We start from the raw sequence: 72,089 nt of genomic DNA on the forward strand, positions 1-72,089 counted from the left end.
TGGAGAGAGGTGGATTGAAAAGCCCATGAATTTAATGTTAAGAGTAATGAACTAGGTGATCCTTAAGGTTTTTTCCAATGGTAGCAATGTTAATTATTCTCCAATATTATTAAAAAAATAATAAAATGACTATTTTTTAAAGTGTATACTATACGCATATATCTGGTATAATAAATTATTTCACAGGAAAATTTTAACTGAGGGTGTAAGCAGAGATGATACCAAAAATTATTCATCATTCTAAAAATAATTTTGAATCATATTCAATAAACATAAGGTAACCACAAAAAATAAATCTGGAAACATATACAAATATAATATTATACTATTGCTATTGAATACTACATTCTGCTATCATTCCAACAAAATTATAGTAGTATGAAAATAGACTTTCAAAAAATTATCTCATAGTTTTCATTTTAAATGAACAATAGATATAATTTTGAATCAAGGAGAATTTAATAATTTTTAAATAAATGAAAAACTAGACCCAGAGTGACCCTATATGAAGGCTAGAACTGTCACCGCAGGGTTCCTGAGGCTGTAAATCTTTATAGAAGCAGACTGCTATGGCTGGCTGGCTTTCTCCCACATAGCAGCTGGCGGTTTTGAACCACTGACCTTTGGATTAGTAGTCTGATGTGTAACCCACTGTGCCACCAAGAATGCAATTGACTGGTTATGTCTTTGGAAGTTCCTCATGAAATATTTAGATAGGAATGTTTCAGATACTAATATTATCTCCTATGAATTATAAAATTTAATATGAAAATATTTTCTTTATGCTATCACTTTTTAAAGTATCTGCTGGCTGAGAGCTCTTATAGCGCTGTTGGGTACGCTGTTGAATAGCTTAAACAAGGAGTGAGGCTCAAACTCACCCATGACTTTGTACGAAAAAGATGAGGCTAATTGCTCTCATCAGTTTTAAAATCTTGAACACCTCACGGGCAGTTCAACATGGTCCTCTAGTGCCACTTGGAGTTGGGATTGACTCCACGGAAATGGGTAGGATCACATTTAAGATTTTCTACTTAAGTGGGGATGATTTTAAAAGCACTAAGAGGTTGGTTGCATCACCCATAATTTTACCCTACATGAGTACCCTTCATTAGCACACATTGTTTTAAAACAGATGTAATCTTTCCAGTTGGAAAAGCTGTGGCAGTCTGCTTCCATAAAAGATTTGCAGCCTAGGATACCCTATGGAGCAGCTCTATCCTGCCCTAAGGGTTTTTTTCTAAAAGTCGGCATAGACTCTAAGGCAGTAGGTTTGGGTTTTCCTCTTTACGTCTTTGTGTTGAGTCACTTTGTAGGTGGCAGCTCAGTGCTTAGCTATTGAGCCACCAAGGCCTCTTCCACACTAGTCAGTCTAGGAATTTCATTGAGACATTAACTGGAAGATGGGGGGAAAAGTTAGCTGTTAGCTAGTCATCACTTGAGCCAGGATTCTTTGCTGGCTCATCTCTTTACTTTTAAAGAATGGGATGCCAAATGAAAAAAATACTAAAGAGCGAAGAAGAGTTTGAGAGTATAAAGCTGGGGAAGTCACTATTGGACTAGGTTATGGTTACCCATAACAGCAAGTGGAATATAGCATAGGGATATTGTGAAAGGAGATGTGATTATAAAACTTCGGGGTAGAATAAAGCTCATTGACATATATATATATGAAACACTTTATCTAGAAAGGGAAACATATCGTATTTTCCCAGGAATAACCAACATAATTGAATGCATTCTTCCTAGAATTCAAAACTTGAAAAATAATCCCCTTGCCTTGTGGGGTTTAACAACAGAACAAACAGATCATTTTAATTTGGTGTGTCTTGCCTGGGAGAGTAGGCAGCTGAATTGTTTGAACATACCAAGTAACTCGTATCATTCTTGAGTCTAGTCTGCTTCTAGGACAAAGAACAAACATAATACATCTAGAAATTTCAGCATAAAATAACCTCACTATTTTCTACATTATGTTAGCGAAGGACCAAACCAGACTCACTGCTATGGAGTCAATATTGACTCATAGCAATCCTACAAGACAGGGGAGAAGTGCCTTTGTGAGCTCCTGAGACTGTAAATTCTTACGGAGGTAGAAAGCCCAGTTTTTCTCCCTTGGAGCTACTGGTGATTTTGAAATGCTGACCTTGTGGGCCGCAGCCCAAAGCATAACTGCTCTTGGCATCAGGGCTCAAATGAAATCGCTAAGACTGCCGATGTCCACTTTCAAAAGAGACAGTTCTAAAGAAGGAGCACTCAGACTCCTCCAAATAGTTAACTCTAAAAACCAATAAGAAGTGGATCATCACAGAGGGGTCCTAGGAAACTCAAAGTCAATTTCCAATCAGGTGAACTTATGAAGCATTAAGACATCATGTTTCTCTCTTATTTTGAAGCAGTTTTATTGAGATTTGAGTGAATATTTACAGAGAAATTTTTTTTTCACTCAACACTTCATCCATATTTTGTTTTGTGACACTGACTCCCTTCCATGCAATGTAAGAAAACTCTTCCAACTTCATCCCTGCATTTACCATTTTGATTTGTCCTTCTTTCTCACCCGTCTCGGCCAGCTGAGTTTTACCAGTGGACAAATAATGTCTTCTGATTACATACAGTTGGTTGGTCTAGAGGATGCATATCTGTCTGGTGTTAGTGTGCACCTTATAGGGATATCTATTATCTAGCTTAAAGTGGTGCATGGATGCAGCTTAAATGGTTGAAAGGTTTGGAAAGGGGGTTCATTCTTGGAAGTTTCTCCAGTCTCTATCAGACTAGTAAGACTGATTTTTAAAAAGAATTTGCGTGTCCCACATTTTTATCCCACTATATCCAGGACCTTATTTGTTATCCTTTGCAGAGCAATTAGTAGTTTTAGCTGGACACAAATTAGTTCTTCCTTTCTTAGGGTAGTGGTGGTTAAGGTTCACATGATCCGTTAGTTCTTTCGAATAGTTTCTATGTGTTTTCCTTTTTTCCCCCTACTCTTCTTTGATTCACAGAGGGAGACATAAAGAGTTAGACAATAGATGGCAGCTCACAAGTTTTTAAGGTCCCAGTTTCTACTCACCAACCAATAATGTGAGAAGCTGGACTATATGAAGAATAATGTGACATCAGCATTGACAGGAGGCTATTAAGAAGAGGGAGGGTGAGTCAAAATGGGGAACCCGATTACAAGGATCTACATGTGACCTCCTCCCTGGGGGATAGACAACAGAAAAGTGAGTGGAGGGAGACATTGGACAGGGCAGGATATGACAAAATAATTATGTATAAATTATCAAGGGTTCATGAGGGAGTGGGAAGCGGGGAGGGAGGGAGAAAATGAGGAGCTGATGCCAGGGGCTTAAGTGGAGAGAAAATGTTTTGAGAATGATGAGGGCAATGGATGTACATATGTGCTTTACAGAATTGATGTATGTATGGATTGTGATAAGAGTTGTATGAGCCCCTAAAAAAGATTTAAAAAAAAGAACCTGAAATCTGCAGATGACACAACCTTGCTTACTGATTGCCTGGAGGAGTTGAGGCATTTACTGATGATGACACAAAACTATAGCCTTCAGTGGGGATTACACCTCCATATAAAGATAACAAAAATATATATCACATTTGGATCAATATGTAATCTCATGATAAATGGAGAAAACATTGACACTTTCAAGATATCATTTTACTTGGCTTCATAATCAACGTTCAAGGAAGCAGTAGCCCAGGAATAAAATGATGTCTTGCATTGGACATACATGCTACAATAGAGCACTCTAAAGATGGTACTGGGAAGAATAAGGTGCACTAGATCCAAGCCAATGTAGTTTCAATTGCCTCATATACAAGTGAAAACTGGGAAATGAATAAGGAAAACCACAGAAGAATTGGTGCATTTTAATTACAGCATCAGCAAGTAATATTGAAGTTAACACGCACTGCCCAAAGAACAAACAAATCTATCTTAGTTAGGAAGTGCAGCCAGAATGGTCCTTAGATGGTGAATATGTGTTCTAAACATGTTATCAGGAGAGACAAGTCCCTTTAAAAAGACACCATGATCCACAAAAAAAAGATAGATATCATGACTGCAACAATTGGCTTAAATATAAAAACACTTGCGAGAATGGCACTGGGCTGGGTGTTATTTTGTTCTGTTGTACATGCGGTTGCTATAAGTCAGAATGGACTTAATAACAACAACTAAAACACTCACCAAACATCGATGTAGATCCTTGACTTTCTGGATTATGCTATGCGAATTGACCTTGATGCCCCCAGAGACTATGGGTCTGAGCCTGCAGACCAGCAGCTCATTCCCCCAACGGGTTTGGAAATGGCTATGTAGTTTTTATAATTTTTCCACTGTTTTATCTAATATATATATGGGTATATTTGTTGTTGTTAATTGCCATCTAGTTGGCTCCAATGCACAGCGACCCTATGGACAACAGAATGAAACACTGCATGGTCTTGAGCCACCTTTACAAGTGTTCCTCTGCATGAGACTATCACAGCCACTATGACATTAGAATTGGAATCCTTGAGGACCATCCTCTTTTTCGTCACTCCTCCACTTTATCAAAAATGTTGTACTTTTCCAGGGACTGGTCTCTCCTGACAATATGGACAACATGTCCAAAGTATGTGAGACAAAGTTTTGCCATCCTTGCCTCTAAGGAACACTCTAGCCATACTTCTCCCAAAACAGATCAGGTTGTCCTTTTAGCAGATCATGGTACTTTCAATATTCTTCTCCAGCACCACAATTCAAATGTATTAATTCTTCTCTGATTTCCTTATTCAATGTTCAACTTTCACATGCATATGATGCAGCGGAGAATACCATGACTTGGGTCAGGTGCACCATAGTCCTCAAATGACATCATTGCTCTTCAGTACTCTAAAGAGGTCTTGTGCAGCAGATTCACCTAATGCAGTATGTCTTCTGATCTCTTGACTGCTGCTTCCATGAGCATTGATTGTGGATCCAAGCAAGACAAAATCTTTGACAACTTCAACTTTTTCTCCATTTGTCATGATGTTACTTATTGGTCCAGCTGTGAGGATTTTGGTCTTCCTTACACTGAATTGTAATCTACACAGAAGGCTACAGTCCTTGATTTTCACTAACAAGCGCTTTGATTCCTCCTCACTTTCAGCAATTGAATTTATGTTATCTGCATATCAAAGGTTGTTAGTAAGCCTTCGTCCAATCCTGATGTCCCTTTCTTCTTCATATTATCCAACTTCTCTGATGATTTACTCAGCATATAGATTTAACATGTATGGTGAGAGTATAAAACCCTGATGCACACATGTTGTGATTTTAAACCATGCAGTATTCTCTTGTTCTGTTTACACAACTACTTCTTGATCCATGAATGACCACAATGAAGTGTTCTGGATTTCCTATTCTTCTCAAGATTAAAAAAAATTACTTACATATGATATCAATGACATTGTTCTGTAGTATAAACATTTTGTTGGGTCACCTATCTTTGGAATGGGTATGTGGTATTCCCCTAATCTGGTGTCAATTTAAGGATTGCGTGCAGGGGTGGAGTCTAGGCTGTCTATTTTGAGATAGCCAATGAGATTTCTGTGTGGGCATGGCCATCTCTTGAGAATTCTGGGAAATTTGGTACTTCCTCCTTGGAGTCAGAAGACATCTCTCTTTCTGCTACTCCCTGGGAGACATTGCAGAAGACAAATCACATGGATGCAACCAGACCGCTGAAGCCAGAGTAGCCACGGAGAAACCCCTGCCTGCACTGAGATGCTTAGAACGCCACTGGATCCAGAGACTTTCTTCCCACTGGCTTGTGATCGTACTTCATTTGGCTTCACTGCATGTATTTCGTGAGTCTGAAGAGGACTTTATTGATTGGTATTGGACATATGGGCTAATATCAGACTTATGGTATTGGACTACACTGGGTTGGGATGTTGTCATCACAATGTTCAATTCCTCTTGCGTATAAACCTCTCCCATATATACATATGTGTGTCCATGGATTTGTTTTTCTCGTCTACGCAGACTAACACAGGGTACGAATATGGATCTCTTCCAGTCAGTTGGTCAAGTAAATGTCTTGCAAATTCTTGGTCTAGATGAGTGAATGCTCCCAGTACTTCATCAGATTGTTGAAACATTTCAATTGGTATCCATTAATTCCTGAAGCCTTGTTTTTGGCTAATGCATTCAGTGAGGCTTGAGCTTTTCCCTTCAGCATCATTGGTCCTTGCTCACATGCTACCTCCTGAAATGGTAGACTATTGACTAGTTATATTTGGTACATGATATATTGTAGTGCATCGAAATATAAATGTTGAAGTAGCCTCTGCCAAACATATGTTTATGAGGTAGTTTCAAAATATTATGGGAAAAATATGTTCTTTTCTCTTGGCATATACTTTACATATAATTCTATTTCATCATTCAATCATATTAAGATGATTTGTGCAATCATTACCACAATCAGTTTCAAAACATTTTTTTCCATACCCATTGTTAGCTCTCCAATTTCCCCCAACCTTGCCTACCATGCCCTTACCAGTTACTTCCTATTAGTATTCCATATACAGAATATTATATAAAACACCAACAAGAAGCAAGAAAACAAAATCAACCCAACACCAATGACTAGACAGAACATACAAAAACCTCAATTAAAGGTAAAGCAGAAAATATTTTTAAGATGAAATAACTAAAAATGGGTCAAATGTATGCACAAATGATGATTTTATATTTTAGCTTAACTACATCTGCTATAATTATATGCCACAACTGTACAATAGTTGATAGCAAGGCTATTCACCTCCCTTGATTATGGTCACAGGGGATTCACTTAAGACTTAATCCACCTAGGGACTCTGCAAAGGGATTTTGGGCTTCCACTGCCATCCATAGTCTTCTTTAAAAGAGGGGTTCACAGTTTAAGCTCTCATACCATTAACTCTTTTGGATTAGGGTTTTATTATTTACAATCCTTGGATCACACAGTCTTGTGGGCTGCTTCCATGTGTATTTAATTGATGCCTCCATTAGATGGCTATTTGTTTGAAGACAAGCCTTTAGACACCCAACACAATTTTTTCTTAGGAAAGTATGATTTTTAATGAATTGATGTATTTTAATGCTGTAACATGTTAGCCCTATGCTATATCAAGCTATCAATATGAAGATTCCTGGTATTTTTATATAAACACTATGAATGACAGCATTCTTGCATTCAATGTCAAAAGAAATTATCTTCAGCTTTAAGAAGATTATTTAATAGTTTTTAAAACCTTTTGAACAGTGAAGATGTACATGTATTGAAAGATAATGAAGTCTAATAATTCAGCTGCACTCTGAAACTATATTGAAGAGAAGGACACACAATGGCAGTATAGTTGTCTTGCTGAGTATACTAAGTGTCTTAAACATGAGTTAAAGAAAATTTGACATATCTATATATATATATATATAGATATAGATATATATATATATTATAGCATATTTTACAGAAAAGGAACCACAGAAGCTACACAAATTAGAATCCTGAAGCTGCAAATGGGTTTCTACCCATTTTGTGGTGGAAGATACCATGGATTTAGAGTCCTGTAGTTAGTTGTCTGTAGTGTTCAATGTCCTCATACACTGATGTAGTAATGAACTAAAAGCAGAACTCCCTACTTGGTACAAATGCTGGTGAAGGGTAACTTGCACTATTGCTATGAGTCAGGCATTGAGTGGAGGATATGTACGACAGTACCAACGCCTTTGACAATCCCTCAAGCCACACCCTTTCCAAAATTGATGCTACCAGTTTAGGGTTTACAACAACAACAGAAAAGAAAACAAGGGCATTAGAAACAAATGAGAAACTGGCAGCTTCTGTCTAACCATCATGAGAAATGTTGCCTTTATTACAACTACAAAAAGGACCTCTGACTCCATCACACCACAGTCATTCTGATGACTGAGCTTTTGAGAAAGAATTTTTCTTAGCAGAGATTTGGTTGAAAATATGATTCTTCCAAAAATAAAGAAAAGCTGAATAAATGCTGGTTAATTAAATCCATTCTTGATTTTGAACTATAGAAGAGGACATGATGCTATTCTTTTTGATAGCCGGGCATCATCTGGTTTCTTCACCATACTTTGTTATAGCACCCATATCTTTAATTATCTCTTCATGCAACTATGTATCGAGTAAGGTCATATCATAAGAACCAATTGTTGTTAGATTGGGGTTAGAATTAAGTGTAAGCCCCAAGTCCATTTATATATCTGTTGCTCATATATGTGTCTGGTTCACTTTAGAGAAATCACTATCATTTTATTTGTGATAGAGAACATTGTCAATCATCCGCTAGGGCACAAGGTATTCTTTTTATAGTGTCATTAATTTATAAGCCAATGGTATAGACTTTAAAACAATGTTGGGAAAAGGAAATTATACAAGTATAGGCTGGTATCAAGCTGCAATACTTGAGTTGTTGACTGGTACAAATTAAACTCTTAAGTAATTGGACACCATTTGCATGCATAATGGGGTTGGTGATAGGGCAAAACTTTCAATAACACTTATTTATAAAGGCAGAACCATGACTATGAGAGTAATATGTCATAAGAAAGCAAGTAGGGCCTTAAAAGAGGATGTATATGGTAGTCTGCAACCCCCATTCACTGGATATTCCCAGAGCAAGAGATCTGAACCAAAGGTCACCGACTGCCAGTTCCATAAACCTGGGATAGCAGTCACCTGCTTCTGCTCACACTAGGGTGTGTCAGCCTTAAGTTGATTATTTTAGTATGCTACAGGCGAGTCTCAGATAAAGCCCAGTGTGCTTAGTGGGGTTTGCACATCTAATCTTCTGGTGTGGCCTATGCAGTATGTTGTATGCCTCAAAAGTGTAGCTTCTAAAATCCTAGGAGTCTAAAATGCATGGCCTGTGCCACCAAAGGCCGGGTAGAAACTAGATCAAAAGTGTCCAATTAGGAACACAGTACCAGGAATATTCTCCCCTTGGGTTCTATAAGCATCGTTAAGTGTTTTTCCCCAATGGGAGCTTGCTCCTCCCTGTTTTTCTAACAATAGACACGTATTCAGCTTCTTCAAGACATACATGACCCCCTGTCCCCATCTTTACTTGAAATTCCAGTAAGATTTCCTTATCAGTCTTGTAGGAGTGTCTGTTGATTGGGGGTGACCTTAGCACACCTGAATGGTCTTTTCCCTTGGCAATAACTGAATAGTCTTCCCTCTCTCCCCTACATTTTGAAATCTGACCTCAGCTGAGAAGAGCTCTCCTCTGTCTATGTGGTTTTTCCAGATGTATGTATAAAGGGGTGTGGTAGTTACATAATCTGGTGTCAATTTGTGAAGGAGTGGAGTCTAGCCAGTCCATCAGGTGGCAGCTTGATGACCTCATCTGGAGGTGCCATGGAGATAAATAGCTCATTGGAAGCCAGATATACTCACTCTTTCCGAGATATTACTGACAAGGAGCCTGATGCTGATGCAGCCAGAGCCCTGGAGCTGGAGGAGCCACATGGAGAGTCCTGCCAGCTAAAGACCCTGCTGAGATGCTTTTACTGCCACTGGATCCACAAGACTTCCTATCCACTGGTCTGTGATTTCCTGCATGCGGCATCATTTCATGTGTTTCATGAGTCTGAAGAGGAATTTAGAGATTGATATCAAACTTATGAACTTGATCTGGAGTGGGCTGGGGATTTTTTCTTAATGCACAGTTCCTCTTTCATACAAAGTTCTCTCTTACACATGTATGATTGTCTCTGGATTTGTTTCTCTAGTCTGCCTGGACTAACACGGGTGATATACAATTCATGGGTACTAGGCAGGCTGTCGACACTGTCACTTGGGAGACTGGATTAGAAGATTAAATAGCCTGAGAAAAGACTGCCTTTGACTTGATATTTTTCCTTGTAGTAGTGGAATCACACAAATTTGTCCTTTTGTGTTCAAAGAACTTCACAAGTATTCCCTTGTGCATTTCTTTATCCATTCTTCTACTGATGGGCATTTGGGGGGTTTCCAGCTTCTTGCTATCGTGCACTGGGCTGCACAATGGAGGCTGACGTGCATATTTCTGCTAACATTCTCTTACTGCTTTGAGATGTATACCCAATCAAATCATGGCTGTGTGGTATTGTATTTCTATTCCCAGTTGCTTTAGTTAGCTCCATGTTGCTTTCCAAAATGGTTGGACATATTTACAAACCCACTAGCACTGTATAAGAGTGAAAATCTTTCCACACCCTTTCCAGTATTTGTTTTTCTGTACTTTTTTGAATTGGGCATTGTTGTTGTTAATGTCTACTTAGTCATGTTGTATTTTATATGTTATTTTTTATTTGAGGAGAATAAAATATGTTTTAGTGTAGGTAGGACTTTGTAAGACCTTTCACACATGTGGTATAGACAACTGACAATATATAATGTTAATGAAAACATGATGGAATACATTTTATTTTGTTACCAGATAGGACAAGAAGCTAGATTCATATTAAGGCTGCTCTTTTGAAACTTACAATGAAACTATGTGTTTCTTCAATTAGATTAATGCTGAAAGATTGATATATAAGCATGATTAATACATCATAGTCCAGAGAAAGAACAAACATTAAAAGGTGATAGGAAAAAGAATTATAGATTTAAAAAATATTTTTAATAAAATATACCTTCAGTTTCACATTTATTTGTGGGGATTATGTCTCTTAACTTGTAATGTTCAGAAAAGTCAAGGGCACTTAACTTTAACTGGTATTCAGTTCAGAGTTCTCTTGTGAATACTGACAATAAAAGGTTCATAAATAAACATCAAATATTAACTTTAAGAAAAACCTCAAATTTCGGTCCAAAATAGTTCTTACTTCTGCCCGGAAAAGAAGTTCCTCGTGGTGCTTTTGTACATTTTCAGCCAACATGTAGGAAAAAGCACAAACAATGTAACAGGAACTGGTAATTCATCAAGAATATAGAAGACTCTCTTTGATTATCATTCTACACCTCCGCCCCTTTCTCTTTCCGCCCTCATTACCCATAAAACCAATTTCCGTTTGGTCAATTTTGTCTTAAAATTATCTCATGTTTATGAGAGTAGAATTGTGTTCCAAAGGTTTTCAATGACTGATTCTTTGGAAGTAGATAGACAGGTTGTTCTTTTGATATGTCTTTCGGTGAACTCACACCTCTGATTGTTTAGTTAGCAACTGAGCATGGTAAGCATTTGCCCCTTATAGTGATGTACTATTAGTTCTTACTCGATAGCCACTTTCCTCATCTTGCATGCTAACAGAACTCCAACTGTATTCACCTGTTAATATTTGCTGAGTTCAAGTGGATTAATGAAGTCACATATGTCAGATGCTTGCAAACTTTTATGCAAAAGGCCAGCGAATAAATATCTTAGGCTTTGTGACTCATAATAGTTTCTGTTACAAATTATGCAAGTCACAGTTGGTATATAAAAAAGCCTACAGGGAATATGTACATGATTGACGGTAGCTATGTTCTACATAGGGATGTAAGTCACTGAATACACTGTCAAAAGGGCTAACACCATGACAGAAATAAAATGCTGAGGTATTTTGAAGTAAGGGATGCGTTTTAGACTATAAGTATCACCAAAGTGACATTAGGACAATATCTTGGCCATTAGGTATGCACTGTTAAGCAAAAAAAAATCTATAAAGTAAATATAAAGTATATAAATATAAAATAATTATGAATCATTTTCTGATAGGGTGACTTAATACACAAAATACAAAATAATGCAACAGTATGGGCCATTAGAGTAGTAACTGGTTTGCAATCCATATTCATCTGGTTTAGCATTTGCTCTCAAATTGAAAGGGCTAGCAAGAGACAGACATAAACTACTTTGAAAGTGTGTAGTTTATTTAATGGTACAATATTGGTTTTCCCTAATTCATTCAATTAAAAATATTCTTTTTGGCAGGATGAATCAATTAGATGTAGGAAAGAAATTTGTCCACCCACCTGAATTGAAACAACTTCAGTGAAAGTTATCAAACATTGTCCTATCCCATACTGAGAAAGTGATTTTTAAAATTCAGAACCAAAGATTTTATCTACTTTAGATTGGAGAAAAGTGACAGAATAAAACAGATCTTTTGTAAACTTCATTAAAAAATCATTTTATTGGGGGCTTGTACAATTCTTATCACAATCTACACGTACATCAATTGTGTCAAGCACATTTGTACATTTGTTTCCCTCATCATTCTCAGAACTTTTGCTTTCTGTTTGAGCACTTGGTATCAGCTCCTCATTTTCCCCTTCCTCCCTGCTCTGCCTCATGAACCCTTGATAACTTATAAATTATTATTATTTTGTCATATCTCATACTGTCCAATGTTTCCCTTCACCCGCTGTTTTTGTTGTCTGCTCCCCAGGGAGTAGGTTATATGTAAATCCTTGTAATCAGTTCCCCTTTTCTCCTCCACCTTCCCTCTTCCATCCCAGTATCACTACTCTCATCACTGGTCCTGACAGGATCATCTGTCCTGGATTCCCTGTGTTTCCAGTTCCTATCTGTACCAGTGTACATCCTCTGATCTACCCAGATTTGTATGACAAAATTGGGATCATGATAGTGGTGGGGGGCATTTAAGAACTCAAGGAAAGTTGCATGTTTCATCATTGCTACACTGTACCCTGACTGACTCATCTCCTCCATGTAACCCTTCTGTAAGGGGATGTCCAGTTGTCTTCAGATGGGCTTTGGGTCCCAAATCGGCACTCCCCCTCATTCAAAATGATAGGATGTTTTGTTCTCTGATTCCTGATACCTGATCCTATCAACACCTCATGATCACAGAGGCTGGGATGCTTCTTCCATGTGGGCTTTGTTGCTCCTTAGCTAGATGGCTGCTTGTTTATCTTCAAGCCTTTAAGACCTCAGACCATATATCATTTGATAGTCAGGCACCATCAGCTTTCTTCACCACATTTGCTTATGCACCCGCTTTGTCTTCAGTGATCGTGTCCGGAAGGCGAGCATCTCAGAGTGCCGGATTATTAGAACAAAGTGTTCTTGTGTTGAGGGAGTACTTGAGTTGGGTCCCAATGTCTATCTGCTTCCTTAATATTAAATCTATAAATATATGTACATAGATCTATTTCTCCACCATCATATATAAATATATTTACATATGTATATGCCTATATTTAGATCTCTATACATGCCCTTTGTCTCCTAGTTCTTTCATCTATTTCTTTTCACTTTCCTCTTGTCCCGCTGTCATGTTCAGCCTTCATTTGGGTTTCATAAATTCCTCTCGGTTACATTGTCCTTGATCTTGCCCTACCAGACCTCCTACACCCTCCTTGCCATTGATTTTTCAGTCATTTGTTGATCCCTTGTCCCTGGGTTTGTTAATGCCCTCTTCTTTTTCCCTCCCTCCCCCTCTCCCATGTCCCCCTGGAAGTATTGTTCAGTTCTCTCTTCCGGCTTATTTATCCCACCTATCCCATCCAGATAGACACACAGCGACAACAACAAGACAAGGCACAATGAAGCAACAATAGAAAATAAAACAATAGCTTCAAAAACAACAACAATAAAAGTCTATAAATAGTTCAAGGTCCATTTGTTGTCCTTCACAAGTGTTTTCCAGTGGAGTCTGATGGGACGCCATACCTTTGACCTGCAATCTATTTTTGATATTCCCTGGATACTTCACTTCTCTGATCCCCATGCTGCTCTGTTGCATGCCCCCAGTCTCTCATTTCAGCATGGTGAGCTCAGGGTGGGCACAATTCCTGCCATGTGTTTCCAGTGTTGTCCTCCATGGAGCTATGGGTCAGTGAGGAACGTTGTGTCTCTTGGTGGGGCTGGCCCTATGGTCCTCTCTGCATTGTCTGATCTGAGCAGAAATATTGTCCTCATGGCTTGGTAGGCCAGGATGGGCTGCACTCTTTTTGCCTCCCCCCTCATTGGCTGCTGTGTGCTCTGGTCAGACAAATCCTTCTCGTTGAGCTGTAGCTTCAGTGCTGTCCTCTTAAATGAAACCTTCAGGTGTGGGGGCGGGGAAGCTGTCCACTTAGTTGGTAATGGGGCCGGCCCCTCAGGCCTCTCTACTTGTTCCCTGCTTCTTGTCAGTGTGTTCCATTCTTGTCTTGGAGCACAGCATTGAAATCTGGTCCCTCTTTCCCTGTGGAGATAAAAACAACACCAGCCCCTTGGGTGGGTTAGTGCCCTGTTCAACATGGTACCCATATCTTTACCCCCCTCCCCCCCCCCCACCACCACTCTTTGTTATTTGGCTACCATATGTATCCTTGAATTTAGACTGGCCCATGCCATATTACCTGGACCTCATCCCAGGGATGTATGTACACAGTAGCTTCTTCCCTATGCCCCTTTTGGATTTTTTGAGCTTACCTCAGCGGACTCATGTTGTACTTGTCCTTTTGTACTTGGATTACTTCACTTAGCATAATTTCCTCCAGTTCTTCCCATGTGGTGATGTGCTTCATGAATTCATCACTGCTTTTTAGGGATATGTAGTACTCCATTGTCTGTATGTACCACAGTTTTTTAATCCATTTGTCTGTTGATGGAGATTTGGGTCATTTACAACTCCTTCTGATTGTGAACTGCACCACAATGAACATTGGAGTACAGATGTCTGCCATGGTTTGTTTCTTGTCTCTTCTGGGTATATGCCCAGTAGGGGGATTGCTGGATCACATGGTAGCTAAACTTCCATCTGTTTTAGATATCGCCAAATCAATTTCCATAATGGCTGTACACACCTACAGGTCCCTTAGCAGTGGATGAGAGTGCCTATCTCTGCACAGCCCCTCCAACACTTGTTACTTTCTGATTTTTGAACTGGACTATCTTTGAGGGTGTTAAGTGGTATCACATAGTGGTTTTAACTTGCATTTCTCTAATGGCTAGAGATCTAGAACATTTTCTCATATATATATTGGCCATTTGGATTTCTACCCTTGAGAAACTTCTATTCAGATCTTTTGCCCACCTCCTGAGTGGAAAATTGGTTTTTCTCTTTTTGTAAGTTAGCAGAGTATTGTAAATATTAGTAATAAGGCCTTTGTCTGATGTGTCATTGTTAAAGATGTTTTCCCATTATGTGGTCTCTCACTACTCTTGGCGAATTCTTTCAATGTACACAAGTGTTTTATCTTTAGTATATCCTACTTGCCACTTTGTGCTTCCTCTTTATTTGTGTCCTTCCCTATTTCTGATAGACTATGTATTCCCTGAGTCAAAGTTCTCAGATTTGTTCCAATTCCTTCATTGATAGTCCTAATAATTTGGGATTTTACCTCTAGGTCTGTAATCAACCTTGCGTTCATTCTTGTGCATGGAGAGAGGTAAGGTCTTGCTTCATTTTTCTGCAGATATGTTTCCATTTTTTCCAGCACCACATATTGAATAGGGTATCTGCTTCCCATTTGATATTTTTGGGCCCTTATTGAAGATCAGTTGTCTTTGTGCTGATGATTTTATTTCTGGATCTTCAATACTTTTCCAAGTGTCTGAATGTCTATCATTATACCAATACCACACTGTTTGACCACTGTGCCTGTATAGTAAGTGTTATAGTCGGGTAAAGCAAGTCCTCCAACTTTGTCCTTCTTCTTGATGAGTTCTTTGATAATTCTCAGTTTCTTCCCTCTCCATATGAAGTTGGTAATCTGTTTTTCCAGTTCTTTGAAGAAAGACGCCCGGACTTGGATCGGGATAGCATTGAACTTACATAGTGCCTTGGGTAGAATTGACATCTTTACTATATATCCATAAGCATGGGATATCCTTCCATTTGTTGAGGTCGCCCTTGGTTTCTTTTAATAGTGTTTTGTAGTTTCCTCATACAAAATTTTTTGTTTTTTTTCATCAGGCATATCCCTAGATATTTCAATTTGTGGGTTTGTCTGATGTGTATAGTAGTCCGATATACTTCTGTTTGTTGATCTTGTAACTTGCCACTCTGCCATGTTCCTCTATTTTTTCCAGTACTCCTCTTGTGGAACTTTTGGAAGTTTCCATATATAAAATCATATCATCTGCGAATAACGATAGTTTTACTTCTTCCTTCCCCAGGTAAATACCTTTGATGTCCTTTCTTTGCCTTATATTGTTAGCTAGGGTCTCCAGTATGATGTTAAATAGGAGTTTGAACAAGATGCATCCTTGTCTAATCCCCTTTTCCAGAAGAATTGATCTAATCTTTTCTCCATTGACTACCAAATTGGATGCTGGTTTTTCATATATAGCTTGTATTATATTGAGAAGTTTTTCTTCCATTCCTATCTTCTTGAGTGTCTTAAACAGGAATTGGTGTTGTAGGTTTTCGAATGCTTTTTCCACATCTATCGATATTATCATGTGGCTGTTATAATTTTTAATTTCAATATGGAGAATGATATTAATGGTCTTTCCTATGTTGAACCATCCCTGCATCCTAGCTATGAATCCCACCTGGTCAAGAAGAATTATTTGATTTATATACTTTTCTATTCTGTTGACTAGTATTTTGTTAAGGATTTTTGCATTGATGCTCATAAGGCAATTGGTCTGTAGTTCTCCATTCTCATGGGATCCTTGCCCAGTTTAGGAATTTGCCATCTTTTTCTACATTCTGGAAGAGTTTGTGCAGGATTCGTGTCAGTTCTTCCCTAAATGCTTGGCAGAATTTCTCCTGTGAAGCCATCTGGCTCAGTGGATTTTTTGTTAGTAATCCCGTGATAACCTTATCTATTTCTTCTATTGTCATGGGTTTATTGATGTTCTTGATGTCCATCTGGGATAGTCTAGGGAGGGGCTGTTTTTCCAAGTATTTGTCCATGTTTCCAAGTTTTTGAAATCTTTGGACTACAGTCCTTCATAGTACTGTATAATTATCCTTTTGATTTCACTAGTGTCGGTTGTAATGTACCCTCTTTCATCCCTCATCCTTGCTATTGAAATGTGTTCCTTCATTTTATTGAGTAAATTTTTGAGACGTCTGTTGATCCTATTTATCCTTTCAAAGAACCAATTTTTAGCAGCATTAATTTTTTCCCATAGTTTTCTTATTTTCCCTCTCCTAAATCTCAGTCCTAATTTTTATTATTTCTTTTCTTTTGCTATTGGTTAGATTGTCTTGTTGACTCTGCTCTAATTGCTGTAAATTTTGTGACAGCATATCAATCATATGTCTCTATTTTCTATGTGTGCATGTATTGCTATAAAACTTCATCTGATGACTGTCTTTGCTGTGTCGCCTAAGTTTTCATACGTAATATTCTCATTCTCGTTGGTTTCTAGAAATTTCCTAATTTCATCTCTGATCTCGGCCAGTACACACTCCTTTTGCAATAGCGAGTTATTCATCCTCCAATTGTTTGCCCTTGATTTCTTCATCTTCCTATTGTTGGTTTCCAGCCTTATGGCACAGTGGTCAGAGAGAGAAGTCTCTAACATATCAATATGCTTTAATTTATACAGATTTATGCCTTAGCATATGGTCTATCTTTGAATATGTGCCATGTGGGCTTAAAAAGATTGTGAATTTATTTTTTATTTGGGTGGAGAGCTTTGTAGATATCAATCAGGTCAAATCATCTAATTGTAGTTCTTAAATCTTTAGCCTCACTGTTGTGTTTCTTTCCCAGTGATCTGTCTTTCTCAGAGAGTGGCGTATTGAAGTCACCTACTATAATTGTTGAGGCTGTGATTTCTTTTTTCATCTTTTGGACTGTTTGGTTGACATATTCAGCGGGCCTCTCATTTGGAGAATATATGTTTACAATGTTTAGTGGTTCTTTGTCTACCGTTCACTTGGACATTATATAGTGTCCCTCCTTTTCTCTTTTTATGGTTTGCACTTTGAGATCAATTTTGTCTGAGACTAGGATTACAACTCCTGCTTTTTTTGAATTGCTATTTGCTTGGTATGTTTTTCTCCAGTCTTTGATTTTTAGCCTATTTTTGTATGTAATCTTGAGATGTGTTACCAGTAGGCATCAGATCAAAAGGTTTTATTTTCTAAGCCAGTCTGTTAGTCTCTGTCTCTTAAGGCATGAGATCATTCCATTGATATTCAGGGTTATTACATCTATCTGTTGACTCTTTGACGTCATTTTATCCCTCTTGTGTTGGGTGCTTTCTTACCTCCATTTCTTTTACATGGGTTGTACCTAAGTGTGTCTGTGGTTCATTCTTGTCTTCTTTCCATCGTTGAGCCAGTGTTATCTTGGGAGCTGTTTTCCTTTGACGATCTCTGGGTGGGATGGTTCTGTGTGGTGGTCTCTTGTATGTGCTTAGTGAGTGTTGTTCTTCTGCGCATACTAGGTTGGCAAGAATCTTTTGTAGTGCTTGGTTCCTTTTAGCATATTTTTGAGATTTTCCTTGTCTGGGAAGACTCTCCATTCACCATCAACTTTTATAGATAATTTGGCTAGAGAGAATATTCTTGGGTTTGCATTATTTTCCTGCAATTTTCGCAAAATGCTGCTCCTCTCTCTCCTCTTCTTCACAGTGTCTGCTAATAGGTCTGAGCATATTCTTATCTGCTTGCCTTTATATGTGATTGCCTGTATTTTGCAAGCTTCTCTCATAATTTTCTCCTTTTCTTCATAGTTGGATAGTTTCACAACTATATGGCTTGGTGACTTCTTGGAATTTAGTCTAGCTGGTGTTCTTTCGGCCTCCTGGATGGTTGCCTGGTTTTCATTCAGTTATTCCATCACTATTCTGGATGTTGATTTCCTTATTGTGCATTCCTCCAGCAGGCTGATAATTCTGATATTATTCCTTCTCATAGTCAGACATAGCTCTGAGGTTTTCTTCAGCTTTTCTGGTGGACTTGTCAGACTTTTTCTCACATTTATTAATTTCTGCTTGCAAGTCCTCTAGGTCACTGTTGTGGCTCTCTGCCTCCTCCATTCTCTAGGAAAAGTCCGTGAGTTTGCTACTATTTTTTGTTAACTTGCCCCTAAGCTCGTGTATTTCCCTTTGGTGCATGACCTTTATGCATCTATCATTTCATCCTTTTCCTTTAATGCTTCCCTCATATCCTGTATAAGCAGCATTCTGAAGATTTCTTTCTGTGGAAGGTCACCATCTGCATTTTCTATGACTGGTGTTAAGTCCAGGTGGTCCCCTACAATTGGATATTTTTCTCTTTTCTTGTTGGAGCTGTGGAAGCAGCTTGCTGGTTTTTGATTGATTTATTGGAACTACGTGCCAGTTACCCAGGTGTCTCAGAACCCTGGGCGCTCTCTTTGGGAGGTTGATGTTGGTACTTCTGTAGGCTGCCTATAGCCAACTGCCTTAAGGGTTTGTTTTTCACCTTTGTCCTGCTTGGGTTTCCCTCTCACCTTAACCTATGCTTTGTGCTCCAGTCACCCTCTGGTCTCCTTAGGGGCTGAAAAGTGTTGATCTGTGTGCAGGGGAGCATATTTAGGGGATGTGTTTGGGAATGAGCGATCTGTTCCTGGCTAAGGGCACTTCCCAGAGGTTGGCAGGTAGGAGGGAGGACCTGCTACTTTTGTTAGCATGCAGATCCACTGCTCAGAGCACATGGGGTGGGGATTGAGTTGGGAGAATGCATTAGGTAAGCCCCAAAGACTTGGAACCCTATGGCACAGATGCAGAAGCTTCTGCCAGATTTGTGTCCGCTGACTGGCAGGCCTAGAGTATTGTGGCAGGATGGGAACCTCCACGTGTGGGTGGGTGGGGCGAGGGCTGGCTGGGGAGCACAGAGATGGGCGGAATCTCTGGGTGGAGACCGCTGAGTGTGTATCGCAGTTGCGGTTGGTGGACCTGCCAGGAGCAACAAGGCAGGACAGAAGCCTCTGTTGTGTGCCTGGCTGCCTTGAGATACTTGGGCAAGTTTCTTGGTGGTGGGGATGAGGGGCTAGCTGTCAGGTCTATGAGGAGCGCCCAGATGGAGCATGAACCTTGGGGAGTGGGGGGTGCTGGCTGATGGGTCTGTGCCGAGTCCCAGGCAGGACGGCAGCCACTGCTATATGCCTGGCTGCCCTGTGGCCCCGGTGGAAGCAGAGTAGGTGCCCTGAGCACCGCAAAAAAGACCACGGGTGTCCATAGGTAGTGCAGGCAATGTGGAAGTCAGCTTCTGGTTAAGAGAAGTGCTCTGAGTTTTCTTGGGAATTGACAGGCAGACTTGATACTGCTTCTTGGCCCCAAAATCTCCCCACTCACCAATTTCCACAGAGCTCCTGGCGTGAGCTACCTACCTGTCTGCCATCTTCCCTGAGTTGCAAACTTCATTTTTTGACAATGATTCCAACAATCATTTTACAACTGTTTGTGTGTTTATTTTACATATTCTGTCACTATATGAGTATTAAAAATATTATGGATACATATGGATTTAGATGAGATGAATAATTTTAAAGATTTTCTCAATAACTTTCTCCATAAGATTTAACCATAGTGTAAAATTATAATGCTGTATATTAATGTACATATATATAGCCATAAACCTATAAGTACATAAAATTGTAACTACATGATACAAATGTGTATATATTTGCATATATAACTGAATTTCAAATTAATAGATGGTATAAATTGGTTTGTACATATATTTATAATTCACACTCCAAATTTAAGAAGCATGGAAGTATTAAAAATTTTTAATACAGAATGCAAAGCATATACAAAAAAAGAGTATAATAAACTCTCCTGTATCCAGCAGTCACATTCAATAATTCCCAGCTCCTTCATACTATTTTGAAGTCAGTTTAATGGGAAAATTTTAAGAGTTATATTTGCATTTAAATTATACTTCATAAAAATATTGCACATGCATTCTTTCAATACTGATAAAATAATGAAACGTCACTAAGGAAAATGATATCTTAAATTAACAGAGCATGAAATTCAGATTCTATTGTATTAAAGTAATTTGTTAAAGGTCCATAGCTGGTAAGTACAAAAGCCAGAACTCACACTAGAGTAGACTGATTTCCAGTCGTCCTTCTTCAATTAAAACTGAACTTTTCTGTTGATCTTTTTAAAAATAAGAAAATAGATTATTCACATTGTTTTCAATGGTGATTAAATGAATTAGAAAGTCAAGAGAAGAGAGCTGAAGTGAAAAGATAAGCCTTGAGTCACAGTAGTGAAGGATTTGAACAATGCAGGCAGCATCAAAAGAAGATATCACTCATTACCAAGTTCATATGGGCAGGCAAAAAACCCAGAATAAGAAAATAATTTCTTAAAAAAGAACAAAGTAGGTGGTCTAGTATTGCCTGACCCCAAACCCTACTACATAACCACAGTTATCAAAACAGTCTAGTACTGGTAGGAGAGATATATACGTGTGGCTACCCAAAGAAAGCCGATGCTCATTTTGGTTTTTTTATTGTGAGGGATAGTGCATTTGGAGTGTGTTCCATCAGGTAAGACTGTTAATCAAGCTTCTCTGTAGAGCAGCAGTCCTCAACCTGTGGTTGCAACACCTTTGGGAGTTGAATGACCCTTTCACAAGAGTCGCCTGATACATGACAGTAGCGACATTATAGTTATGAAGTAGCAACAGAAATAATTTTATGGTTAGGGGGTCACCACCACATGAGGAACTATATTAAAGGATCACACCATTAGGAAGGTTGAGAACAACTGCTTTAGAGGGTCTGAAAATATTGCATAACAGTGTACAACCAAAAAAGCTAGGACTAGGGGAAAGGAGTATCTACATTTCAGAAGAGACACTGAACATTCTGTTGGTGAATAAGGTGGGAGCTTGGGGAGAGGCAACCTCACAGTGGGAAGGGATGCTAACCAATGAGTGCAGGGAGCCTAGGGGGACAAAGGGCCACAGTTTATGCTCCTGGGTAGTCACTGCAAATACATTTCTACACAACACTCAGTTAACCACACCATGGACTGAACACCATGATGACCTTGAGGATTGCCTGGCATAACCCAGGGGCAGCATCAGAAGGCCAGGACATGGAGGCCCAGCAGAATGATCTGACTCATGCCTCAAATATGCCTGCCCCCTTGGACTCAGGTCTGGTGAATGTGGTTAGCAGAGGTAGCAGAGAATGGTTGCCTTGGACTTGTGGAAGTGGCAGTTAATGGATGTTGGTGGGGACCCCTGGTTTGGTGGGTACACAATGGAGATGGTCCCCAAATCACTATATATCTAGTACCTTGATGTTCCCCTCACAGTGACATGATGTATTTTGAACTTTTGGCTAGGGATCTGAACTTGGAAGAATTTATCTAGGAAGCCTTCCCCTGGCACCAAACCCCCATGCTTAGGGTAAACAACTCAGTTGAATGCGTTGCAGCTCACAGTGGATCTGTACTGGCATAGACTCCTGATAGCTACAGTGTCCAGAGTGATGTGTCACTGGAAAAAATTGATTATGTTACAAGTGCATTCACCTTATACCCCAGGGGATGATTGACAATGATTTACTTATTTGTTTTGATGGTGTTTTTGTTTCCCTGCCTTTAGTTTGCTTGTCTTTGTTTGTTTGTCTCTTGTTTTCTGCTATTTCGTTTGTTGCTGTTTTGGGGTTAGTTGGTCTCATGGAGTTTTGATTTTGTCATAATATGACCACCAAAGTAAATCTGAGTCATGAATATCCCAGGGACAAGTAGATGGATTATTGGCCACCACTGAACTCTAGCCCCAATCCAAGAAGTTCTGTTAACATGGCCCGGCTCGGTATACACCTGCATGAAATGATCACTGAAGACAAGTGTGCTGCAGCAAAATGTGATGAAGAAAGCAGATGGTGCCTGGCTCTCAGTCAGAATACTGCCTGGGACCTTAACGGCTTGTATAGAAACAAGCAGCCACCAAAGTAAGGAGTTAACTAATCCCACATGAATGAAGCCCACCAGCTTCTGTGATACAAAGACAACAATAACACAATTCAAATATGACAAAGGGAAAAGTATTAGAGCCTAAATTGTCAACACCCAATGTGTAGAAGACAATGAAAGACAGTGGGAGCCCCAAACCCATCTACAGTGTCTAGCCTGATTGAGCCACTTTCAGATCCCCATGAGCCGCAGGCAAGGGTATAGAACAGCTTTACTGTCAGAGATCATTGTAATCATGATTTTACTGGAACAAACTTGATACTTGGTTAGTTGACCTCATTCTTGACTCAGCCTGAAATTCTTCTAGGTGCAAGTATTTCTTGCTTGGACCATGACAAATATTTCTTCCCTAGTCTTTTAACTATTCAAGGTGGTCTTTTCTTTCTTACTATTTGTATTTTTATTTTTGTATTGTTATTATTTTATCCTACCACTTTATTTTTTTCTGTTTCTGTTGGGTTTTCCAGTTTGCAAAGCACAGTAGAGGTAGAGGCATAGAGATAGGAACTGATGCAAGGGTTTATAGGGGAGGTTTCAAGGGAAAAAAGGAGGGTGAGGGGTTGAGGGAGCAAACAACGTATGTGGGAGGGAGGAGGGAGCACTCACTAGAACTGATGGTGATTACACAACTCATTTTAAAAGTGATTTAACCATGGGTGGGGGCAGAAAATGTTCTAAAACTGAATGTGGTAATGATTGCACAAGTCTCCTTGATATGATTAAACTATTGAATTGTGTGATATGTGGATTAAGTGCCAATAAAACTTTTAAAAAAAGATGGCACTGTACCAAAAAGAATTGGATGGCATTCAACCATTTCAAGAGGTGGAATATGATCCAGAACCAGTGCTATTGAAGTCCAAATTCTGCTGAAAGCATTGACAAAAACAAGGCTCTAGGAATTAGTGGAAGATCAATAGAAAAGTTTCAACAATCTGATACACATTGGTATAGACAAGTGATTTGGATTACAAGGCCAAGTGACTGGGAAAGAAATCCATTTATGTTTATTCCAAAGAAAGATGACCAAGACAATGTAAGACATAAAAAATAATAATCTATAAATTGACAAGTGTTCATGAGGAAAGGAGAGTGGAGGAGGGAGGGGAAAAAATGAGGATCTGATACCAAGGGCTCAAGTGAAAAGAAAGTGTTTTGAAAATGATGATGGCAACAAATGTACAAATGTGCTTTACACAATGAATGGATAGCGATAAGAGTTGTACAAGCCCCCCAAAAAATGATTTATTACAAAAAAAGATGACCAAGAAAATATGGAAGTTACTGAACAATATTATTAATAGCTCATACAAGAAAAATTTTGTTGATGATAATTAAAAAGTAGTTGCTGTAGTACATCAACAGGGAGCTGTCAGAACTTGAAGCAGGATAAAAATCAGGATGTGAACCGAGATTATCAGATGGATCTTGGCTGAAACCTGACAATTCCAGAAAAGTGTTTGGTTACATATGCTTCACTGACTATGCAAGCTATTCAATTGTGTGTATTGTAACTAATTATGGACATTTCGAAGAATTTGTATTCCAGAGCAGCTAATTGTGCACATGTGGAACCTATATATAGGCCCAGATCAAAATAAGGGGTTATGGCATGGCATAAAAAAAAGTGTGTTAGAATTGTAGTCTTTCACCATGAGAATTCATTCTGTAGGCTGAGCAAATAATCTGAGAATCTAGATGATGTCACTAAGAGCCCAGCCTAAATATTGCAGACCGATTCATTAACAGCCTGCTATATGTAAATGACACAACCTGGCTTGGTGAAAATGAAGAGGACCTGAAGCACTTACTATTATAAAGATCAAAGACTATAGCCTTTGATATAGATTACACTTCAAAAAAATTCTTCATGACTGGACCCATAAACAACATCAAGATAAGCAGAGAAAAGTTTAAAGTCAAGGATTTCATTTTATATAGATCTCCAATCAATTTCAATGGAAGCAAAAATCAAGATAAGAAATTACTTATTGCATTTGGAAAATGACTTATTTAAAGTGTCAAAATCAAAGATGTTATTTTAAAGAATAAGGTGCACCAAGCCAACCCATAATATTTTCAATGGTCTTCATATACACAAGAAAACTGAACAATTAGTACAGTAAAAACGAAGCCTTAAGGAGTAAATAACGGTACCTTTAAATTATGGTGTTGGTACAGAATATTGAATATGAGGGGTTTCAGAAAAGTTGTGGGAAAATGGAATTAAAAGACAACAGAAGTTTCCTATGAATTTTTAAAGGCCCTTCACATCCCATGGATTGCCAGAGGGCTACAAAATTTGATGCCAGATGAAGCACAGCTGGGCACTCTTTAGAAGCCAGGATGGTGAGAATTGGTGTCCTGTACTTTGGTCACGTAATCTTGAGAAAACAAGTCCCTCATGCACATCATACTTGATAGAGGGTCATTGAAAACCAAAAAACCATCAGCTGGAGGAGGGACGCAGTGTCTGCACAGTGAGTGACGAGCGGCGAGGGCCTCCTCGGTGCAGCTGACAAGGCGCCCTGGAGCTTCGTGCTGGTCCCAGACATGCACCCCGTGAGAAGTGCGGGTCAGGAACTCTAGACAGATCCTTGGATCCTTAATGAATGCAGACATCAGGTTGCACAAAACGCATCGGCATGCCAAGATCGCCAGGACTGGGTCTGAGCCCCCTGAGCCTGGTGCACTTACAGACCTCGTATCCAATGATTCAGAAGTCACAGCCCGCAGTGGTGCAACCTCAAAATGTTGGAGACAGAGTGGAAATGCTTATGTTACACCCGGAGACCAAGGCCTTCATGTGCATGCTCCATCAGTGGCACCTGCTCCACCCTCCTTTTTCAGCCTATGTATCTCCTTAAGACGTGCCTCCAGGCTGCCCAGTCCAAAGTCTAGGGGCCCAGATGCGTGGGGGCGTTCACACTGCTCCTGACCGTGGTTAGCATGGAGAGTCTGCTGGGCCTGTGGAAGAGGATGTCCCCTTCCATTGTGAGATGTGCCCCAGGTGTTGGGATCTACTTTGGCACTCTCTATTTTCTGAAGCAGCACTTCCTACCAGGCCATCCTCCCAGTGCCCTGGAGTCGGTCATCCTGGGGGTGGGCTCCCGTGCGGTCGCAAGTGTCTGCATGCCACCCATTACTGTGATCAAGACACGCTACAAGAGTGGGAGGTATGCCTACAGGAGCATCTATGCTGCCCTGAAGAACATCTACCGCACAGAGGGCCACCGCAGGCTCTTCAGCAGACTAACGGTGATGAGCCCTTCTCTGGGATCTACCTGATGTTTTACAACCAGACCAAAAGTACTGTGCCCCAAGACCAGCTGGGTGCAGTCCTGGCTCCTGTTGTGAACTTTAGCTGTGGGCTCCTAGCTGGCGTCCTCGCCTCGCTGGTGACCCAGGCTACAGATATCATCAAGACTCACATGCAGCTTGCCCCGGTGAGATATTGGTGGATTGGACAGCCAAGTTCATTTTTAAAGACTACGGGGCTGTGTAACTTCTTCCAAGGCGGGGTTCCCCGGCCCCTCAGCAGGACACTGATGGCGGCAATGGCGTGGGCTGTGTATGAAGAGATGATGGCCAAGATGGGCCTCATGTCCTGACCAAAGGATGGCTGGGGATGGTGACGGGGCAGGGGTGGGATCTGCTGCCGCCTCCATTGCTGCTACAAGCCTCTCTCCAAGCTGTCCAGGAATCAGAGATCACCCTCTCTGGGAGCCTGGCAGAAACAGCATCTCAGTAAGCCCATGCAGATGGACCCTCGATGGGTGTGACTCGAGCATCCAAAAATCTGAAGAGGACTCACTGGTACACACCACTTTTGGGGAGTGAGTAGAGGGGTCTGCATACACCCAAGCCCATTCAGAAAGGCTTTCTCTCCAGAGCCCCCAGCAGGTGGTCGACTTTAGCCCCTCATCCCCACCCCCCATGGTGTCTCTGGCTACCCTCTAGCTATCCTCAGGGATCCCCAGCTGGGGACACTGGGTTTGAGCAGAGGCGCTACTGTCACCAGGCTGAAGGCTGTGTCTGAGGACGGAGACGAAGGATATTAGCATGGGAAGAACAAAGACCATTATGTAAGATTTCAGCTTCTCAGAGACAGGAGAACAGGGACAGTAGTGTCCTAGCCTCTAAGGGTTTTCAAAATACACCCTGACCTGGCCTCTGAACTGTTTCTGGAACTGAATGTTACATCAATAAAATGAAGCACTTTACCAATTGGAGCTATTTGGAAAAGCTAAAAAAAAAAAAAAAGAAAGAAACCCATCGAGAGATGGATTTACACAGTAGTTGCAAAAATAGATTCATTCACAGCAGTGAATGTGAAGATAGTGCCCGGCTTGAGAGTGTTTTGTTCTGTTATACGTGGGTGATACTCTAAATTGTGCTCTGCTGGGGAGAGCTTTTGTAGTACATGTTTTTCCAACTAAATGAGTATCAGGCAACTCACTGAGTGCATCCAGTGGTGTCGCTTGGGAAGGTTCTCTAGTCACAGTGAAGTTTTTCGTGAAAGAAGTTTCACTCAAACCTCATTTTTTGTGATGACCGATTTAAGAAAATGCTGCAAAAACTGTTGTGATGTTGAACACAACTCACAAGGATAGAGCTATGGGGGAAAAACTTAAGTGTATGAGTGGTTTTCTCATTTCAAAACAGGTGAAATGTCAATTGATGACAAACCTCGTTCTGGATGTCCATCAACTTCCTGAAAGGATGAAAATCTCAACTTGTAGTGCATTTGAAGTTTGTTCCACGAGGTCTGACTGTTAATGAAGTTTCTATTTAGAGGTTCTGAAAAGATTATGTAACAGGGTGTGATTAAAGGGTCTGATTGTGGCAGACAGGTTTTGCCACCATGACAATGCACCTGCTCATGCAGCCAACTCAGTGCATCAGTTTTTGACAGTAAAGAGAATGTCTCTCTTTCCCCATGCACCTTACTCAACTGATCTTGCTTCACATGACTTATTTTTGTTTCTGTGAATGAAGAGTGATTTGACAATGTAAGAGTGAAAAAAAAACAAGGGAGGTGCTGTCAGCCATCCAAACAGATGAGTTTGAAAAATGTTCCCCAGATGGAATCATAGATTTGACAAACATATTAAGTGCAATGGAGAGTACTTTGAAGGTAATACAGTTGTTTTATTAAAAAAATTAAATACATAGCTTTGAAAAAATCCAGTTTTATTGGGTACACCCTTTTATATAAGGTTAGTAATAGAATTGACTCAGCAGTACTAAGAAAAACAGTTCAGTCAGTATTTATTGACTTGCCACTATATGAAAAGTACTGGGCTAAGTTTGAAGAAAACAACTGATTACAAGATATTTATCACCATGAAGATACTGTGGTGGCAGGTTGATGAAAGAATAATTACATTACAATGCGAAGTGTGATATTGAAGAATACTAAATATACTATGGACTTCCAGAAGAATGAACAAATCAGTCTTAAAAGAAATACAACCAGTATGTTCCTTAGAAGCAAGGATGGCAAGACTTTGGCTCCGTTTTTACTACATGGATTTATTCATTCTTCTGGCAGTCCATAGTGTATTTAGTATGATTTATGGCCATCAGTGCTTCCTTATTTGTTGTCCAGTCTTCTTAGGCATAATGAAGTACTTGAAAATACATCTTAGTCTTCAAGTTACATCTTTGATTTTTTAAAACATATTTTAGGAGCTCTTTTGTAGCAGACTTCCCCAGTTTGGCTTGATTATATCATCAGGAACTATTAAAATCCAACTCCAAACTCACTGCTCTTGAGTCAATTCCAACTCATAGTGTGACCCTATAGGACAGGGTAGAACCTGCCTCTATGGGTTTCCAAGAGTAGATATGTACAGGATAAAAGCCTCATTTTTCTTCCCCAGAGAAGCCGGTGGTTTCAAACTGCTGACCTTACAATTAGCAGCTAGTGGAAGTTACACAATCTGTCAACTTGTGAAGAGGTGGAGTCTAGCCTGTCAATCAGGTCATAGCTAATGAGGCCTCTGTATGGGCATGGCCTTCTCGAGAATTCTGGTTAACTCCTGTTTTCCTCCCTGGAGGTGGGATAGACTCCACCTGTGAGACATTCCTGTTAACAAGCCACATGGAATCAGAGCCCTGGAGCTGGAGTAGCCATGTGGAGACCTCCCCAGCGATGAGATGCTTTCTCCACCACTGGATCCACAAGAGTTTCCACCCACTGACCCGTAATCTTCCTGTGTTCAGCGTCATTGCATGTGTTGCTTGATTCTGAAGCTGAAGAATTTCTAGACTAGTATCATACATATGGACTAATATCAGACTTAGCAACTTGGTTGGACTGGGCTGGGATGTTTTCTTAATATACAATTACTCTTTTATATAAAACTCTCTCTTATCCACACATGAGTCTCCCTGGATTTGTTTCTCAAGCCTACCTGGACTAACACAAAACCTAAAGTATAACCCACTAAGCTACCAGAACATAACAGTGTCTAGAAAAGCACATCATGCTTGGAAAAGTAGATAGTCTGCAAAAATGTGGGAAACCTTTTTGGAGATGTATTGATGCAATAGCCATAATAATGGGGTCAAATATATAAATATCAAAGATCATGGAGATGATACAGATCCTGGTAATGATCCCTTCTTCTATCCATAATGTAGCCATGAGTCAATTTCACTGAACAGAAATGAACAACAACAAATAGTAGTATAATGCACAACCCCCAAATTAGGACTTGGTACATCATGGAAGACTTCCAATAAAAAGTGGCATGTAAACTGAGACCTTGAGGAAATATAGGAATTAACTAAGAATGTATGTGGAAGTGAGTATGAAGGCTGCATTTGTGTAAATGTATAGTTTTTGTGAAGAATGAGAGAGAAGGTGTAGAATGGACAGAAATAAAGCTAAAGAAAAAATCAAGAGAAGTAAGCTAGATAATGTAGAAAAATATTGACATGCTTTGTAAACAATGTTAAGCATATTCAGCTGTACAATTGAGACACTAGACAACAGTGAAAGTTCTTTCATGTAAAAGAGTAACAAGACATGACTTTTTAAAACAACTTACCTGGGATACACTGTGGAGATAAGATTGGGAGTTAGGAAAGGTGAATGTTATGGAAAATAGCTGAAAAGGTTATTGAAATAATGTGGTTGTTAAATGAAAGGCATAGGAAAAAGTGGACAGATTTGAGACATGTATAGAACGTCAACCTGGTGTTGGATGTCAAGGTGGAGAAGGACTAGTCAAGGATAAATGGCTTCAGAGTCAGGGTAGGTTGCCATTTCATTAATTAAAACAGGTGAGGGAGGGGGAATATACTTGTGAGAGATGAAAATTCTGTATTGTGTTTTGAATTTCAGGTATTTGTAGGACTTCAACAAGGAGTCCTAGTGGCACTATTTGGTAAGCATTGGGCTGCTAGTTGCAAAATTAGTGGTTCAAAACTACCAGCCACTTCACGGGAGAAAGAAGCAGCCAACTGTCCGATAAAGATTTACAGCCCCAGAAACCCTAGACAGGTCGCTCTGAGTCAGAATTGGATCAATGGCAGTGGATTGGTAAAACTTCAAAATGCCAATGTTGAATGGGAAGTTTTATATTTGGATCAGGATCTCAGGAAAAGTCTGGGTTGAAGACAGAAAAGTGAGGGTCACAAACATAATTCAAGGCATTGAAGTGTGTGAAATCAATCCTAGCAGGGTGGAAAACGAAAAGAGAGTAAATAATCATTGTTAGAACTTTGAGAAACAGCAATTTTTGAAGTGTACATAGAGGGGAAAAACTCCCAAAGGTTATTAAGAACAGTATCAAGGGGTCTTTCAAAGTCCATGAATTATGGAGAAATTTCCCAGAAGCAAAGGACCAACTGATACTTGGGGGAGAGAAATTCTATAGTTCATAAAAGGCCCCCCCCCCATCATCTTCTGTATAGTTAAAGCTGAATCATTGCCAGAATTAACTTCCATATTACTCTCCAAACTCTTTTCTTTTGTTTTAAAATTTCCAGTTCCTAGAATTTGTCTTTAAACTACCAATTAATAAACCATGTATCATGTGATGGCTTATAGCTCTCTATCTTTAAAATAATAAGAGTTTGGAAATGAAGAAGACTAAAAGCATTTTTAAATGTGATGTTTAGAGTGTGTGCATACTAAGCTTATTATTGCTTCACAATGATCTCCCCTCCCCCTATTGAGCTCTCCTGTCACATTAACAGAGAGGTGTGCGTGTTCCTGGGTATAAGCTTTTTTGTCGGTCAGTTTTGACATAACAAATCAAAGGCAGAAATACTGATATCCTAAGACTTTTTCGTTTCTCCCGCCCCCACTGTGGAGTTGAGGTTGTATTTGGTGATATATTCCCCAGATACTCCAATAATTAGTTATGGCTCTGAGAAGATTTGATTAGAATGTGACAAAATCTATAATTAAAGAATTAATTTATACCTCATATATTATTCTAACTCATAAATTGTTCTTCTTAAGTACAACCATTCAATTGATTATATAAGTAATGGTATATTGGCTCCATTAAGAATATTTTTCTACTTTAATAATGATTGAGAATTTACTTTGTACCAGGTAGATTCCAAAGTGCTGAAGATACATTAAAAATATTTTCTACTATAATAGAGCTTACAGTTTAGTATGGGAGAGCACATTAATGAAGGAGCAAAAACATATCTGACCTACTTTAGGTTGGGAAAAATCTCTACGTGGAGTAACATTTAATCTGAAAGAAGAAAGATTAAATAAGGGCCCGACAAGCAAAATATGTTGTTGTTAGGTTCCATCAAGTCGGTTCTGACTCATAGCATCTCTAAGTATAACAGAACAAAACATTACCTAGTCCTGCAACATGATCACCATTGTTATGTGTCCTATTGATGTTCTTGCTCTTTTTCTCTGACTTTCTTCTAGTCTGTTGGCTAAGTAGCTGTGTTCCAAAATTTCATGATATACGTGTGTGAGTACTTTCAGTACTGCTATCAGCTTATTGAAATATTTCAACTGGTATTCTCTCAATTCTTGGAGACTTGGTTTTCGCTAAAGCCTTCAGTGAGGTTTGGACTTTTTTGCTCCAGTACTGCTGGTTCTTGATCATAGGCTACCTCCTGAAATGGTGGAATGTTGATGAGTTCTTTTGAAATAGTTGAAAGTCAACTAAATTTTTTTGGTACATCGATTCTATGTATTCCTCCAAACTTCCTTTGATGTTTCCTTGTGTCATTAATTGTTTTACTCACAGAATGAATGCTTCAGTCTTTCAACTTGAGGCTTGATTTTTTTTCTTCTTCAGTACTTTCAGCTTGAGATATGCTGAGTGTGTTCTTCCCTCTTGCTTTCAGATTCCTTATCTTGGCACATTTCATTACAATACTTCATGCTCGCGAGCTGTCCTTTGAAATTTTCAATTCATCTCTTTTGCTTCATTCCCCCCCCCCCCCAACCCGCCATTTGCCTTAGCTATTCCATGACTTAGAACAAGTTTCAAGGTCTTTTTTGAGATCCAGTTTTCCCGCTCCTTATTCCATTTTTTAATGCCTTTTGCTTTCTTCAAGTATCAGGTTCTTGATGTCATCCCGCAGCTCATTAAATGTTTGGTCATTAGTGTTCAATGCATTAAATCTGTTCTTGAAATTTAGGTGTGATATTCTCAGGGACTTATTTTGACTCTTGTGGACTTGTTTTAATTTTCTTCAGTGTCAACCTGAATTAACATGTAAGCAGTTAATGATCTGTTCCACATCTGGTCCTTGGTCTTGCTTTAGATAATGCTATTGATGTTCTCTATTGTTTCTTCCCATGACTGTAGTTAATTTGATTTCGGGTTATTACATTTAAAAAACGTATGTTCAATGAAGAAGTCATTGGTCTTGCAAAATTCTATCATGCAATCTCCTACTTTGATTCTATCCCCAAGGTTTATTATCCAGCTATTTATCCTACTTTGTTTTCAACTTTTGAATTCCAATTGCCAATAAATATCCGTGCATCTGGATTTTAGGTTTAATAAATTTCAGACTGAAGACATTGGTAAAAAGTCTGTAGTTTTTTCATCCTGTGATTTAGTGACTATTGTACACATTTGATGAATAGTTATACTAACTGAACTTCTTATAGATGTATACATATTATCCTATCACATTGTACATCGAGATATATCTTGAAATATTCATTTGAAAGTAGATGTGATCCTCTTTCTCCTGAATTTGTCACTGTTGCCTAGTAAACTATCTGAATGCCAATTCTAGTCCATTTCAGGTCACTAATACCCAGGGTATCAATCTTTATGGATTTCATTTCATTTTAACCACTTCCAGTTTTCCTAGATTCCTACTTCGTACAATCTACTTTCTGATTATTGATGAAGATTTGCAGCTATTTCCTCTCATTTTGAGTTTTTTACCACCATCAAATGAATGTACCCAAAGCTTTACACATCCATGTCATTATGAATGACTTAATTTTGAGGAAGCAGCTCTTTCCCGATCATAATTTGAGTGTCTTCTAACTTGAGGGGTTCAACTTCTGGCACTATACCTGAAAAGGTTCCACTATTATTCATAATACATTTAGTGGCTAAGCACTCAATAGTGGACAGATGATTTCTTTTTCCTTCTCTATTGTTAGTCTGTAAACTCCATTGAAGCCTATCCATCCATCAAATACCCTGCTGGTATTTGAAGTATGGGTGCCTTAGTTTTCAATATCACAGCAACATGCAAGCCACCACAGTATGGAAAATTGACCGATGAATGGTGCAGGTGAAATGTAGGGGAAAAGACTTTGGTAGATGAAAAGCATGTGAAACTTTCCTGAGATGGGAATGTACTATGTAAATTTGGGAGAAACAAAGAAGCAAACAATCAAAAGGCCTATGTGACTGGAGTATAGTGAGGCAAAGAAGGGTATGTGATTAGTTTTGAGAGATATGCAATGTTAAGTCCATAGGTCTTATTTGGTTCTGTCTTTGTTGGTAGATGTCGTAGTGTTGATTCCATATCATAGATAACCTATGTAGAACAGAATGAAACACTGTCATTATGCCATTCACACCATTGTTCCTATGTTTAAGCCCATTGGTATAGCCACTGCCAATTCATCATGCCCAGAGTCTTCTACTTTTTCTCCACCTCTGTACTTTACCACATGTGATGTTCTTTTTTCAAGGACTGGTCTTTCCTGAAAACACATTCAACTACATGATACAAAGGCTTGCCATGTTGCCTTCCAAGGAGCATTCTGCCTATACTTGTTCCTTTGGCAGGCAACAGTTTTATGGTGGAGTGAAATTTATTAATATGGCTCTTCTACCCATGTCTCTGTAATTCCCTCCAAATGATTGGATGGGACTATGCAAATAGGGCATGTTAACACTAATACATTGGATTGGTCAATTTTCATTACTAATTTCCTGTCTATAAGGATGAGTCAACTTTGAAGCAGCAACAGAAAGAGAAATCCCAAGGGCATTGGAAGAGCAGGTTCAAGATCTTTGATGGCCTTCAAGACGAGATACATCAGAGACTGTGCCATGAAGCCTCAGAGGAGCAATACTGAGACCTCGGGGTACCTTTTCTTTATCTGGCCCAACAATAAGTAACTGTGGGACAAAGGAGTAGGTGGGTTGGCTTCCTGAACCTTGGAGGCAAAGGGCAAGGGTCCATTTGCTAGGTGACTGAAGACTGGAGAGAGACTTGTCTGCCTGCTGAGGAGACCACTGATTGTTTCCAGACTGATTGCTGTTCTTGACTTATGGTAACCTATTGACTTCCCTAATAAATCCCCACAATAATGAGTATTATCTGTGAGGTCTGAATGGTCATTTCAAGGAAATATGCAACCCAGCATAGATATACAATGGCATAGGAGGAATGGTTGGTGTCAGAATAGGTTAAAAATGATGGAGCATGGATGCATGCCTGACCCCTGCTTCATGGCATTAAAATAGCCAGAGAGAATCATATATGTCCACCTACATTGCCATTCACCACAAGTAACTTCCTGTCTTTAGAGCAATGACATTATGGCAACAACCAAAATCTCACTGGCATTGAGTCAATTCCAATTCATAGTTACCCTATGCATGTCTGAAATCATTCTATGTGCTTTCGGTTATCATGATATTGCAACTTCATGGAAAACCTATGATATAGATCCTATCTATATTTTCATTTTAAGCATAAAGAAAGTTAGGAACAGATAGGTTAGGTGCATGACCACTAGTAAATGGTAAAGACAGAATAAAAATTAATATTCGGATTGACTCCAGAGCCAACATTCTTTGTCTCTCATTAGTATTATGGGAAGCAACAGATGTGTTTAAAGAGGAGAGTTATATACTGTTATTGAACATTTTGAAAGGAAATTTTGACCAAATTGCTTGAAGGTGAGCAAAAGGAGAAGTGAAGAAAATCATTAAGAGATTATGTTAATAATTTAACAAAACATGACAGTTGCTGGGCTCCTGATCAAGTTAGTGATTAAAAAGGACAGATTAAAATGTATCCTTATTATTTTTTCAATATTTGTATATATGTATAATGAATGGAATTTTGTCAGTGGGTGCTGGGGTAGAGACACAGGGAAAAAAGAATGCAGTTAAAGGAATATATGTGATACATGGCCTTCTTGCAGATCATAATGACTTACTTAGATTGTTTTCAGTTGTAATGAAATCAGTCAATATTTCCTTTTGGGGTAACTGTAATGTTGCCACCCCCATTTAGTTCTGATAATGGGTCTTTTGCTAATTTGCTTTCCCCAGTTTATCCTGTGCAGAATCTAATATAGCAATGGGAAATTGATCAGATTTCATTATTGACACCAAGAAAAAAGAAACATCGAACAATGCTCATTCCCTAAGTAATCTATCAGCTTAAAGCATTCTGACACCGGAGGAACATCAATGATCTCATCCTCATCTTTAGCAGTTTCACACTGAATATTTGGTAATTATGATGTCTCATGGATTAATCTGTCTACTCTCCAATAACAAAGTCTAATAGGACGTTATACTTTTTGGCAAACAGGTCAGTACATTTGCCATGCCATTGTCTGTGTTCAATGGTTGGGCTAGAGCAAAAGATGATCATTTCAAACCTGAGTTTAGAATTAGCAGCTTGTATTACCATGTGCATATTACATGTTGTTTATGCTTATGGTGCCCTCCCAATGTAATCAGTGATTACTAGATAATAGATAGGGAAACTCTAGTTCTTTTTCAGCATCATTTTATGAAACACTATTATGTGTAATGATGACAGAAGTACCTTATTTTTTATATGACCATATTTGCCATGCTTTAAACCGCTGAAGTTTCCCCTTTAATCCTTTGACCATTCAAATCTGGTTCTCAGTATCATGTGTCATTCTAATCTGTGATATTATATGCTTCCCCAGTTCCCCAAAGCACATATATATGTACATGGATATGGATGCTGCAAAGTGCTTTGACTTGCTTAAAACAATCACATTTGTTTTAAGCAAAATCTATTACTTTCTCCAACGACCAAGATCCTTGATCACTACCGTCAATATCCATACTGGCTTTGGATGGAGTTGAGCTGTAAATAGTTTGAGACAGATGGAAGCCTCTCTTCCAAGCTGCCACTATTTTCAAGAACTAAAATCTCTCTGAATGTGTCCCATATTTAAATAATGTTAGTGAAGGCTAATGGGTACACATGGAGAAGCTCTATGTGTGAAAATGAACTAATTCATCCATCTGTCATCTGGATTCACATTTGAGAAGGTTGCTATACATCAGTTATTTCACCTAATTGAAAGTTATCTTATTTTCACTTAACTAACCTGGGCTCTGGAGTCCCTACCAGAGAACATTTCATCTTTCAATGTGATGATGATGGCTCACCGCCCTATACTTAATCACAAAGCAAAATAAAATAAACTGGTTGTTATCAAGCCAAGCTCGACCTATTGTGCCCTCTCTGTGCCAAAGTCAAACTATGAGCCATAGTATCTTCAGTGGTTGAATCTTCCGAAGCAGAGCTCTTGTGTCTTTCTTACTTGGTACCTCTGGGTGGACTCCAATAGCCAGAATTTCAGTCATCAGCTAAATGCATTATAGACTTAGCTTCCATTTTTACTGAACATAAAACCTCTTTAATTAAATCAAACTCCTGTTGCGTCCTAAATTTTTTTAAAAAAATGAACCAAGAGCTTACTATATGCCTAGAATATCTTCATTTTCTTTTTCATAACACTAGTCTTTTCAGAGATAATACATATTCATTTCATAACTGAAAAGTACCTGCTATGTAGATGATTATGAATGAAATGCTGAGATAAATCACTCCTATGTTATATAAAATATGTGATTCATTTTTGAGCTCTTTGAGGAACCTCCACACCATTTTCCAAAATAGCTACACAATTTTCTATTACCAGTAGGACTGGAAAAGGGGTACAATTTCCCCACCTTCTTGTCAACATTTGGTATTTTCTATTTTTTGTGGTTGTTGTAGTTGTTTGTTTGTTTTTAATCTTAGCCATCCTAGGGGAGTTAAATGATATCTCATTGTGGTTTGAATTTGCACCTCTCTGATGACTAATGATGCTGAGTCACTTTTCATGTATCTGGTGTCCATTAGCAAGTCTTCTTTGATGAAATGTCTGCTGAGATTCTTTGCCCATTTTATAATTGGATGCTTGTCTGTTGTTTTTAACCTGTGAACATTTTGTATATATTTTGTTTTCTAGATTCTTATCAGATATATGGCTTCCAGATATATTCTAGTTGTTAGTTTTCACCTTTTTTGGGTGAAGTCTTTTGATAAGCAAAAACTTTTCAAGTTTAAGCAGTTCTGCTTGTTTATTTTCCCTTTTGCTCTTTGTCTTTTTTTAGTGTATCCAATAATCCACTGTTAAAAGTTAAGTCTGACAACAATGCATAACAACCCTATGCACAGCAGAACAAAACACTGCTGGGCCCTAAGCCATCCTCATAATCCTTGTTAGCTTTGAGCCCATTGTTGCAGCTGCTGCTGTGTTAATCCTTTTCGTCAAGGACCTCCCTCTTTTGTCAATGTCTGTTTACTATACCAGGCATGGCATACTTTTCCAGAAACTAGTCTCTCCTAATAACGCATCCACAGTACGTAAGATGAAATTTGCCATATTCACTCCTAAGGGACAGTCTGGATGTATTTTTTCCAAGACAGGTTTGTTTGTTCTTTTGGCAGTTTATGATACTTTGAAATGTCTTTACTAGCACCATAATTCAAATATGTCGATTCTTCTTCAGTCTTCCCTATTCAATATCCATCTTTCACAAGCATATGAGGCCATTGAAAACACCATAGCATGGGTATGGAGCATCTTTGTTCTCAAAGTAGCATCCCTGATTTGCAATATTCTAAAGAGCTTTTGGGCGGCAGATTTACCCAATGCAATTAGTCCTTTGAAACTCACTGACCAAGATTATGTGTGTCAATTGATTTGGGGTTGTCATGAGAACAAGCACTATGTCAGGATATATTGTTTCTGTCCCTTTCCACTTTATATAAATTAAAAAAAATAAAACAAAAAAAAAAACTGATCCCAACTGAGGTGATGCTACCTCTGAAGAAGTGGCATTTAATATGTACAAATAAGGGAGTAGTACCTGGGTCATACTCATTAAAGAGACACACCACCACACAGCTTGGGACACTGGATTAAAAGATTGCACGATTTGAGAACAGATACCCGGCTTTGTCTTTGTATTTGTCCTTACAGCAATGGGCTCATACAATATTTGTCATTTTGTAATTGACTAATTTTTCATGGCATGTTCTTCAGGCCCATCAATATCCACAGGTGTTTCATAGTTTCAGCAATGCTTTTTGAATGATGCATAGTATTCAGTTGTGTGCAGGTACCAAAGCTTCTTTATTCGTTCTTCTTTAGATGGACTTTTGAGGTCGTTTCAACTTCTTGCCATTGTGAACAGTGCTGCCATGAACATGGGAGTGTATGTGCCTGTTCATGTTATGTGTCTTATTTCTTTGGGGTGTCTACCCAGCAGAGGTGTTATGTATTGTATGGACTCTCATTCTCAATTGTTTTGGGTAGTGCCATGCTCTTTTTGACAACATTTGCACATATTTGCAATCTTACCTGCAGTATATGAGAGTTCCAATCCTCTCCAGCATTTGTTGTTTTCTACTTTTTTGAAATGAAATATCATTGTGGGTATAAGATGGTGTCTCCTGGTTGTTTTGATTTGCATTTCCCAGAAGGTTAGTGGCCACAAGTATTTTTCATGTGCTTGTTAGCCATTTGAATGTCATTTTTTCCTTGCTGTGTATCCATTTTTGGACTAAATTATTTGATTTTTTAATTGAAGTATTGCAGCGTTCTCTAGGTTTTAGAGATTAGATCCCTGTCTATTGTGTGGTTGCTAAAGCTGCCCACCTCCCGCAGTTTGTGGGCTCTATTTTTATTCTTTTGATAAATGTTTTTGATGCACATCAATGCCTTATTTTTAGTAGGTTCCAGTCATCTATGTTTTCATCTTTATGTGTTTATTTTGTTATATTTGATAGTATGTGTATGCCTTGGAATAGGGCCCTTTAGCTTATCCTTATTTTCTCATTGATGATTTTATAGCCTGGGTTTATATTTTGGTCTTTGGTCCATCTTGAGTTTGTTTTCATGCGTGGGATTAGGTATGGATCCTGTTTAAGCTTTCTATGGGCAGAAATCCAATTTTGACACCACCATTTGTTGGACAGAGTGTCTGTTTTCCCCCTCTGTCTTCTTTTATTGCTTTTTGTATCATTCAGTACTTTGCCCTTAAAATCTTTCAATATTGCAGCTTTAGGCTTGAAATTTTTATTCAGTCCTCTCAGTTTAGAGTATGCTGAGCATGCTCTTCTTAAGAGATTTTCTAATCTAGGTATTTGTACATTTCATTATAATGCTTTACCTTCTCAAGCTGCCCTTGAAAATTTCCATTAAACTCTTTTGCTTCATGATTTCTTCGATTTATCTAAGCTACTCCTTGATTCAGAGTAACTTCAAGCGTTTCTTTTAGCACTGCTCTCATTTTTTCCTTTGTCTTCCTAATGGCCTTTTGCTTTCTCCATGTATGATGTTCTTGATGTCCTCCCACAGCTCATCTGGTCAATGGTCATTCGTAGTCAATGTGTCAAATCTGTTCTTGAGATGTTGTTGGAAATACAGTTTGGATAGACTCAGGGTCTTAGTTTGCCTCTCATGGACTTGTTTTAATTTTCTTCAGCATCAGCCTGAACTTACATATCAGCAATTGATGATTTGTTCTACAGTCAGCCTCTGATTTGATTTTAGCTGCTGATATTGAGCTTTTCTCTTATCTCTTCCTGCAGATGTAGTCAATTTGATTTCTGTGTGTTCCAACTGGAGAAGTCTATGCATGTAGTCATTATTTATGTTGTTGAAAAAAAGGCATTTAAAATGAAGTCTCTAGTCTGGAAAAAATCTAGCATATAATCTCCAGGTTCATCTCTATCACTGAGACCACATTTTACAACTGTTCCTTCCTCTGTGTTTCTAATTTTTTTGATCCCAGTGGCCATTAATGTTCAATACAGCTTGATTACATGTATGATCCATTTCAGACTAAGGAAGTTACTTCAATGTTTGATGCATACATTTGAATCATATTTGTATTAGCTGGATTTCCATGTATGGGTAGAGATATTATCCTATCATAGATAACATTGTACACCAAAATAGATTTTGAAATGTATTTTTAATGATGAATGCAGTGCCATTCCTGTCATTCTCAGCATAGAAAAGCATGATTTTGTTCGATTTAAAATGCCCCATAAAGTCCATTTCAGCTCACTAAGGTCTAGGATATTTATTTTTATGTGTTCTATCTCATTTTCTGTGATTTACAATTTCCTAAGTTAACACATTGTACATTCCATGTTCTGATTATTAATAGATGCTTGTAGCTCTTTCTTCTCCTTTGAGGTTTTGACACATCCACAAATGAAGGTCCCACATCTTTATACCATCTGCATCATTACCATCCTAGAGAGCCAGGTCTTTCTCAGGCATGTTCTGAGTTCCTTCGATCCTGAGTGATTCACCTGCGGGGACTGTTTCTGATAATATCACACGACTATTCCTGAGGTTTTCAGTATCTGACAATATTCTGGTGCTATTCATAAAACATCCAGTGGCTAATTTTTTGGTCTTAGTCTTAGTTTGTTCTTAGTCTAGAAGCTCTTTTGAAATCTGTCAACCTTGGGTGACCCTGCTGGTCTTTGAGCTATCAGTGACATAGCTTCCAGCAGCACAGAACACCACAAGCCACTATAGTAGAACAAACTAACAGAAAAATGGTGGGTAACTATTGCATACTGCCTGGATATGAACATTAATATAATCCATTGATTTCATTTAAATTTCTCTAGTTTTACTGTACTTATATGTGTATTGTGCACTTAGGTCAATATCATTTTATCGCATATATCACTTCCTTAACTCACATAGTGTGGCACATGATTTAATTGTGTCCCCACATAGTATGTCATCTTGATTGGGCCATGAGTCTCAATGATTTGGCAATTATGTAACTTTATAATGTGAAAGTTATGTGATGATCCCTCAGGATGTGATTAACTAATAAAAGCATTAAAGGTGGGATGCAAAATCCTTAATTCACAAACAGCCTTGACTTGGATGTAGCAAGTGTTTTCCTACACTGTCTTTTGTCTTACAAGTGATAAAAGGAGAGAGACATGAGCAGAGAGAGAGGGACCTGCTATCACCAAGGAAGAGCCGAGAGCAGTGTTCATGCCTTGGATCCAGGGCTGCTGCATTGGGAGTCTCTTAGAATCAGGGAAGAGTTCCAGATAACTCCAAGGCAGGCTGGGGTCCTGGATAGTGAAAGGAAGGCAGGAGGTCTTTTCTCAGAGCACACACAGAAAGAAAGCTTTCCCCAAGAACTGTCACTCTGAATTTGGACTTTTAATCTCTTGTGGTGATGAGATTTTATATAAACTCTGTGGTACCTGGGTATAGGTACTCATTGTGACCTTCTAGGACATATTAGAACTGTCCTTGTGGGTTACTGAGGTGGAAACTGATTATGGAAGTAGAAAACCTGTCTTAAAGGGATTAGAAATCCTCCTCTTTCTCCCTCGGAGTAGTTAATGGTTTCTAATGGAAGACCTGCAGTTTGCAGCCTCCACATAACCACGGCACCACTAGGACTCACTGTGAGTGAGTGTTTGGGTGGGGAGGCAGCCTTGGAGTTCACCTGTCAAAGATGACACAGACTGATAATGCCTCCTTGGGGATGTGGCCTTTTAAGAGGAGAAACACTGAGAACTTCCCTCTCTCTCATTCCTGTATCAATATTCCTAGTTTGTATCTATAGTTACTATTGAATTGCTGTATGTTTTGCTGTATATTCTCAGTGACAACAAAGTAGAATAAATTACTTTAAAAAATAGCTATGAATGTCATTACCCTCTTCTTCTCAAGTGCATTACAAGCATTTCTGTTGACTTTATACCCAGGAAGAACTCAAGTAGTCAGCTATAAACCTGTGTTCAGCAGCTGCAAAAACTGCCAGCAGTACGTTGCACCAATTCCATGCTCTCACCAGCAGCTTATGAGATTTGTTGTTGTTGCTGCTGCTTCTCTATATACTATAACACTTGGTGATGCTTGTATTCAATTATAGTTATTGTGGGTGCTATATACTACTATTTCATTATGGTTTTAATTTGACTTTACCTGATCACTCCTTAGTTTGAGTATTACATTTTTTATTTGATTTTACCTAATCATTCATTTGTTTAAGCATTATATCTTTTCATGCATTTATTGAATATTTGGATAGTCTCTTTTGTGAGTATTCGCTCCCCTTTCAGTATGATTTTTAGGAGTTTACTATGCATTTGAGACATGATACTATGAAAATTTTAAGTCTTTTCTATCTTTGGTACTGTGATATAGCTTATATTTTTCTCATTCTCTTTGAAAGTTAACTCTTAATTACTCTTAAGTAATATAGTAGTTTTAAATGTCAAAATGGAATCGATTTATTCATTTTATTATAAATGAGCAGTAATATAGAATAAGTTTTAAGAATATATTATTTATAGTAGTCCAAAATAGAAAGTTCTCCAATTGATAATTGGATAACACAGTTGGGTCATAATAAGGAATGCCATTCTGATACATGCAAAAGCGTGAACCTACAAAGCATTATGTTACAGAAAAGAAGCCAGAACAAAGCTTATAATATTGTACTGTTTCATCATTATAAACTATTTAGAATAGAAAAATCCAGGTTGCTGTCGAGTAGATGCCAACGCACAGCAATCCCGTGCACAACGGAATGAGACATCTCCTGGTCCGCCATCGTCAAAAGTACTTTCATGTTTGAGCCCACTGCTGAAGTTACTATTTCAAGCCATCTTGTTGAGGGCAGGGATAAGATGGCAAAAAAAAAAAAAAAAGGTCCAGTTACTGGTAGGCAGAGGAGAACAACTGGTAGAGGGCCAGGAGAATTCAGAAAGCATTGGTTGTAGATTCATAGGCACCCGATGCATGCAAAACAGAGTGAAGCACTTCAAGGTCCTGCACTATCCTTCCAACTGTTCCTGTGCTTGAGCCCATGGTAGCAGCTGCGGCATCTTGGTAGTAGATCCCTCTAATCTCTACTTTCTTGCTTAATCCTCTCAATATCTCAAAAGAGAATGACTCAAGATCTAGTCCTTTCAAGGGCATTCTGTCTCTTTCACATAACAAAGACAATTCCATTACCAAATGGGATTATAAACAAAGGCATAGAGATTAGAAATTACAACATGAAATTTTGGAGGGCATAATGCAACAATGCAATCCATATTAATATGCTTCACTTAACTGGATACAGAATGATAAACTGCCATTTTGTTTACATTATTCTATTTTATGCCAGACTGTAAGTGGATATCTCTGTACATACAGTTTTGACCACTACACCTACTCACATATAGACGATCTCATTATCTGATATTTTGCATCGACAACTGTAGTAAAAGATCTACCATTCCATTATTTTGTACACTAATAACTTATCTGGCAGTTAGGAATGCAGGTGAAAGATGAGAATAATGCTGTCTGTGATGGTTAAGTTTATGTTTCAAACTTAGTTGAGTAATGCGTCTCAGTGATTTGGCAATTGCATAATGGTGAAATCTGGCAGTTGTGTAATGATTTGGTTTTCTTCCATTTTCGGATCAGATTTGGTCACCCTGCATTTTTGGCACAATACGTATTTTCTTGTCACACTCTGGTCTTTGGTACTTAACCCTGCTGATAAATGAGGAGTGGGTTCAGTGTAATTATCGAGGCAGGATAATATTTTAGAAGTAGAATTATTTTGCCAATGTATCTGCGTTAAAACCAGTAACTATAAGTGAATTCACTGACATCAAGTCAATGCCAACTCCTAGTGATCATATAGGACAGAAGAGAACGACCTCTTGGAGTTTCTGAGACTATTTACACGAGTGGATAACCTGGTCTTTCTCCCAAGGAGTGGCTGATCTTTTCGAATTGCTGGCCTTGTGGTTAGCAGCCCAACTCATAAGCACGACACCCCCAGAACTCAAAATGGATGTGGATATATGACAGAGAGACAAACAGAGAGAAAGATAGTTACTCCCTGAGTGGTGCAAATGGTTAAGCACATACGTACTAACGAAAGTTTGGCAGTTCCATCCCATGTTCAGGTACCTTACAAGACAGGCTTAGCAATATGCTTCCAAAATGTAGCCACCTTAAAAACCCTATGGAGCAGTTCTCTTTGCACACCTACGCTTGTGAATAATCAGAATCTACTTAAGAGCAATTCTCAACAACGAAAGCAATAGATCTCTGTGTTGTTAGGTGCTGTCAAGTTGGTTCAGACTCCTAGCGAGCCCAGCGCATAACAACATGCACAGCTGCACAGCACTGTGCCGTCCTCACAATGGTTCTTATTTTGAACCCATTGCTCCAACTACCGCGCCGATCCATCTTGATGAAGGTCTTTTTCCCCTAACCCTCGATTTTACTAAGCATCATGTCCTGTTACTTCATGTCCCAAATACAGAAGACAAACGTTCACTATCCTTGCTTCTGAGGGACATTATGGGTGTATTTCTTCCAAGACAGAGTTGTTTGTTCCTCTGGCAACCTAGAGTACTTTCAGCATTTTTGGCCAAATCCATAATTCAAAAACATCAATTCTTCTTTGGATTTCTTTATTTTTTGTCCAACTGTATCGGGTATATGCAGTGATTAAAAATACAGTGACTCGGGGCAAGCACACCTTAATTCTCAAACTGACATCTCATTTGTATGATCCCACCTAATCATTTGGTGTGAGTTTCAAAGGCAAGGACAGAGACCTTTATTAAACAAAAATATCAAAATATTTCATAATATATCTTCCATCTAGACCAGTGGTTCTCAACCTTACTAATGCCATGGCCCTTTAATACAGTTCCTCATGTTGTGATGACCCCCTCCCCCAACCATAAAATTATTTTCGTTGCTACTTCATAGGTATAATTTTGCTATTGTTATGAATTGGGTAACCCCTGTGAAAGGGTTGTGTGACCCCCAAAGCGGTTGCGACCCACAGGTTGAGAACTGCTGGTCTAGACCTATACACTGCTATAGGCAGTATTTCCATCTCTCTAATTCTAACCTGAAAAATTCTGGTCCTTTGTACGCACAATATGTTCTAACCTTGCCATATTTAAATATTTCCTACTAGCTTATTTGAATTTGTGTCTTGTTTGTTTTCTTTTCTAATTATACAGATATTTACCATGTACTCATATACGAGTTTTCTGTTTTTCTTAATGGTCTTTGCTTAAAAAGATTCTTTGACCTCATCATTACATATGCACCAATATTTTCTGGTTCTTTAACATTTTTAATTAAAATCTGGAATTTATTTGGATATTCAATAAGAGGAAGGAATTTAACCTTTTGCCAAATCATTGTCCTTTTCAACTCCATGTTAATTGGTTCATTCTTCCCTGAACTGATTTAATGGTACTTTTGACAGATACTAAAAACTTGCCTACCTTGCAGTTTCTCTCTCTCTCTCTCTCTCTCTCTCTCTCTCTCTCTCTCTCTCCTTTATACTTTATTTCAGAATTGTGTTCTTACAACAACAAGATTTTGATTGAAATATCTGTGTGGCTTGGGCTCTTATTTTTCTCCTGCCTTTTATACTGTCTTCATTTCCTAGGGGTGCCCTGACAAAGTACTCCAAACGTTGTGCCTGGAAAGAACAGAATGGATTATCTCACAGTTATGGAGACTAGAAATCCATATGAAGCTATTTATCAGGTCGATGCCTTTTTAATGATCTGATCATGAAATTGAATGCTCTGTTCATGAACTTGTTTAATTCTTTTCTGTCCTCCCAGGTTCTGGTGCCTCGCTACAATCCTTGACATTCTCTGGCTTGCAGCTAAGCCTTCATCTGCATCCTTTACCTTCTTTAACGGTGCTTATTCTCTTCTGTTATAAGAAATGACATCATTGAGATTAAGACCCACCTTATTCGCTTATGGCCTCATGTTCACATAACATATAACAGCACAAATACCTTATTTCCATACAATATCATGTTCAAGTATAACCTGGGTTTAGGACATCAACATTTATCTTTTGGTGAAATGAGTTCAGTTTATAATATGAAATATGTTTTTAATAGTTGCCATTAATTTTTATTTTACTTAAAAATAACTTTATTACTGATAGGTGGAAAAACTATAGACTTTTAATATTCAATTTATACAGGGTCTTTACTTGATTTTCTTTTGTTATTCTGGTATATAAATATATTTGTAACTAGTGATAGTTGATAGTTATGACTTACTTATTTGCTTATTTGACTTTATTACACTGGCAAGACCCTTCAACACATAATATAATAATTGAGTGCTGGTGATGTAGTGATTGCATATTGAGCGGTTAACTACAAGATCAGCAATTTGAAAACACCAACCAATCTGTGGGAGAAAGATGAGTCTTTCTACTTCTGTAAAGAGTTACGGTCTCAGAAATCCACAGGGGTAGTTCTACCCTGTCCCATAGGGTCGTCATGAGTCAACATCAACTTGAAGACAGGGTTTTTGATTTTGGGAATATATCCCATTACTTAAATTTCACCTCTTGATATAATGGAAATAAGTCTGGTGATTTTGACAGAAGCTATTGGGCTTTTGTTTCTAGGCTAAAAAAATACATATTTTTCTCATATCCATAATGATATTTCAAATTTGCAAAATTATTTTTTCAGTTGACACAGATTTTGATTTATACTAAGTGAAGTTGTAGTATCTTACCATATGGTCATTGGGTGGTATATAAATGTGATTAATAATATTTATCAAGTTTCCTACTATTATATTATTTATGTGCTTCTCTTTTTAGTCTTGAGGAGGGTTGTGGTAGTTGCATAATCTCATGTCAACATGAGGGCATTAAGAGTGAAGGGGTGGAATGTAGCCTGTCTATCAGGTCACAGCCTGATGAATCACCCTTGTGGACATGGCCTTCTCATGAGGATTCTGGAAAGTTCCTTTCTGCCTGGAGAAACTTCCTCTCTGCCTGTCATTGTTTTCCTCCTGACAGGCCACACTGATGGCCGCCAAAGCCCCTGGAGATACATTCACCAGCCTGTGATCTTCCTGCATTCGACATCATTGCATGCGCCGCATGAGTTTGAAGAGGAATTTATAGACTGGTATCGAACATGTGGGCTAATATTGCACTTATGGACTTGATCTGAACTGGGCTGGGATGTTTCAGCTTTCCTCCTGCAGTTGGTGTTATTGAGTGTGCTTTGTGGGATTGAGGAGGACTTTGTGGATCGGTGTTGGATATGTGGGTTAGTTTTGGACTTTATGGGCTTGGACAGCACTGGGTTGTTGCTTTCTTAATGTACATTTACCCTTTATATAAAACTATTATATATATGTATATATATAGATAGATAGATAGATAGATAGATAGATAGATAGATAGATAGATAGATATATAGAGAGAGTTTCTATGGATTTTTTTCTGTTTCTCTCATCTACCAGACTAACACAGAAAGTTGGAATACAGGACTGTGTCCCTTACTGTTGACCCAATTCCTTGTCAGTTCTCTCGATCAAATCTCCATTCCTGAGTACATTTACTCTGTAAAAAGTTAATAGAGATAAAATAATGAAACTATTTAATTAACTCCCTCGGACTCACTCAAGCACCATGATTATCTATATTTTTAGTTTACTTAAGCAGTGCATTTTTTAGAGTCTTAGGAAAATTGATATATACAGAGTCTGTTAAGAGTAATGGAAAGATTGGAAAATGGATAATAGTGATGGTTGCCCAATATGATGTGCATCCTTAATGCCACTGAGTTGTACATGTAAATATGACAAAAGTTGTGCTCTATATTGAGGAAATGGTATGGGTCCCTTATTTGACCTTCTCTGGCTAGAAGGAAAATGCAACTCCACACCAGCACAAGGCGGATTGCCAGGGCAGCAATCTGTCATGCCTTCACACTCCATCTTTCTTGAATGTAGCCTGACATCAACCATGCCTCACATAACACTCTACTTCTCTGATGAGCTCCATAATTAATTGCAATGGCCACACAGAATCCACAGACAATGCTCACAATTTTGAAGGATGATCAGGGAAGATAACAGGTTACAGAATAGTAAGGATACAGTTCCTTTGTCCATCGTATCTCCTCTTAGCTATGCTGGCAAGCATTTCTTTCTCTGGTCCTTAGTCACTCAGTCACATAGCCCCTGACCCCTGCCTTGTTCTGTGGGCTGGGAGGCCACCGCTCCACCTGATAGTCTCAGTGATGCTTATCTGTTGCACCTCATGGGCTCTAGTGCCTCTATTGCCTCTATGACTTCAGACAAGGATCTTGTACACACTCCACTGGTGGATGGTGGCTCTTCTTTTTGGATGGTCATGTCTGGGATCCACTTGCTCTCTTTCTGAGATGGCTCACTCTTACATACCCAATGAGATGGTAAACCTGATCAATCCCTCATCCCTTCTATGAGTGTTTCACACACCTATTTGCAGGGTCCTGCCCAATCATTTGGTGAAAAGTACAAAGACGTAGGTAGGAGAGCCATACCAAGGAATATTATTTTGCCATAGATATAATTTATCATTATAAAATTATGCTTAACTTGATACAGAAAATAACTGAAAATTATGCTCTGTAGCATATTGCTAAAATACATACTTATTGCTTTTTCTCTTCCCAGGTTGGTGGGATGTTTTCCTTCAGCATCAACTTTAATGATAATCCAAGAATCCCACGAAGAACAGCATGGTAAATCATTTAGAAGTTTCAATATGGTATCTTTGTAATCATCTGTGACTCTATGGCAACTAGCATCAACAGCATACATTTACTTAATTTAAAATAATGTATGTGTTAAATTCTTTTAACACCTCCAATTTTAAATGATTAGTCACTAAATTTAATTTAGAGATAAACCCAACAAATGCTAATATATGGAAATTTCACGTTTGTAAAGCCAAAGAGGAGGGAAAACTGTTTGTAATGGGAAGACAGAAGAATGCCTTTAATATGTGTCATGAGCTTTTAAATCTGCCTGCAATTGATTCTAAAATATGATAATCCAACCAGGTGATTAATCAGACTTAAAAAATTCAAGTATTTCTTTTATCACTTCTCCCAATGTTTTTGCACTAATTATTTTTCTGTTACATGCTTAAAACTTTAAGTACAACAGAAGCTATAAATCATCATGTATAGATAACAATTAATGTCCTTCTTTCCCAATTTTCCATGATTACATGCTGGTGCTGGATAATATTTTTGATACCTACTAAGAGATGATTTTGTTAATACAGTTGGAATAACATAGTGTTTGTGTGGTTAATGATGATATGCATCCAAGGTTATAAACTGATTGGTGTAAAGGTGACTTTGTTTAAATTTAATTTCTATTCCAAGAAAAATTCAGAGGTAACTGGAAGTAGATTTATCTGGCACTTTTCTTGGTAGACTAGAAGATTGTTTTGTTGCTATTGTTAATATTGTCACTGCATAAAAATACTAATTTAAAATCAACAGATTCTTCAATGATGTATTTGCCCTGACAGAGATTACTTCTGAATTTAATTACTTTCTATCAAAGAATGATCACTGGAATTAACACTGAAACATCTATATTAATTACCTTATCTATTTTTAAGGGTTAGCTAGAAGGTAACTTGTCAATCATTTATAATGGCATTTCTGCAGTTTATCAAAAGAATGGTCATAGGCAGAACAATATGAATATTAAAAAGCAAAATCTATGTTACTCATTGTTGTAAATGAATTCTTATTTCTTTTAAATGTTGAGCCTTTTACTTATTGTTTTGCAAATTGCGTTTTGTGAATCATGTGCATTAGATTAATTAAGATATCAGTCTAAATGAAGATTTCTGGAATTCTCTAGACAGAAGACACCAAAGTTTCTAGATGTGGTTCTGAACATCTACACTAACCAAATGCCAAGGTGAGTTTTAGACACAGTAGAATTTTTGAATTACTGTCTTTAGGTTAAGGGTTTTGATAATGCCTTCTATGCATTCTACTTCAAACAAAACTCTTAAGTTTTATTGATGTATAACTCACATCCTATACAATGCAATGGTTTAAACATTGAAAGTGCAGTCTTCACAATCAATTTTAGAATAATTTCATAATTTTACTCATTAATATTAGCTTCCTATTTCTCCCAACCACTTCTTCCATATATATACATATACGTACACACAGGGGGCTTCAAAAGTTCACAAGCAATTTAAAGATAATGACATTATTAAAATGTACTATTGTGAATTAGATGAAAATCTACAGAACAGATAATCAGTTTTGCATTCAGCAATGCATACTAAATTTGTTTCCATTCAGTCATTGCAATTCCTTCTATTTACTCTCTCCTGTCCCGCAACCTCTCTGTGTTTCCTGTATCCATTTGTACTTCTTTCTGAACACTCCAACCTATGTCCTTGGATTTTGATCTGAAATGGTTGATTCTTCTAACACAGTGGTGAATTCAGTTCCAGACCTTAAGAGGGTCTAGTGGACATACTGTATATACTCAGGTATAAGCCGAGTTTTTCAGCACATAAATGTGTTGAAAAACTGGGGTTTGGATTATACACAGGTCAGTGGCATGAATGGATGCCATTTGGTCAAGCACGACTAACAAAAGGAGGAAATCTCATGAAGCCTGGCATAGAGTTCATAGCAAAGTGGGTTCGAGATGCATGGGAAGACATTCCAGAAGACATAGTGTGGCATGCCTTCCAGAAATGTAGTATTAGTAATGCTATGGATGGCAGTGAAAACTGCGCTTTGTATGAAAATGACAGCAGTGATGGTGATGACGGCAATCTCAGTGAGGACAGCGTCTATGATGACGTCACACCAGCTGAAGCTCTGTATTGGGATACAGATGATGATGAGGAATCCAGTTTCGAAGGATTTTAACTCTTTACATTTTAACTTGGTTGCTGATTGAGCTCAGGGAATAGTACTCTTAAGGTATCATTGTTGATACCTTATTGATTTTGTTGAACCTATTTTCCACTTACTGTGCTGGTTTACTAATGTTAAATGACTTATTGTCCTTTTACTTATGTTTTTTATTTAAAATGAATATTTAAATGCATTACCCCACTGATGTCTCAAAATCTAGTCATTTTATTTTCATTTGTTTTGATTATTGAAACTCACCAATACCTTCTGCATTTTCCACCTTAGGCTTATACTCGAGACAATTGGTTTTTCTGGTTTCCCAGGTAATAATTTGGTACCTTGGCTTATACTCGGGTCAGTTTATAAGGTAGTCTTGGGTGTTTTATCAGTCTCTCTCTGACTAGCAAACCTGCTCTTTTAAAATGATTTAGAATTCTGTTCCACATTTCTCTCTCATTCTATCCTGGATCTTCTAATAGGATTTTTTTCAGAGAAGCTGGTATTTTTAGTGAGCCACCATCTCATTCTGGTCCCAGGGTTGTGGAAACAGATCTTTTGGTGTCCTACCGTTATCACTCGTCTTTCCTCTGGACCAATAATTGCAATTCTATTGGTCACTTATGAACCTTTAAGGGTCCAGGTGTTATTCACCAAAGTCAGATGTAGAGCATTGTCTTTGTGAACTATGGTCTGTCAATATACCTTGGTGTCCCCTGAGACTATGATCTGAGATCCAGGGGCTAGCTACTCACTTTTTCAAGGTGTTATGTCTAAGTTTTCATGACATTGCCTCCTGTTCTGCTCCAACAGCTTCATGAGTATATTTGTAGCAAAAGTTAAATCCACGTATATAAATATTTATATATATATAAAACTCACACTGCTGTTCAACCTGCATATCTATCCAAGTATCTACTCTTCGAATACAACTATTGCAGGATTATATATATATATATATATATATATATATATATATATATATATATATATATATATATATATATATATATATGAACATTTGCTTCTGTTGCCTTTACTTCAAATCTTGCAATGACTGCCGTAATTTTTTGCCAACCTCCCTTTTGTTGTATATTACCTTCCTCTTCCCTTAAGTCAATGCCTGTCTTTTCTCTTGTCCAGGATTTCTCCAGCCTCTTTTTCTCTCGTGTTCTTTTGTGTGAAAACATTTTTTGTGACTTTTTATAAGAGTGGCCCCATACAATATTTTTCCTTTGTGATAGAATAATTTCACATAATATTCTGTCTGTGATAGAATTATATCTATTAACCTTCGAGGCAATTCAATCAATACAACTATTATTAAAATTTATGCACCAACCTCTATCACTAATAAATAAATTAAAGAATTCTACCCATGTTTCCAGTCTGAAATCGATCAACCATGCAATCAAGATGCATTGATAATTATGACCATTGGAATGCAAAAGTTAGGAAGAAAGAGGTAGGAATAGTAGTTGGAAAATATGCTCTTGGTCATAGAAACAAAGCTAGAGCTCACATGATAGAATTTCAAGCCCAATGATTGTTTCAGAGCAAAACCTTTTTTGCAACAACACAAATGGTGGGTATATATAAAATCAACTTGACTTTAAAAGATGAAACAGGAGGTAGGAATATCACAGGCAAGTAGGAATAAATTCAAGGTCAGTGGAAGCATGGCAGGGTGCTGAAAGCTCTTAGGGTGGGTTGGCTCATATGGAGCCCCTCTCCACCTCCTCCAAGACAGGCAAGTCCCAGAAATAAGGAAGGTAGAGGGAAAGACAGAGAGAATCCTAGTTTTTCTTTATAAGAAGACACTCTCCCATCCCAAGAAGGCATCATCAGGCTGTGACGGGAATGCCAGGTTTGATTTCACCCCTACACTTTCATACATATTTAAGTTGACATAAAATCATACAACTACCACAAGTGAATAGATACATAATGGATAACATAACAGTTATTGTTTTTAAGAATATAAAATATATAGAACTTAAACACCCATTCACTAGAAACAGTATTTCTGAGCTAAATCTAGTTTTGTGTGTGTGCTATTTCATGATATCAAACAATTTGCTAAATCTACCTGGGCTTTATGATCCTAGAGTACAATTTCTCACTAACTGCAAGCAAGTTGATTCTGACTCATTGTGCTATGCTGGTTTCACCAGGGAAGCAAATCCAGAGACATTCGTGTATATATAAGAAAGAGGTTTATATCGAGAACTAACTATATATTGAGAAACAGCCCAGCCCAGATCAACTCAAGTCCATAAGTCTGATACTTGTCCATAAGTCACTCCTCAGAGTCATGCATCCACATGCAATGATGCAAAATGCAGAAAGATCACAGGTAAGTGGGTGCAATGTCTTGCTGAACTAATGGTGGTAGACACACCTCCATGGCTATGACAGGTCTCTCGGTGGCTCATCAACACGGAAGTGAAGGTACAGAGGAGGAGGTCTTCCCAGAACCCTCCTTATGAGAAGGTCATGCCCACATGGAGGCACCATCAGGCTGTGATCTGACTGAAAGGTTAGACTACACCCTTACACTTTTATTTCTTCAATTTAACATGAAATTATGTAACTACACACTCCTCGTGACCCTATAGTGGGTTATGTGTTAGGCTTCTAATCACGAGGTCAGTAGATTGAAACCACCAACTTCTCTGAATGAGAAAAATGAGGATTTCTACTCCCATAAGGATTTGCAGTCTGGGAGACTCGTGGGACAGTTCTGGATTCCAATAAGTCCGCTGAGGCAAGCATTAAGAAATGCAAAAGGGGAATAGGGAAAAAGCTACTGTATACAAACATTCTTGGGTTGAGGACCGTGTAGTATAGCAGGGACCAGATCAAATGCAGGGATGCACATGGTAGACAACTGGGGAGGAGGTGGGGAAAGGAAAAAAAAGGATGAAAATTAAGGAAGAAATGGGTAACGAGGGCATGGGGCGCTAACCCACCCAAGGGGAAGGTAATGTTTATATCTCCACAGGGAAAGAGGGACCAGACTTCAACCCAGTGCCCCAAGGTGTGAATACAACATTCCGGTGTGGAGTAGGGAACCAGTGGAGAGGTCTGGGGCCTGGCCCCAGTCCTAAATACTAAGTGATCACCTGCCCCTCCCCCCAGAAGAATTTATTTCAAAGGATGGCATTGAATCTGCATCCTCAGAAGAGGGACATATCTGATCGGAGCACATGGGAGCAGATGAAGGGGGAGTAAGAGAGAGTGGATCACATGCTGGCCACCAGGCCTTGAGAACAATGACCCCAATTAGAGCAGTCAATCCACAGAGAGGACCACATGGCCAGCTCCACTATGAGACATGACGCCCCTCACTGACCCATGGCCCTGTGAGGGACAGCACCTGAGACACAGTGTGGGAATTGCGCCCAACCTGATCCCACCACACCGAGGCAAAGCACTGGGGGAGTGCAGTGGAACAGCAAGGGAATGGAGCGGCAAGGTCCCCAGAAAATTCTGAAGGTGAACTTTGGGACAGGAAAACACTTCTAAAGGCCAAAAAAATGAGCCTTGCACTAACTACAAGGTTTTCTTTCTTCTGGTGTTTTGTTTTATTCTTTGTCAGTGGTTTGCTGTTATTGTTTTGTTGTGTATTGTGGCTTGGTTTTGCTCTGTCTTGTTTTTGTGCATGTTATTATCTCTGCAGGTCTATCTAAATAAGATAGGCTAGGTGAACTATCTGGAGGGAAAACAACTGGACCAATAGTTCCAGGGAAGAATGGGTTAGGGGAAGGTGGGGGGAAAGAAGAGGTGTTAACACACCCAGGCACAAGGGAACAACAAGTGATCCAAATTGGTGGTGAGGAGGGTGTGGGAGGCATGGTAGTGCATGATCAAGGGTAATGTAAGTAAAAGGTATTGCTTTTACTCAGGTAGGGACAGAGCATGGTAGTGGGACAGGAGAAAAGTAAAAGGAAATAGAGGAAAGAGTGGGAGGCAAGGGACATTTATAGATGTCTAGACAAAGACATGTACATATGCAAATATGTTTATATATGACAATGGTGAACTAGATTTTTGTGCCTATATTTATAGGTTTAGTATTAAGGTAGCAGAAGAACATTGGGCCTCCACTCAAGTACTCCCTCAATGCAAGAATATGTTCTTCTATTAAATTAGCATTCTATGATGCTCACTCTCCCAACACAACCGCTGAAGACAAAGCGGGTGAATAAGCAAATGTGGTGAAGAAAGCTGATGGTGCCCAGCTATCAAAAGATATAGCATCTGAGGTCTTAAAAGCTTGAAGATAAATAAGTGGCTATCTAGCTCAGAAGCAACCACATGGAAGAACACAAGAGCCTGTGTGATCACAAGGTTCCAAAGGGATCAGTTATCAGACATCAAATAACAAAAAATTATATCATTGTGTGCACACCTCCATGATACTATCGCTGAAGACAAATGGGTGCAAAAACAAATGTGGCGAATAAAGCTGTTGGTGCCCGACTATCAAAAGGGATAGCATCTGGGGTTTTAAAGGTTTGAAGGTAAACAAGTGCTCATCTAGCTCATAAGCAACAAAGCCCACATGGAAGAAGCACACCAGCCTGTGCATTCACGAGGTGTTGAAGGTATCAGGTATCAGGCATCATCAGAACAAAAAAAATCCTTACCATAGTGAATGAATGGGGAAGTGCTGAGTGGAGACCCAAAGCCCATTTGTTGGCCACTGGAGATCCCCTTGCAGAGGGGTCTAGGGGAGGAGATGAATCAGTCAAGGTGCGATATAGCACCAATGAAAAATGCAACTTTTCTCTAGTTCCTAAATGCCTCCACCCCCCACCCCCACCCCACACTATCATGATCCAAGTTCTACCTTGCAAGTCTGGCTAGACCAGAGGATGTATACTGGTACAGATAGGAACTGGAAACACAGGGAATCCAGGAAGGATGATACCTTCAGGTCCAGGAGTGTGAGCGGCGATACTGGGAGGGTAGAAGGAGAGTGGGTTGGAAAGAGCGAACTGATTACAAGGATCTACATGTGACCTCCTCCCTGGGGGACAAACAACAAAAAAGGGGGTGAAAGAATACATCGGACAGGGCAAGATATGACAAAATAATAATTAATAAATTATCAAGGGCTCATGAGGGAGAGGGGAGCGGGTAGGGAGGGGAAAAAAGAGGACTTGATGCCAAGGGCTTAAGTGGAGAGCAAATGTTTTGAGAATGATGAGGGCAATGAATGTACAGATGACCTTTATACCAGTGATGCATGTATGAATTGTGATAAGGGTTGTATGAGCCCCTAATAAAACGTTTTAAAAAATAGTAAGGGGGTTGAACCTTCTCACATACTTTGGATAGGTTATCAAGAGTCTACAGTAACTGGAGAAGGATATCATGATTGGCAAAGGGGAGGGTCAACCAAAAAAGTGTAAAGGATTGACACAATGATTTCAACAGTGGGCTCAAACATAGCAAGACTGGACAGTGTTTTCTTCTGTTGTACATAGGGTCACTATGAGTCAGAATTTTCACTCTGGCATATAACATTGGTTGTTTCTTCCATGCTTCTAGAATTGTTTCCCAGGTTTAAAAAATCTCATCATTTTATGTGTTTTGATGTAGGCATTTATTTATTCTTATTCATCAACGTATAAGAGATAATTTTGATTTAGTCTTTGAATACCCTCTCATCTTAGGGGCCTCCTTTGGACCTTTTCCAGCTATGTGATCATTATATGTAATGACCAGAATTTTAAACAATGTTAGTTGTGAAGGTAAACATTCAAAAAAATTGTGATTGGTTTCTATAGCACAGCCGGGTACTAGCAATATTTGCCTTGGAAAACATCATCTTCAGGGAGCAATCTACAAAACTTTAAAACCTTAAAAAAGAATTTTCTTGAGCCATAATTGATAACTCTAAACCCAAATCTCAACTTCTGTGTTTTCATAAATGCTTTGTTGACAACAAAAAGAGTTCTCATTATTTATTGTAAAGAAAATTAATAAATAGTTCAGCCTTGGGGCAGGTTTATACAAATACCAATATAGCACTATTTCTCACTTGGTTGATTTAACAAAAGATTTGTTATGGCCAAAAGTAAGTGTATAAGATGAGGAAAATGGGAATTTTTGATGTAGCTAGTTACTAGTCATAATGTAAAATTCTATAAGATTTGCATCTTTATTTTCCTTTGCCTATTTCTGACTGTAGATTATAATTTCAGAGATTTAAAAGAGAATAGTTTCCTTAATATAGAGTATTCTTTTTGATTCTTATGTTTTTTTTAAAGTATCTTTGAAAAAATCTTTAAATACAGTTTAACTTTTTCTAGAACAAACCAAGGATCAGAATTTTGGACAAGACAGGTACATCAGAAATGATCTTATCCAACGTGTAGCTCTATTGAAACGTATGACTTCAATGAATTCTCACAGCAAATTACTAAGATAAAATTGATGTGTCCTTACTCGTGGGTTATTGTTCTTTTATTAAATCATAATAACTAATTAAATCAGTTTATTGCAATAGGAAGTTATATTAGTAGAAAGCAGTAATTGCAGAAACTACATTCCAGAGATAATGCTACAGCACAAGTTAAATGTCCAGAGTGGGATAATTATATCAACAAGATGTCACAATTAGGCAGTTTATACCTTGCTAAGGACTACAAGGCACATGTCACCTCAATTCACACACACACACACACACACACACACACACACACACACACACACACCTTGTAATTTGTATTGAATCAGATCTTTTTTGAGGAATAGTATGAGCATTTATATGTAGCACAATAAATAAAATGATTAAAACATTTATGAGAAAGTTTGTTCATTAAAGAAAACCTGTAAATATATGCTATAAATAGTAATCTTATCAAGTGAGCAATTAGTCTCAAATGTATGATTTTCAATGTGTGGTGTGCTGATGACACCACATGACCTCCATTAGAGTCTTAGGGAAGCAGGTAGATCTGTATGTGTCAATCCTGGATCCTACAGTAGAATTGCAAAAGCAGCATCTATGTGGACAGAGCCTAGGACTCTGCATGGTGCAGTCACTATACAAGCCTTCTGAACAATTCCTCCTATTTGGTTGTTATCTTAGGCTGGGTTAGGAACCCTGGTGTGATGGTTGCATTTTGGGCTGCTGACCACAAGGTCAGCAGTTGGAAGCCACTAAGGGCTCCATGGGAGAAAGATTTGGCTTTCTACTCCTTTAAAAAGGAAACCCACAAAGGCAGTTCTACCTTGTCCTGTAGGGTTGTTATGAGTCAGAATGGATTTGATGGCAGCGAGTTTAGGTTGGATTCTCTAGAGGAGCAAAATTGGTGACATATGCATATATTTTTTCTCACCAATTTGTATAGATAATATAGATGACATATATACCGCATATACTCATGTATAAGCTGAGTTTTTCAGCACATTTAAAATGCAGTTTTAGTGGTAAAATTACATAGGTGCCTCAGCTGATATTCGGGTTGACTTATACTTGAGTATATACAGTATATGTACAATATACATATATATATATGTGTGTGTAAACGCTTATCAAGAAATAGCCCAAACAATTGTAGAAGCATGTGAATTCCAAGTCCAAGGGTAAGATATTAGGCTGGAGGGTTCTCCTGACTATGAGGGATGATGAACCCAAGATTGACAGAAGCAAATGATTCCGAAGGCAGCAGGTCACGTTTGCACTGCAGAGGTAAATGAATTCAAGGTCTGCAGGTCAGATGGCAGGATGCTGATGACTCCCAGAATCAGTAGGTGCTATGAAAGGCCATTGGCTCAAGTCCACAGGCAGGATCCAGACCAAGAAAAAAGCAAGTAAGTTTTTACACAGTGTCCATTTATATTACATCCCACCCTATTTTTCTTATAACTGATTGGCTGCTCATAGCTGATCCCATTTTGGAAGTGATTACTGTGCATTAGATCAGATTCTAACTGGGCCCTAACCACTAAAAATCCTAAAATCCTGGCCCAGCCAAGATGACACCAAACCTTAACTATCATAGTTAGTCACTAATGTTTGAGTCTCATTATGTTAGGTTATGGAACACTGACAAACATTTATGTAATCAAATAACTAGAATACTGAAGACGTACTCCAGATTTTGTAGTGCCATTGGACTAATCTTTGTTACTTTATTACTGTTCCACATTACAGATAAAAATCTTAATATGACATACCACAGAACTCATGTAGAAAATCTCATGTTTGCATTTGTATTTACTTGAAACTTTAAACTAAAACAAAGGTATGTCCCCCTAGGAAAACTGTCCCTCATCTATATTACCCTTTTCAGGCATTTTTCCTTGAGGATCATTTCTTTAAATCTAGGAAGCCTCCCCATTCTGGAACATCTCCAACCATTTCTTGTGCTTTTTAAAGCAGTTTATGATAACGAAGTAATTCCATTAACTATAAGTTTCTATTTGTTTGATTTATATCTGTGAGGCTTTATATTACCATATTTGTTTCCAAGTAGGGCCTAACTGTCTGTGAAAGCCCTGCTCTCAAATATCGAGACAGGTCTTCAGCTTCTCATTTGAGACATCTGACCAAGCAAACACAAAAATAGAGATAAAATCTGACCGACTTCCCATGTGATGATATACAATTATCCAAATATACTGTTTACATAATTAAAAGCCAATATGTCAATACACTGGGAATAGTAATCGCTTTATGGAGATAATTGTAAAGGAGGCTGGGGAGAATAGAGCTTATGCATTGGGTTGTGATCCACAAGGTCAGCAGTTCCAAAGCACCAGCCATTCTGCTGGAGAAAGGTGGGGCCTCCTACTCTTATAAAGTGCTACAGCCTCAGAAACCTACAGGGGCAATTCTACCCGGTAATATAGGGTCAATAGGAGCTGACATCAATTCTATGGCAGTGAATTCGGTTCTTTGGTTAGGGGACAATAGTTTATACTGTAAATTGCATGCAAATTCATTGAATTATATCATCCTATATTCAAGGAGCCCTGGTGCACAGTCGGGTGAGCATTTAACTGCTAACCACAAAGTCTACAATTCACTCTACCCCTCCCTCCTCCCAAGCAGTTCTCAGGGAGAAAATTGAGGTTATCTGTATCTATAAGAATTTACAATCTCAGAAATCCTATATGAAGTTGCTATGAATTGGAATTGACTCAAGGGCAGTGGGATTGGTTTGGGGTATATGCTTCATATATCAGTTACAATTTGGTGTTTTTAAAATTTTTTTCAGAATTAACCTTCGGTAGAGACACTGAGTGAGCAGTTGTGAGTTTCAGCACAGAAATTCATTCTTGTATCCCTCCCAGCCATGCGGACCCAAGAAAGTCCTCTACCCCGAAAACTCTGTCATCCTAATCATTCGTCATTGACGCCTTCGCCCAGGTGCCGCTCCTTATGACCACTCCGTATAGTTGCGGCTCTTTCCAAATGTCACAAAAGTAGAACTATACACGTTTATTGCCTTTAGAACTGGCTCCTCTCACTCAGCATATCTGAGCTTCACTCATGTTGCTGTATTTATCAAGAAATCAAAACCTGAACCCACTACCACGGAGCGGAGCCAGTTCGGACCAAGTCTGTATGCATCCAAGGGAGCAGACAGCTTCATCCTTCTCCCATGGAAAGGCTATTGGGTTTGAACCACTGAGCTGTGGTTAATCGTTAGCAACCCAATCCTTCTGGCTTCAGCATATTAGAGATTGATCCATGTTGTTCCATCTATTGAGAGTTCATATTTAATCACTACTGCCATGCATTCCATTTATTTATTAAGGAACATTTGGATCTATCCAGAGTGATGATGAATTTCAATTCACGTTTATTTACAAATTTTTATATTAACAAAATGTTTGGTTTCTATGGTAAATACCTTGGAGTGAGAGTTCTGGGTCATATAGTGAGTGTAGTTTTCCATTTCCATTTACAAACAAGTTCCAAATTGTTTGCAGGGTAGTTATGCCATGTTATATTTCCACCAGCAATGCAAGCCTTACAGTTGGGCTGTGTCCTTAGAAGCAGTTGATATTTTTAGTTGTTTGTTTTTGCCATTCTGATAAGTGTATAGTGATATAGTATTTTGGTTTTAATGTGCATGGCATGGTAGTTAATTATGTTTAATATTATGTCATCAGATTTTTCCCAATCTGCATAGCTCCTTTGGTCAAATGGGTTTCAACATAGCTGTACTTTTTAAGTTAATTTGTTTTTTCTTTGTGTTGCATTTCTAATCCCTTTGTGCACTTTTAAGGTGTATAATTTAAAAACAATTTCCATTATTGGTTGTATTTTCATTCTGTATATTTTTGCTGAACTAAAGGTTTTAATTTTGACAAAGACTAATTGCTTTTTTAAAAATAGGATCATGTTTTGCTATATTATTTAAAACCTCTGTCTAACCTGAGGTCATAAAAAATTTCCTGTTAGAGTTGCTTTAAAAATTTTAGGGTTTATACTTTAAATTTTTATTTACAGGCCATTTTAAATTATTTTTTCTATAAATTGTGAGGTATGGACTGAGGTCACCAAAAGCTTAGCAGAGCATTATTTTCTGGCATGGATCATAGATATCTATTTTCTATAAGTGCTAGGTGATTCATATAACCAGTTATGATTATAATACACTTAATTGAGGAAGAAATAATTTAAGAAAATTTAAATGTCACAAAAATGGACATCATGATTTGACCCTAATTCCTTTTGGATCTTACTTCATTTCATTTAGCTTGTAGTCAAACCCAACAGAGCATTAATTCTTTGAGTTTGCCATGCCCCTATCGGCTAATTTTACACAATCAATTCCTTTCTTTCCCTCCTAACCCACCTGTTAAACACCTTTATATTTTTGAATAACCAAAGGAAAGGTCATCTTTACTGAGAAAACTTTCCTGACTCTTTCTTTATAGAATTTGGCACATCATACATCTCAATCTCTACTGTGAGCTTGACCCTGATTGTGCCTGGTTATATTTGTATTCTCTTTAACACATAGCAGAATGCCCAGTACATAATAACCGCTCAATAAATACTTGCTAAATAATTAATGAGGGAATTCATAAATAAGTAAATGAATAAATTCATGAATAAATGAACAACCAAGGTTATCATATATCATAGTTAAAGAAGAGAATAGAAATATTTGCAGAAAGGAAACCATTGGACTTACATTATTTTTTGTAATTTGCTTTAAGTCATTTTGATATAATATGGCATGAAAGACTCTACAAAGGCATCCAACTATTTGAGTAATAACAAACTATGGATATTGCTAGGAACATGAATTCCAATACATTTACTTATGCTCATACAGGAACTGTACACAGATTGAAAATTAGTCATTTAAATAGAACTAGGAGATATGACATCATTTCAAATCAGGAAAGGAGTGTATTGTGCTTGTATCCTTTCACCATACTTATTTCAAACTATATGCCACACAAATATATAGAGAAGCTGGACTATGTGAAAAAACAACAACAACAAACCAAATCATAGAATTCAGATTGAACGGAGGATCATTTTTAAATGGTTTTATTGGCACATATTTACAAAGCATACACTTCAGTACTTCAATACACCCTCCCCCATCCCGTCAACATTTCCCACTCCTGAAATCCCCCTTCCCTCCCTATCACCCACTCCCACCTCTACATCCCCTTTCAACCCCTATATCCCTTATTATCATTATGTATCCACTCCTCTTGTGGGTCACAAACTGGGAAACCCAATCGAAACAATAAAAACCAAATTTGAAATAAGGTGGTATGGATAAAATAATAATAATAATAATATAAAGGCTAAAATACAAATAATGAGCAAGCAAGAAAAGATCCTCATCAACATTCCAAAAACCAGGGAAGAAATTTCTGTCATGATAAGAGATACTTACACAAAGAACCAGCTCAAGTTGGGTCTATAGGGAGATCATCTGGCCAAGTATTGAGTTCAATTCAGCATATTCAAGATTGCAATGGTCTCTGCCTGACAGCAAGATCTTACTTGTTTGATGACAGAAACCCTATAACACCTCCATCAATAGCAGCCATAAGCCAATCAGCAATCAAACAATCAGAACACACACACACACACACACACACACACACACACACAAAGAAAAAGGAAACACACAAACAACATTGCAAAACGCAAGCTACAAGCAGGAAAGCAAAATACCATATAAAAAAAAGTAGAGCATTGTCAGTCACCCCCCTGGGTATATGTCAATGGCACTATTATCATCATCAAATTTCCCAATGACAGGAAGGCTCATTAATAACCTGTAACACGCAGATGACACAATCTTGTTTGCTAAAGTTAATAGCAATAAAATATGAAAATTATTGGGAATTTCCCAATTTGCTTAAATCAGTGCATATTGGTGTTATGCGCCATTAAGTAGGTTCCAACTCATGGTTGACCGTATGTACAACATAATGAAAACCTGCCAGGTTCTGTGTCATCTTCACAACTGTTGGTATGTTTGAACCCATTGTTGCAACCGCTGTGTCAATCACTTTCATTTAGGGTCTTCCTCCTTTTTGCTTACCCTTTACTCTACCAAGTGTGGTGTCTTTTACCAGGGATTAATAGCAACCCTCTGAATAACATGTCCAAAGTACGTCAGTGGAAGTATGGATTCAGCATGAATTGCATAAGCTAGTGCATAACAGCTTAATTGCTGATCCGCATATGCTGTGACTTGAGCAATAATAACTCAAGTAAGAGTTGGAGAGTTCAAGGGGACTAATTAAATATGGAAGCATCCTGTGCAAGATTGAGCACACGGTGCTCTCCAACAACCAGGAGAACACATCAAGAGTTCCTGCCCGGTGGCCCAGTAAGAGTATCCCGGGCCATCCAGGTTTTCATATTATCTGCTCAGCGTAGAAGTGGAATAAATGCTGTGGAAAGATACACACCTTTTCTGATTTTACATATTTTAAAATAATCCCTTTTTTTTGTTTGAACCACTGCCTTTTGGTCATGTGCAGGATCTGTATGAGCACAATTGGGTGTTCTGGATTCTCCTCAGCCTCATTTTTATAATCCACAGCCAAATACCTTTGCACGATCAATAAAATAGAAGCAGCTATCTTTCTGTTTTTCTCTGCTTTCAGCCAATATCCATCTGACACCAGTCCTTATATCCCTTGTTTTAAGACCTCTTCTGCATTAAGCTTGAATTTATGGCAGCTCTATGTCAATATATAGTGTTTTTGATGTTATCCAGCAGCTCATCATGTCTTCTGTCATTAGTCCTCAGTGTAGCAAATTTCTTCTAGAAGATGCTCTCGAAATTCAGGTGGGATATACTCAAAGTGTAATTTTGGCTCTCGTGGATTTGCTTCAATTTTCTTCAACTTCAATTTACATATGGGCAATTGATAATCTGTTCTACCATCAGCCCCTGGCCTCATTTTATCTGCTGACATTGAATTTCTCCATCCTTTCTTCCCAGAGGTGTTGTCAATGTGATTCTTCTGTATTTCATTGGGTGAATTTCAAGTTGCCATTTATGATGCTATAAAAGGGTATTTTCAGTGAGGAAGTCTTCGGTCTTGCAAATTTCTATCATATGATCTCCAGGTTGGTTTCTATCACCAAGGCAAAAATTTCCAACTTCTGATCCTTCCTCTTTGTTTCAAAGTTTTGTATTATCATCATCAATAATTTATCAGCATGGTCTGTCTTTCTTTTTGTCACCATGTTGTGATTACATATTTGATCAATCCCAGACTAAAGCAGTTGGTAGAACTATTAAATTTCTTCATCACTAGCTTTAGTGATTGGTTCATAAATTTGAATAATGTTTTATTAGCTGGATTTATTTCCTTGTATGCATGTAGATATTATCCTATAACAGATAGCACTGGACTGCAAGATATCTTCAAATGCTCTTTTTGATGATGAATTCAATGCCATTCTTCTTCAATTGGTCACTCTAAGCATACTAAAGATATGACTACTTTTTTCAAAATGGCCAATGTCAGTATAGGCCAGCTTATTAATATTTAGGATACTTATCTTTATGCGTTCAATTTCATTTTTATGATTTCCAATTTTCTGTATTAATAATTTGTATTACAAAATTCTCATTATTAATTGATGTTTGCAGTTGCTTCTGGTCATTTTGAGTGGTGTCCCATCAGAAAAAGAAGGTCTTGAAAATTTTACTCTATTCACATCATTATGTTTGACTCTACTTTGGGAAAGAAGCTCTGTCTCATTTGTATTTTCAATGTCTTCTGTGATATCTGGGTTTGTTGTGACAACCCGGCCAATGAACACATGTGGGATTAATTGAAGGGCAGTTCAATTGAAGGGCAGAGTGATAAATGGCTCGGCGAGCCTTGATTTTTGATCTCTTGCTCCCTGATGGTCAGACCAGTGTGCAGCTGCCTTAGCCAGTTCTCTGCCTCAGTTGGCAAGGCTCACATCCTGCAAGACATCCCTGAGGAGAAGCTACATGGATCTACCCCGATGCAGTCTTGGATGCTGGAGAAGCTGTTTGGAAACTCCTGCCAGTACTGAGATGCTTACCTGCTCACTGATTTGGCTTTCCTCCTGCAGTTGATGTTATTGTGTGTGTTTTGTAAGTTGGAGGTTGTATTTGTATATCGATGTTGGACATATGGGCTAATGTTGGACTTATGGGCTTGGACAGGCCTGGGTTGGGATGCTTTCTTAATGAACACTTACTCTTTATATAAAACTCTCTTACGTACATATGAGTTTCTGCGGATTTGTTTCTCTAGTCTACCGAGACTAACACACCTTCCAACTTGGAGGGCTCATTTTCTGGCACTATTTTGGACAATGTTCTGCTGCTAATCAGTGGCTAATTACCAGAACTAATCAGTCTTGCCCTTCTTGTTCTCTGTTCTTATTCTGGAAAGTCTGCTGAACCCTGTTCATCTTGGGTGACCCTGTCAGTCTTTGAAATCCTGGTCACATAGTATCCAGCATCACAGAAATTTTGGTACTCAGACAATGGGTATGTATATTTTATAAAATGTCACTCCACATAATCAAATCTATGTTTCCATAAGAAAGATAGCAAGTATTTACTCCCAAACCAATAACACAGCCACTGAGTGGACTCATACTCACAGGGACTCTATGATCATTCAGGAGATGGGATAAATGAACACAGCAGGCAGCTACACATAGGTGCAAATCTGACTTTGTGGTCAAATTAGTTGAGTTACGATTAGGTTTTTCATGAACACACAGGCTTCAACAATAGGCTCAACATAGGATTGGATGATTGTGAGGATGGTATAGGACTAGGCAGTGTTTTGTTCTGTTGTTCATAGGGTCACTGTAAGAATGATTTGATGGCACCTAAATGGAGCCCTGGTGGTGTAGTGGCTATGCGTTGGGATGTGACTCACATGGTCGGCCGTTAGAAGCCACCAGCATCTCCACCTGAAAAAGACTGGGCTTTCTACTTCAGTAAACAGATACAGTCTGGGAAATCCCTGGGGTGTCACTAGGAGCCAGCATTAACTCAATGACAGTGAGCAAACACAATAAAAAAAAGTTTTGGATAGAATATTCAGTTTACAGAGTGCTTTTGCATTTTTATGTCTTATTAAGGTGCCTGTTAAGAAGACTTTAAGAGCATCTTTAAAAAAAATCAAGGAAATGTCTATTTAAAGAACTCAAAGGAAAAGTAGTTATGCTAGTGTAACTCTTCTGAATAAATTCTTAAACCTGAACTAGGTAATGAATGAGGAAGGTGGCTGAAATTGATTAAAATACTTTTGTTTTATCTGTGTACCTTGGTGAATAAATGTTTTTTAAAAATACAAAGAAGTAGCCCTTTCCCCCCTTTCAAATTATGTATTTATTTGCTTAGTTGTACATTAGCATCTTCCTTCACTAAAAAACAACTCCAGAATCCCACTACCAGGCATTTTTATAAATGCTATTTTATTGTGTTTCAAGTAAGAGCTCACACAATAATCAATTATACTCATTATTAGTGATATTGATTCAATTTTCTCACTGTGTGTTGTCCTTCTCATTCTTCCTGTTGTGGTTGTAGCACTTCCAGTACTCTACATTTTTACTTTGGGGTCATTTTTGTCTGTTTGGTCTCATATGCTGGCCAACACCGCTAGGCCTGTTTCTAGAAATATTCAACCTGCTGATTCCAAATATGACACCAGAACCTATGCCATAGACCACTCTTCACTCTGCTCACCCATGAAAAATGAAGCTATATCCATGCAGTGATTGGTAGACTGAGCTAGAGGAAGTACCAGCCCACTCTATTTAAAGGAGTTTGTGTTGTGTTACACACTTAGGTAAACTTATACGTCACATGGTGTCCTTTGACCCAAAGATATATTTGAACAGTGCAAATTCCATGAACTTGGAATTTTCTCCACATCACTTCATTTTTATTAAGAACTGAATAGCAGGAAGTTCCAATTTGTTGTCTTAAATGGGGGCCGGAAATAAGAGTTACTGTATAATAAATAAGGAGCCTTGATGGTGAAGTGGGTTATGTGTTTGACTGCTAATCACAAGGTCAGTTATTCGAGCCCACCAGCCTCTCTGCAAGAGAAAGATGAGACTTTCTATTCCCATAAAGATTTCCAGCCTCAGAAACCCATACAGTTCGGCTCTGGCCTATAGTGATAGTGAGCTTGGTACAGTACATGGAGATTCAAATATTCTGAAACCCAAACTCAAGCTACTTTATTAAAATTAAAATGTTCAAGTCTTGTTATAAAATGACAAAAATTCTTCCCCATGTGCACAGAAACTCTTAAAAGAAAATTTAGATTTTTTTCTTATAAAGTTTTACGTCAACCTCACCTCTGAGATATTTAACAGGAACTAGCCATTGAGTTCTATCTAAAATATATGTTCTGAAAGGTTTACAGCATAATTTTAAGAAGAAAAAATTTAGATCTTCAAAATATTTTCTGGGATGTCATACATTTTTGACACTCTACCTTGTCCTCATACCATATATCTGGTGCCTTTTCGATTTTCTTTTTTATGCCCCACTCTCTCGTTATGTTCTAATTTTGCAGTGTCCAACTTACAGTCTCTGTTTACATTGCACAGCCCCCATACCAAAAAATCTTTCTGTCATCTCATTGATGCTAACTCATAGTGACCCTAGAGGACAGAGAAGAATTGCCCTCTGGAGTTAACTCATTTTTTTGTTTGTTTAAACAGTTTTATTGGTATAGAATTCACATATCATACCATTCATTAGCTCAGTCATGTCAAGAAGAGTTGTACAATCATCACCCTCATCAATTTTAGAACATTTGCTTCTTTCATGTACTCGTTATAAATTAGCTCCCTATTTCACCTCAACCTGCCCTGCAACACCCCCAAGAAACCATTAATCCAGTTACTGTCTCTATGGAATCACCAGTCCTGGATTGTGTCTATATAGCAGACATACCACTTTCAATTTTGCTAACTCCTGACACTATATGACTATGGTTATTATTTTACATAATCTAAATGAGAATGATTTTAAACAGGAACATAATACTCCATCACATGAAAATATCCATGCTCTTTTATTCTTGCTTCTACGATTGGACATTTCAGTTATTTCTAATGTTCAGATATTCTAATATTTTAAAGGTCAGTTTGTAAAATACCGCCCCCCTCTCCCCGTATTTGGCAACAATTGCTTAGGATAGTCCTACAAGCATGGAATTATACTATGAGTGTGGACTTCATAGGATGAAGACGTATATGCACACTTGTTATGCTCAAGGAAAGTATCCATCCAGCTAAGGACTTCTGATAGATGTGTAATCCCAAGAGTCCATTTCATAACTAACAAGTACTTCCGCAATATGAAAGTGGAACTAAATACAAAAGAAACTTCATTACCCAGGATCAAATATGCAGATTTTTGTCGGAACTACTAATAATTTGCTTTGCCATTGAAATGGGATATTTTTCAAATGGAGAAACATGCATGCAAGCTTGTGAAGAATATATTGATCCATTGACACAGACATATCATCATCAAGTTTACATTGGGATATTTTTCAATCCATCCCTTATGCCACCGGCAGAGTGGTTGCATTATGTCTTAAAAACAAACCAAGCTGTATTTCAATTCTTGTTTGCGTGCGCGCACGCAATTATTTTTTGTAAGCACTTTTATTGGCACTTAATCCACATATCATACAATTCAGTAGTTGAATCACATCAAGAAGAGCTGTTCAGTCATTACCACAATCAATTTCTGAACATTTTCTTCTTCCTTGTACCCATTGTTATTAGGGTAATTTTTATTTTTTTTAGTATGGATAAAATATGCACAAAATATTCTACTACTCAACAACTTGTACATGCATAATTTGGTGCCATTGATTATACTTTTTGTGTTGTGCAACCATTATTGATGTCCTTTTCCAAGTTATTCCATGTAGCCTGAATCCTACAATGATTTGAATACTTCTGGCGGGCAGGGGGGGGGGGCGGCAGGCAGGAGGGAGGTGTTCCTGAAACCAGGGCCGCATTTTTGCTTACTGTTCACATTTGCCATCTAGAGGCTGGAGTGGGAAGTTGCAGATTTACACCCTCAAATTGGGGGAAGAGGACCAGTAGAGAGCGATTTTCACAAGAAATCTACAGTGGTAGAAAGCACAAAATTTCAACAACATTTACTAGGCAGAGGCAGAAAGAATTGCTTTACAAGGTGTACCTATGTTTATTTAGGAGAATTGTCTGCCTAAAAAAGGAGATAGAGCCCAGAGAAAACCACACATAGGCCTTGCCCAGCAAATGTTACCTTACCACCCAGTCAAACTCAAATTGTTCCCAGTGAAATTGGATTGAAAAAGTTATTAAAGACAGTGTTGAAATATGAAGCTAATTATGAAGTATACCTTGATGTTATGTATGTAAAGAAGGAAGTCTATCTTACTATTCTTTGGAGGTTGGATGCTCTTTTGATGATAGCTTTAAGACTCAGATAAGTCTTTTTCTCTGTTCTACCTATTCACAACATGTTTGAGTTAATTTCAAGTCAAATAGACAATGTCGCTCAAAAATCACAGTTTTCGGCAGTTGCCCAGATTCACTGTTCCTTAAAGTAAGGTAGATTTGGAATCTTCTCTCTGTTCATTAATTCCTTTTCAAATGATCTTGCACAGAATCCAAAACCAAACTCACACCCATCATGTTAATTCTGACCCTTAGTGACCCTATATAACAGGGTAGGCCTGTCCTGTGGGTTTCCAAGACTGTAATTTTGGCCATAGTAGAAAACCTCATCTTTCTCCCTCAGCATAGCTGGTGCTTTCGAACTGCTGACCTTGAGGTTAATGGCCTACTTCTTAAGTTATTATATCACCAACACTTCTACACGTAATCTGTGTCCTACAAGTTTGAAAACTTAGGCCAGGAAAGTTACACATGAGAGTCTTTCATAAAGATATCCATTAGAGATGCTCAGATTTTTGGGAGTGTGGTTTTAAATGTAAATATGAAATGTAGGGGGTATTCTTTCAAAGACAGATGGTAAGAAGCATAACCTGAGCTTATATGTAAATTTGCCTAGAATCTTCTATTACTTTCAGATATGCATGCCTCAGAAAGAATTAAGTAAATACTAAAGTGTGGGTAAAGGTAGAGGGGGTATCATCTTTAGCAGTAACAGCAGGTTTATGAAGTAATACTCATTTTGAGCCATTTCTGGGCCTTCCTTCACACATGCCATTTACATATAAGTGACTTAGAACCATGAAATGTAAAACATACCTCAGAAGGGAGGCAAATACAGAAAGCCTACAATCTCTACATCTTAATCTTTTAAATCCATTAATTCACACATCTATTCATTTGACATGGAGTTACAAAGTATTCACTGTATATACTCGTGGATGAGCCGAGTTTTTCAGCACATTTTTTATGCAGTTTTGTGGTAAAATTAGGTGCTTCCGCTGATATTTGGGTTGGCAGAAAATCATACAAAATGCAAATAGAAAGTAAACAAAGAAAAATGAAAAATCAAAACAAAACAAACCCTCAATAAAAAAGATAGCACACAATATTAAACATGGAAACAACTATAAAGTGGGTCTAGAAGTATTGCTGTATAACCTATGTACATTTGCCATGATCGACTATCCAATGCTCTGTCTGATGGCAAGACGTTTCACACCCTTGAACTCTGGTCAGAGGGCCTTCACTGGAGCTCTAAGCATGTGGGGTTCCTGCACATGGATTTGGGGCTCCCACTAGCATCCACAGCCTTCTGCAAACCAGGTGCTCGCAATTTAAGCTCTGATACTTTTCATTCCTTCACATTTGAATTTTATTACTTATAATCATGGATCACACAGGCTCGTGTGCTCCTTCCCTGTGGACTTCATTCATGCCCCACTTAGACGGCTGCTTTTTAAAAGATAAGCTGTTAAGTCCCCCGGCACTAATCTTTCTGATAGCCAGGCACCATCTGACTTTTTTCATTACACTCTGCTCCAGCACCATGTCTTCATGAGGATGAGTCTTGAGGAGGCTGTTTCATAAGAATGAATTGTTTCCGATCCACATTGTTGAAACGCCTCACAGAGTAACTGTGTGCTTTGCTTTACTTGCCGAGCGGCCATTGGTTGGCTCTGTGAGGAACTACAAGACAAACTTGTAGACAGTAGGAACAATCTAATATGTCCTGGGTTTTGATCCTTAGTTATTGGCATAATCTGCAC

The 72,089-nt window shown here is 38.3% G+C and overlaps 1 pseudogene; it reads left to right on the forward strand.

Moving 5' to 3' along the window:
* Window positions 1–25,568: 25,568 nt before the first annotated feature.
* On the forward strand, window positions 25,569–26,468 carry LOC142434987 (mitochondrial glycine transporter pseudogene; annotated as a pseudogene).
* Window positions 26,469–72,089: the final 45,621 nt, after the last annotated feature.

The sequence above is a fragment of the Tenrec ecaudatus genome, chromosome X, assembly GCF_050624435.1.
Source record: "Tenrec ecaudatus isolate mTenEca1 chromosome X, mTenEca1.hap1, whole genome shotgun sequence".
Classification (NCBI taxonomy): Eukaryota; Metazoa; Chordata; class Mammalia; order Afrosoricida; family Tenrecidae; genus Tenrec; species Tenrec ecaudatus.